Raw genomic sequence first — 72,089 nt, 5'->3', positions numbered from 1 at the left:
TTTAAGTTTTTCTTTAACATCATTAAATCTCACGGTTAAGTAATAATTAATTAGAAATTAAACTATGTTAATGTCATTGACTGCATTGTTAATTTATACATTGAGCTTTCTTAATTGTACATTTACAAAAACTTCATAATTTTATTATTTTCTTCTTAGTTTTGCCTACAACATTTCAATCCTAAAGATTTGATAATTTTTAAAAAACGTTTATATGCGTTTTGTTGAAATTTATTTTCTAATTTTACTTTTTAATTGCATACTTTTTTAGAGTTGGTATATTAGTATATATAAATTTTTTAGCTCAATTCTTGTGATGGTTAAAAAACAAATTTAATATTTTTATCTTTTATTTCTTTGAGTTTCAATAAAATGAAGCAATTTATTATTCAACTACACATAATTATATAGGAAAAATGTATTTTTAGTCCATCAATTCTTCCTTGCTAATCATTTTAGTCCTTGACTTTTTACCGTTATAATAAGTCCACTAAATGATATTTTAATTATCTATTCTTGCCAACACCCTCTCGCCGAGTCTGTCGCACATGATTTTTTTAATGGGCTTTATTTTTCTTGTGTGGCTTGCGGGCCATTTCATATATAAGAGTGGGGTTACCTAGTGCATATCCTCAAGTACTACCTGCGAATTTATCTCGTCACCAAAAAGTAAAATGATAATAAATTTTGTATCTAAAGATTGTGAGTTCAATTATTGTCAACACCCTTTAATTTCAGTCAATTCGTCGCACAGAGTCTTCTTAATATGATTTACCTCTTATATATATGTGATTTATGGGCTATTATATAAAAATAGGGTTTACCTAGTCCACATCCTCGATCAGGGCAAATTATGCTGTGAGCACGTGCCCACCTTGCAGTTTTATATCCATAATTTCTATACTGTAGATCCATAATTTTTATACTGTAGATTCATAAAATTTATACTTTAGTTTCCAATTGTTGAACTATGTTTTCACAAATCAGAGAACTATGTGTTCATAATTGATAACTATACAGTTTAGAAATTATGAATTTACAGTACATAAATTATGAATCTACAGTGCAGATATTATGAATCTGCAGTATAGAAATTATGAATCTACTGTATAGAAATTATGAATCTACGATTTAAAAATTATGAATCTAAAGTATAAAAATTATGGATCTACAGTATAAAAATTATGAATTTACAGTATAGAAATTATGAATATAGAACCGTGTATACCTTGCAAAGTGGGTACGTGCTCACAACATAATGTCAGTATGGTATTATGGAGTTCTGCCCGTAACCCAAAAAAAAAAACAAAACAAAATCATCTGAACTAACAAAAGAAAGAATTCCAGATCAAACAATTCACACCCAATAAGGAAAAAAAAAAAAAAAAAAAAAAAAAAAAAAAGAGATAAGCAACGGATGAAACCCCACCAAACCTGAAACCTCATCCTCTAGATCTGAGATCCAAAGGAAACATAGCCTTCCCTTGAACTAATAAACAATTTGTGAAAATGTGGCTTACTGCGTTTATGGGGTGTTTGGTAAGTGGTTGTTAGCAGATTATGTTAGTGAGTTTGATTGATAGCATTAGCTAATTGTAAAAAAAGTGTTTGATAAATTAGCTGATAGCTAATTATATACAAAATGACTTTCTCAAAAAGTTGATCGAAAAAAAGCTATTTTGAGTAGTTTTTTGAATATGAACATTTTAGACAATAAGTTGTTACAAAAAACTAATTAATCAAACACTTATATTGTTGTTTAACCAAGTCAAACAGCTAATAGTGGTCAAATAAACCAAAATCGACTAATGGACTAATTATTTTACCAAAGATGGCCTATATTTTTTAGTACAATGTCAATTATTACCAAATGTCTAACAATTGTCTCTACACCTGCACAATATATGAAGGTATAAAGTGAATTTTATTCTTCAATTTAAGTATGTTATTCTAAATATAAATGTTGAATACATAAATTAAATATTGACCAAATCAAATTTAAATACTCCTCGTGTCTCATTTTTATGTATCTGGTTCACTTAATGAGGTTTGAATGAAGTTATTTTGAATTCAAATTTTTATAACATTAAGTTTTGTTGGGCAAAAGCGGGTAAGGGCCAAGTCTAGCACCATGTAACTAGGAGGATTGTTGGCCGAGGTCAGTGAAGGACCAAGCTAGTCTAACTCTCTACCTCTTGAAAATGTGATGACGATCTATAAGGAAATATAATTACGCTTTCGCTACTAACTATAATTTTTGATGCAGTGATAAAAATTTGATCTTAACAAGTGGTATCCATCAAGGGGCGGATCCAGAAATCTTCGCTACTGGGGGTGAAAGATTAAAAACCAATGAGATATTTTGAAAAAAATTACTTAGAGATCGAGTCATAAATATTTTAAATTAGAATGAAATATAAAAATACATCAAAATGAGATTAAAAAAATATTCAAAATAAATATATGAAATACTATTAATTATGTAAAATAATTGGAATAGAAAACATATTATAAAACACTCATATCACTATTAATATTAACAAAAGAGAAAAAAAAATTAAACACAATGTTACAAATAAAAATTCCACGAAATATGAAATATAATTAGTTAGATAAAATAGTTCGAATAGAAAATATATTATAAATCACTAATATCACTATTAATATTAAAAATGAGATTAAAAAACACAATGTTACATTTTCAAAAAAAAAAAAAAAAAAACACACACACACACAATGTTACAAATTAAATAAACAATTCAATTATAAGAATTAATCTCACTATAAATCAATTAATGCTGTAGGATTTGAACCCTAACATTTAGGTAAAAACTTGTGTTTGGTTCGCACATAGGAATCGGAATCGGAATGAGTATACTTGGTAATGATAATGGGTTTTGGTAAAAGTATTTAACATGTTTAGTAGTAGGGTGGAATGTGAATGGTTACTAATAGTAGTGTTTGAGAATGAATAAGGGAGTGAAACCCTTATTTTATTTGGGTATGAGTTTTTCAATTGATGGGATATTCGAAACCCATATTGTTCTAAAACCTATCAACCAAACAACAACAATCACTTTCATACATATTCCTTTGGGCAAAACCCACCAACCAAATACACCCTTACTATCTTACTATCCACACTAACTCATCATTTGATTAAATTTATGTAAATTTAGTATTTATAAGTGAATTATGTATATACAAGAGACTTATACACACAATATATATAAATGGGATGGAGTGGAGCAGTCGTTATATCATAGACCGTGGTGCATGTGCATCGCGGTAAAAAACGACACTGTTTCTTTAAGTAAAGAAACGGTCCGCTGTTATAGTTAACGGAGTCTGCTTGTTTGGTGTATTAAACACCAACTGACACTACAGTATATCTAAACCGACACTGCAGTTACATCAAAATGATACTGTAGTTATAGTGAAATGAAACTGCAGTGTATATAAAATGAAACTGAACAACATTTAACATATTTGAGTGTATATTGTACAATGAAGCTGTAATTATATCAAAATGATCATGTAGTTGTGTTTTAATGAAACTATAGTGTATATAAAATAAAATTAAATAACATTTTCACATATTTGAGTCTATAAATATCGAATGAAACTATAGTTGTGTTGAACTGAAACTGCAGTGTATACAAAATGACACTGAATAACAGAGTTACTTTTTGCGAAAGGGTGCGAAACGGCGGAAAACAAACACCGTTTCTTTTCATTTAACAAAAAGGACGCACGGTGCATGATATAATTTGCCGGAGTGGAGGGAGTGGGCTCAATTGCCCCCACTGTTCCCATTATAACTCCATCACTGATGATATCAAAGTCAAATCACGAGTTCGAGCGCACCCTACGAATGAATGTCTTTGTCGACGTTAGTGACAAGTACTATATATATAACCTTTTTTGGTGGGTATTGTATGTCATTCAACAATCAACACTCAAAATATAGTATCCAACAACAATTGCTAGTAAATAAAAGCACTGAAACAAGAACATGCATCATATCAATGCCATCATCATCAACTAAATAAAGCAAATAAATAAATTGAAGATACTTCACCTACCTGCTAGGACTTCACCTACCAGCCATATATATGAATTGAAAAATGCTTCCATTACTAGTTAGAGCAGTGACGATGAAATTAAAATAATATTGTTTGGAAGTGAAATCTGTGTAAGTTAAATCCCAAATGCCTTCCCAAAACAGGGCCTAACCACCATGGCACATTACTATAGATCTTAAAAAACAAAACAAACAAACAAACAAACAAACAAAAGTCTCTCGAAACTTAGCTAGTTGGTCAATCACCTGACTTAAATGTCACGTACTAAAACATGTATGGGAGAAATGGATGCTGGATAGTCTAGATTGGATCTCTTATGCATACATGAAGAGTAGTGTGGAGGTTCGAATCTCATTAAAAACGTGTATGAGAAAAATGGATGCTGGGAGGTCTGGATTGAATTCCTTGCTGAAGACTATGATCTAAACGGACCACATCCTTTAATTGCATTTTATTTAGCTCTACTTATAATAATATGTAAGGTGTGATAACTAGCCTTATATTAGAGTATATATTCTTGGCATTTCCCACTTGGCTTGTTAGCTGTGACAGCACAACTAAAACCAACTCTTGAATATTTTAATTCATCCCAACTAAGATTCTCATATTGATCACATTTATTTATTATATATATATGGCCATATGGGGGTCCGAGGTAGGGCCTGGGAAATTCTGGTCATAAAGATCCTACCCTAGCTAGTTAGAGCCAACAGGGAGAAAACAAATTAAAGGCTAAACTAAATTAAAACAAATAAATACATTTAAAAACGAAAATGGAGGTTGGCCTTGCATTCAAATGTAAAAAGCATTTCATTCATTGAAGGGTAAAATAGTCCATCCACTGTTTTTCACCCCTTTCAATTTTACGCATTATATTGTATGCTACCATCACTATGAATACTTTGTAACATTTGTCAATGATGGTTGCAACAGATTAAATTAAGATTTTTTAGATAGTTACCTGAATGTTTTCAAGTTCAGTACATACAAATGAAAATTTACCATTATTAGTAATACAAATAAGATAGTTATCCATCCCTTCTCCATCCACGGCCGAAGCACCTCCATCACTACAACAGGTACATGTAACACCCCGATTTTCCAACCCTAGAGCCTAGATTAAAAATAACTTACGCATGCAGCAGAATAAACCAAAGAATTCTATTAAACTAATAATAAAGTTCAATTCTAGAATCTACAATCATCAACGGGGAATGTTAGCGCCACAACTACCCACTCCCGGATAGTTGTATCGGCTTAAAATCATCAAACAATACCCACAAGCTAAAAATAAACAAGGGTTTTAAGACCCAGACGTCTAAGCATCAAACAAACTGTGGTGGCCACAAAAAAAACACTATCAAGTCCATAAAAAAAGTCTACAAGTCTCAAGCTGAGTCACAATACAACAGGAGTCATCTAAAGGGGCTAAACTAACAGGATAGAATTACCAAAAGAGTCAAGCATCTAATGCGCTCTCATCATGCATCAACAAAACTTGGAAAAGTGTTAAGTTTAAAAACACGAGAAGCAAACAGTTAGCATAAAATGCTAAGTACCACTCTAGAATCGCTCTGCCCCGTAAAATAAGTACATATTTATAGGTTTAGAAAATACAGAGTTTTGTAGTTCAAACTGTTTAATTTATGATTTTTGAAAACATTTGGTTACTCTCGCACACAAGATAGTGGTGTTCTTGTGCTGCTGTCAGGCGAGTGAGACGAACAAGAATGCATATATATAGCTTAGGGTTTTGGGGGTCTCAAAATCATGCTTTTACTTCTTTTTTTTTTTTTTAAATTTTCATGGTGCTTTCATTAGAAATACGCTGCAATAATGTCAGGTGGGGATATATAGATCCCAATACATAATAGTAGGCTGCTGGAACGCAGCGGATGCTAACGCATGAGCCAAATAATTGTCTGATCTAGGGATGAAACTAGAAGAACAAAAATCAATCGAAGCTGCAATAGACTTACAGCTATTAACAACATAACCAACATACGAACGAATTATAGGCGGGAGTGAGATGAGATATAGTTTCAATGATAGGCAATCTGTGTAAAGGTGTACTGCTGTTTCACCCCGGTCTTTAAGCCATGATAACGCTTCTTTGCACGCAAATACCTTCGCCATGAGTGGTGAGAAGCAAACTGGAAGAGGGGCACTGAATGCTGCCACATATCCATAATTCGTATCGAGTAAAACTGCCCCTACCGTTGCCGCACCAGAGTGGTGAAGGTAGCCGGCATCCACGCGGCATGTCTTGGGTATCACTGCCGCCGTGATGCGGGGCATGGCGGGCGTGAGACCGTGCGGCAGTGGCAGTCCTCCAATGGGCTCTGGTTGTTGCGGCTGCGTCACAGGTGCGAATGGCAGTCATGCATTGCACCATGCTTCCATGGTCGCTGTGGCCCTGGCTAGCAGTTTCGTTGGCCGTGGCAGGGCGGCATCCCATACTGCTCCATTCCGTACTCTCCAACTATGATATAAGATTGTTGTTATATATAATATTCCATCAGAGTCTAGAATATTTAGGAGATTAGAAAACCAAGCATGAAAAACATTCGTCACAATATGAATACTTTTACTTAATATATATCTAAAATGTATAAATTTGGGCTACGAAATTGGGCTTTGAAGAGAAAACATAAGTGAAGTCACAGTTTCGGCAAATTATGCTGTGCATCCGTATGCACCAAGCATGGTGCATACGGATGCAAAAACGACGTCGTTTTTATAAAACGCGCGTCTCTCCTTAAAAAAAAAAAATTAGGTTCGAAACTATAATTCCATAATCGATGAACTATAATTTCATAATCGATGAACTATAATTCCATAATCTAATCTATGAACTAAAATTCCATAATTGATGAACTATAATTCCATAATCTAATCTATGAACTAAAATTTTCAGAATGAATGAACTAAAATTCCATAATCTATGAACTAAAATTTCAGAATCGATGAACTATAATTCCAGAATTGATAAACTATAGTTCCATAATCGATGAACTATAATTCCATAATCCATGAACTAAAATTCCATAATGAATGAACAAAATAATGTTGTTACTAGGAATCGAACCTGAATTTTTTTTTAAAGGGGAGACGCACGTTTTTAATAAAATAACGTCGTTTTTGCATCTGTATGCACCATGCATGGTGCATACAGATGCACAGCATAACTATTCCACAGTTTCTTGGCAATCATTATTGTGTGGACCATGATCCAGACAAGCTGTATGGACCATATTTTGAATACTGTAAAATAATGTACATTTAGTACAAAAATAATGTACAATGTACATACAGTACAAAAATAATGTACATTTAGTTTATTCAAAACAATGTTGCAAAAATCGCGCCGCCCCGCCGCGGACGATTCGGCCAGAATCGGTCTCCGATCCTCCGCTAGGGATATGATAACGATATGCATTGATGCATAGCCACGGGGTCTACTCCGCTAGAAAGTGTGATGCATGCGATGATCACAGGGACGCCAGGTCGACAAATTAAAGATAGATGATGGTTCCTGAAACGTAACAGATCCAAAAAAAATTAGTTAAAATGCATTTGATCTATAGCAGAAAGCATTAGACATCTGAAGTTGGAGTAAGTATAGAGAATTTTGAATTTATTTGAGGCATGCATATATGCTCCCAATACCCAGAATTAAAGTCATTGAGAGTTAATAGTGAAGCTCAGCTCATTGTGAGAGCAGCAAATTAAAAACCGGTCCACTCATGATAACTATATCCTGATATGAATTCCTTTTAATTTGCTCCATGGCAGTTTCTAAAATGTCTAAAGGATGCTTCGGCTCTCTATACACTTTCTCTGCTATCATTCAAGTATTTGCTTGCAAAGGGGTACAAGGTTTAGATCAGTTTAATGGCGCGTTTGGTAGGGTAGAATTGTAATTTCATTCCCACTAAATTTTATGGAATTTATGATTTCATTATTTGGTTTGAGGGAACTGCAATCCACCCCCTAACCATGGAATTGCAATTCGTATAGGTCTCCTCTCCCCTCTTCCTACCCGCAAGATCGAATTGAATTTCACAACCAATGGAATCGGAATTGGAATTACACACCAAATGACAACTTTAACCCTATTATTATTATTATTATTATTATTATTATTATTATTATTATTATTATTACATAAGAGCATTTTAGTCTTTATTCACTTCTTCTTTTTCAATTTTCAGTAATTCTATTCTAACTTACCAAACAATGGAATTCCAATTCATACCTTATTTATTTCCCATAAAATTACAATTCATTTATTTCTAATTCCCTCTATCCAACCAATGCAAATACCCCATTAAAAGAAAAAATATGATATTAAAAAACATTTATAGCCTTGGTTCTAACAGGGAAGCCGGCCTGATGTTAAATTTTTTTCTTAAATAGAGATCGAACCAGTTGTGAACGTTTTGAAACTTGAGGACCAAATTAAATGTGGCATTGTCACCATACTCATAGGAACATATATATCCTCTATACTCTCAATTAGCACAGTATTTCTAAAATTAAAATAGCAGCATTAATTAATGTAATAACTAATAATATCTCAACTGATCTATACTACTAGTACTATTTACTACAGTAAAATGTCTGACATATCTCAACTACAAAAAGATCGAGTAAAGCTAACTAACCTTTTTCTAATAATTCTGCTTACTAAATATTCATGAAAACATGACAAAATTAAACACTAACAGTTGTGATTAAAGCACTAATAACATGTAAAATACTCTGCTCTGATCTGAGATCTGACCGACCCACCATAGAACCTAGCTAGCTACATACTCTGATCTAATCTATCGTAAAAAAACAAAAAAAAAAAGTATGGAATTGAGAGGCAATAATCTGCAGCCAAGTGGAGAGGCTCAGTTGGAAGGGACATGGTAGTATTTGCCTCTACACATGCATCTGTAAACAATGGGGCAAGACTCTGCAACTGAGCACTTGAAGCTCACCATCACCCTCTTGCATGGGAAGCATGGCCCACAAGCATGAGAACAGTCCGGGAGACTTGACCCTGTTGGATATAGCTCCATCCCTAGCTCCCCTTTCCTTTCATCCTGCATCCCAATTACTTCAATTCAAACTTCATTTCTTTTACTATAATTCATCGTGTGTGTGTTGGACGGAGGCCAGTAAAGGGCTAAGTCCAGAAATTGGTGGTTAGTATAGGAAGAATGTTAGGCAGATCGGAGGCCGATCAAAGGTCAAGTCTAGCACCATGCCTCTTGAAAATGTAGTGGCAGTATATAAGGAAATAAAATTGTGTATCCGCTTTGAGCTAGAGTTTTTTGGCGTAGTGGTAAAACTTGACCTAACAAGTAGGATGCATATATAAAAGACTGAGAAATATAATTTTAAGGTGTCGGTCAACATAGTGCTTATTTATATCATAACAAGTACCATGCATGGGAATAAATTGTTGATAATAATTGATACAACCCAAATAGCATATAAGTCTATTCTCTTAAAATTTTCAATAAGATTAAAAGATTACAATTACGCGAGATGGCTAGATCAGAGACAAACCTCTAGGTTGTTGTTGTTGGTTTGGTCACCCTTGTGAAGTCCATTCCCTTTGTAGGTAACTAGAACATGTAACCAAGATTATTAATTAACTTGCAACAAATTAAATTTCATAGCTAGGATAAAGTTTTGGAACTTACAATGAGATGGTCTTAGGCTTTGGCTAGTGCCAAGTAGCAGAAAAACCATTGTAACAAACAACATAGTCCACAACCCAAATGTAGGATTTCTCACTGCCTTCATCTTGTCTTTCGTTATATGCCCTCCTATATATATATAAGAACAAACAAAGGAAACTTCAAAGCTACTAAAAGCAATGGAGATAATTGAGGGAGAATGGCAAAATGGTGTTTTTTTGGTGGATTGAAGTTACAAGAAATTTGGACTAGGTTTTATGATGTATATTGGAGAGTGGGAGAGGGAAGGTTTTTAATGTAGATTGTACATCTGCTGACTTTCACATGATACTTGGCTGGGTTTTCAGAGATTCACAGGTTTTCTGATCTCATTCATAATAAGAATAATTTTTGTAAATTAAATTAAAGAAATCAAAAACAAAAACATATATGGGCAATTCATTATTCATGGGTATTGGACAATTGGCCAGTTATGGGATTCAAACATTTGGCAGCACCATAGCTAGCATATATAATATTCATCTTGCCACTTTCTTTCATACAAACATTTGGCAACGCCAGCTATCAGTTATCAACTATCAATTAACCGCTAATTTATGAAATATTTTTCTACAATCAACTAATATTATCAACTAGGCAAACCCTCTAACACAGTTAGCTAACAACTATTCTAACACCCCATTATGATTCTTGCTTGCAAAATTTTATGAAATAGTTCACTGTTCTTAATATATTTGAGTCTTAATTAACTTTTGTATTAATGATATAGTTAAAAAAAAAAAAAAAAAATCTCTAAAGCATTTGTAGTTATGAACTTTATAAATCTTGAGGCCGGATTGCACCATAAATTTTATATATCTAGGGCTAGTTACTAGTAATTTGAAACGGTAATTTGAGTGCATAAATTAATGTTGGCAATAAGACAACACTTGGAATTATGTCCAAAGTGGACATATTCCTTATGTAGTTATGTGCATCGACATTTAGCCTTATCTGTTGAGCTATTATATCGCCATGATTTACATCTTCAAATGCTCTGTCAGGTCGAGGTGAAATGGGGAACTAGAAAAATTTAAACACAGAGGCATTAATGGCATTAATTTAGAGTGGAATATATGAATATTTAAGAAAAAGAAGAACAAATTAAATGAGAATTGAAGTGGTAGCAGTGCATATATAAATGTGGAGCACAGAAAAAAATTAATGAAAGTGGAATGTAATTGGGTAGGAGACACGAATGGTTCACGAGCTAGGACAGACAATATTTGGAGTGGGCAATAAATTAATAAATTAATTAAAAGCTTCTGCTCTGCTACAAACGTGAAAACTCACACCTCTGATTAAATGAACTTAAATTGATGGTGATGCCGATGGGCGATGTCTCTCTACTTTTCTACCCTTTCCGGTACTTCTTCTTCTAACTCGACCATAGAAATATTAGAAATGGGCCCGGGGTAAATTGATCCGAAGAAGAAAAAATGTGACTAGGGAAGCTTGGGACAACCTTGACTAAAGACGGCTTCGACCGGGTCGACCTCGGGTAAGGGTGACCTCAACTCAGGGCCGGATTTTAGGCTGTGTAAGTTGGGTTACCGCACAGGACCCCAAATTTTGAAGGGTCTAATATTTAATTTTTACCTACCTAATTTAGAAATAAAAACTAAAAGTTTTCAATTAAACTTAAAAGACTCTATGGAGAAATGGTAGGAACACGTGCTTATTGTATTTTAACTTGAAGGTCAGAGGTTAACTAGAGTGCTGCTCCAACTTTGAACATCTCCTTTTTTTTTAATCCTTTTGCATTGTGAGTTGCGCACACTATTATTATTATTATTATTATGTTTTTTGTTTTTTCTTTGTGCACAATAACATCTTACCACCTTATTATTAGAAAAAAATACGGTATTGATTTTAAAGATTGTGATTTTGGTAGGGCCTCATTTATTTACCAAATGGAGTCACAAAAATCTAAAAATCGACCCTGCAACCTCAACTAGGGTTGACCTCGGCCAAGGTCGACCTCAACTGGGGGCAGCCTCGGCCCGAGTGGAAGGTAGCTTGGTATAAAATGTCTCATCCTTGTCTTGTTTAGGACATCGAATCTGTTGTCTAATTATTACATTTCCTTGTAATTCTCCTACAAACTATTACTAATACAAGAATTCTCTCCACGACATATATTCCTTGTCTTTATTACCTATTGTTGATTTAGTCTTTATTATCGGGTTTAGTAATTCAGGCTACCCCGAATTAATTAAATTCATCACTTGTTTTTTTTTTTTTTTTTTTTTTTGGCAGTGAGAAAACTCTGCAGATATGGTTGTCTCTACGCCAACATTTTGTTTTCTTGTTATTTTCTTAGTTATGACCACGGAGCGTGTTTGGTGCGATAGAATTGTGTAATTCTATTTCCATTAAATTTTATGAAATTTATAATTCTATTATTTGGTTGAAATAAATTACAATTCTCTTAAATCATGGAATTGCAATTTCTATGCTCTCGTATTAATTACAATTTTACAGCCCACTGAATTTGAATTTCACAACAAGACAGCTTTGCCATTATTATTATTATTATTATTATTATTATTATTATTATTATTATTATTATTATTATTGTTATTATTTTAGTCTTTATTTACTTTCACTTTGTTCTCATCTTATTTTTTATATGAAATTACAATTTATTTTTCGCTTAATTCCCTCCTTCCAACAAAATGTCTCGTCAATTCTCTGAGATCATGGATGGGTAGTGTTTTATTTACTTATCAACTTACACTAGTAACTTTTTTGAATACCTACTTTCACCATCACTTACATATTTATTTTTAATTTACTAGCATAATCACTTCCCTCAAAATCAACACACCTACTCACCATTGCATTTTGCATACCTACATGCTCCTCTTATCCATGTACTATATAACCCATTTTTCAAATTCGTAAAACCAATTAATTGAACCAAAATTCACATAAAGAGTAATGACTCAAGTATATAAGGTTGAATAATGAATTTGTTTGTACAAAATAAAATGGACTTACAATATTAATATAGTCTTATTTTAAGACGAAATAACGGATAATTGAAAATTTTAATTTATAATTATTTATCCAATGTCAAGCAATTTGTACTTAATTGGCACCTATGTGGTTCTCCTTGAGAGAAGGTCACAAGATCGAACTCCAATGATGGTGTATTGACTCTTTGGGTTACAACTTATATTAATAGAGTCGATAGTACTCAAAATTGAAAGTAATTTGGTTAGTTGATTTACTGAAACTGAAAAATGACCACTCACCCTTGACCCGAGAGAACTGAACCATGGAGGCAATTCTAATAGAGATGGTTAGGCATTTAACTTAGTAATTACAATATTTTAAGTTTGACTCCATATGGGAGCAGTTTATTAACATTCGTGGTTTGAGTCAATGGACAACTTAAGTTGGTTATCTAGTTGTGGTCTTTTGCCATTTACGATCACAACGTACTCACAAGGTGGGTTTCACCTAGAGTGAATTGAACCTTCAAAAATTAATTTACCTTCTTGTAGTCCTTTACCAAAAAGAGTCACAAAGTAAATTTCGTCTAAATTAAAGTGCACCTTTAAAAGTTGGTTCACCTTCTTGTGAGTTTTTATGACTAAAGTCACCAGATAAACTTTAAAATATCAATTGTGAGCTTTCCTGTTGAGACGGCCATATCTGAGTTTTCTCACTGCAGAAAAAACCAAAGTTAGAAGAAGTATTGGAAAGGGTAGAAAAGCAGAGAGACATCGGCATCACCATCAATTTAAGTTCATTAATTTAATCAGAGGTTTGTAGCAGAAGCAGAGTTTTATTACAGACTTCCAATATTTACTCTTTTATTTTTACTGCATGATATGGTAAGTAATGACAACTATTTTTATCATGTACATCCCAAATAAATTTTTACTTCAAAAGTTTTAGGGCTGCATTCCATTAAGATTTGTAGCGGCTTTTAAAACTTTTAAAGAAAAAAAATTTAAATAATTTTCATAAAATCTCTTTACAGTAATAAATTTTGTAAACCTAACTTTTATGGACTTGTTTAAACACTTTTTTACATTATAAAAGTATATACAAGTCATTAAAACTTTAAATTGAAAACATGTTTACAAACATTTTATAATTTCTGATACATTATTTATAATGTTGTAAAAAAAACTTTTATAACATATACGGAGTAATATATTTTTATAACTCTTAAATAATTTTGTATTACAAAAGATAAAATAAAATAAAAATTGATTGCCACAAAACATATAGTCTATTATAAATAAAGATAATATCAATCAATTTTTACCAAATGAAATAATCAATAAAAATGCTTCTTGAACTAGTGAAACAATTAATATTGAGTAATATAATTATGAAAATGTCTAGAATGAAAAAGTATAAATTAAAATATTCATTTTGTTAGTACAATTATCTTTGATAGCTATATTGTTAGTACGATTATCTTTGATAACCATTGGTCTCATCGTGTTGGAATTAAGTCTCTAATTCAATTCAACATCATTTTCATAGTCACAACCTTATCCAACAAAGTCTTGAAGATGATAACATTCGCCTTCATTAGGCTCATGAATTTCACTCAAAAAATTAATTAGGTCTTTAAAATTTCAAAAATTACAATTAAATTCATAAACATGTTATTTTGAAATATTTAAGCCCAAAAATCGAATAGTAACCTGTAATTACAAGTTACCTAGGGTTCCGACAACCTTTCCTACGCTTTTCGACAATAATCACGGACGACTAACTGGTCTGCCTTCCTCTTTGCTTGAGAAGGCGACAAAGTTGGAAGGCAAACCAACTAGTCGCCCTCTCCTTTGCTGGAGAAGGCGACCAGTTTGGTCATCTTCTCCGGCAATTGAATTGGAGAAGGCAACCCCCTTCTCCAGGCGCGAGTGAAGGAGAAGGCAAATCAGTTGGTTGCCTTCTCCAACGAAGGAGAAGGCAGGCCAGTTGATCGCCTCCTCCAAACGCGATTGGTGATCGTCCGGTCGCCGGTCTCTAGTGATTATGGTCGGAATGGGTAGGAAAGGTCGTTGGAACCCTAGGTAACTTGTAATTACCAATCGATTTTTGGACTTAAATGCTTCAAAATAATATGTTTATGAGTTTAATTACAACTTTTAAAATTTAAGTACTTAATTAATTTTTTGAATAAAGTTTAGGAGTCTACTTGACCATTTTCTCTTAAAAAATATTTCTTATAGTATCTACAAATTAATTTTTCATGAAAAATTTGACAATTAGTCCTAAATATTATTTTAAATAGACCACTTTAATCTTGCGGTCTTGCCTAATTAATAATAATATTAACACGTTTAATTATACATGCGATGCGAACTAAATTTCTAACTTGTTCAACTTTATTTGTCCTGTAAAAGAAATGTACTCCATAAGACCATAATATATATGCCTCCGTGGTTGTGACTTTCCATACGTTTTACTAGTGAATTGGACCACAATTTCACTGAAGGTCAATGAAAATCTACTATATTATATTTTTATATAAAGACTAACTGCAAGGCAAAAATAGATGGGAAATTGTTTGTGCCATACTGATAAAGGTAAAAGTCTATGAAATTTATTTGTTAGATTAGTTACCACATGTGCATTGTGCAAATAGTCAAATGCTCAATGTGTATTTTTTAATTAGTATTTCAAAATTTATCAAAGTATCATTCGGTATCCTAACGTATATCAATGCAAGATTATCAAATATTTCATAAAAGTAAATATTTCAAGAATGCATAACTATGACCTGTGGCAAAAATGTTGGATTAACTGGTGCAATAACAGTTTTAGAGGGAAGCATCTTCACTAGATAGTACCCTAAGTATAGTTTTTGCAACACAAAACCCTATTAATTGCCGTGATCCATGTTTTCTCTTGTTGCCACTTTCGCCAGTAATGATTTCTTGATTTGACCTAATCTCATGGTGTGATTTAATTTAGTACAATTTTAGTGCCTTAGCTTGGAGTAGTGCACCTTAAAAAACATAACCAAATCCTCCTTCTCCAAAAAGACAATGATAATAGGCATAATTTCTCATCTGTGTTGAATATATATTGTAAATTAGGTGTATCCTTTCATCAATGCCCAATGCGTGATTCTAATTAATTGATTAAAGTTCGTGTTAAATTTTATATTGTATAAAATAGTGACCAAGCACAAGGTTGGGAGGCCACAACATTGAGCTTGTCTCGCAGGAGCTCAAAACGCGTAGCAGCCAGCGGTTTGGTGAAGATATTAGCAACCTGGTCTTTGGCGGAAATAAAATTTCCACGCAGATCACCAGAAGCTACTTTATCACGAACAAAGTGATAGTCAACTTCAAAGTGCTTTGTTCTGGCATGAAAAATAGGATTGGCGCATAGATATGTAGCACTTAAATTGTCACATCATAGTCTGGGAGGATTGGACGAATGAAGACCGAGCTCTGCAATAAGGAAACAATCCAAAGTGACTTCAGCAGCCACATCAGCCAACCCCTTGTACTCAGCCTTAGTAGAAGACTGCGCAAAAGTGCGTTGTTTACGGCTAACCCATGGCACCAAATTACGCCCAAGAAAAACAGCAAACCCACTAGTCGATTTACGGTCAACAGTACTACCAGCCCAGTCCGAATCTGAGTAGGCATGCAAATCAAAAGAATTCGAGGCACACAACCGTAAACCAAAATTCAAAGTACCCTTGAGTCCTTGACATACCTCAACACACGCTTTAGCATAGTCCAGTGTGCTACAGTCGAAGAATGCATACGCTGACAAAGCTGATTCACTACAAAGGACAGATCTGAGCGTGTAACTGTGAGATACTACAACGCACCTGCTAATTAAACTCATATAATGTGTAGGATTGTCATACAACTCTTCAGACAACGAGACCGACCGGGCCACTAAGATAGGCGAAGCAAGTGGCTTACAACCAATCATCCTTGCACTATTCAAAATGTCAGACATGTACCTACGCTGAGATAAAATCATACCATTTTCAAAAGGAATAGTTTCAATCCCAAGGAAAAAACTAGGAGATCCCAGATCACGCAACTTAAACATCGAAGCAAGACGCTGCATCAGTTCAGAAACCAACTTGGAATCACTGCCAATCAATAAAATGTCATCCCACATAAACAAGCAAAAACACCTGAGATCCCACAATCGAATAGTAAAATAAGGAGACATCCGTCTTAGATGCCTTAAACCCCACTGACAAAAGGAAATCACGCAGACGTTTAAACCAGGCTTGCGGATCCTGCTTCAAGCCATACAATGAACGGTACAATAAACAAACATAATTAGGATATATAGCAAAGATCAAAATAACTGGAGGCTGCCGCATGTAAACTGTCTCCTCGAGGTTTCCATTCAAATATTGTATAAAATGCATTCTACTACATTTATATGTATATCTGTTCTGATACTGTGTATTATTGAACTATTCTATTCTCAATACAATTCTTTGGCCTTTCAAACAACGCTCATCAAGAATAATAAATAGTATATTCCGTTACTAAAGTTTACATTGACGAAATGTATGTAGTGGTATTTAGGAAAAATAAATGATATAATAGATGGTAAAGTAGGAAAAAAAATACTAAAATCAAAAAAATATGAATCATTCATTTCAACCAACAATTACATCAACAATTTTTAATGTTTGTTAGGGCGTAACTTTATTGGCTCTTATTGGGTGTGTAGATGGTGACTGAACGTGATAGTAAAAGACATTATGAATTATGAATTTTAAATAAATTTTTTATATAAATTTACAAATAGCATACTAATTAAATTAAGGAATAAGGGTCAAATAGGCCACTCAATTGCACACCAAAGTGCAATTAGGTCATTGAACTAAAAAAGAATGCAATTAAGCCATTGAACAACACAAAAACATGCACAATACAAGAAAAATCGTGAAACGCGACAGACTATATTCCGTCGCCATTTAGCGACCGAAATTGAGACAGAATACATTCCGTTGCAAAATGGCGACGGAATTTAATTCCGTCGCGAATCTTGGTGCAAAGATAAAATAAAGTCCGCGAAATATTGGCGGCAAATTTTCACGACCGAATTTGCTATGGAAGTAATTTACGGCGTCTATGTTGCGACGGAAAAGGCGGCCGATTTGTGTTCCGTTGCGAAATGGGCGACGGAATTGGCGACAGAAAAAATAATATGGCGACGGATTATTTACTCTAGAAATAACGACGGATTTGCAACGGAAACAGTTCCGTTGCGAAATGGGTGATGGAATCGCGACGGAATACTTCTGTCGCCAAATGGCGACGGAAATTTTTCGTCGCGAAGTCCATCGCCAAAAGTGGCGACGGAATAATTCTGTCGTCTATCAAAATACAACAAGGTGATAGATGACGGAATAAATTCCGTCGCGAAACGCGATTCGCGACGGAAAAATTCCGTCGCGATTCGCGATTTTTCTTGTAGTGGCAATTTAACCCAAAATGACTTGTTTACCTAGAGTAGCAAGTTACCAATTTTAAAATTAATTTTTAATAAATAAATAATTGAAATATTTAAAAAAAAAAAAAACAGAAAATGGCGGGATCGTATCCGGTCGACTTTGTCTCCATGGCCGAAGATGAACCTTCGTTTCCATAGCCATGGAGACGAAGTGACGAACTTCGTCTCCATGGCCAGGGAGACGAAGGGTCCGTCCTTTCGTCTCCCTGGCCATGGAGACGAAGGTCTTTGTCTCCATGGCTGGAGACGGAGGTCCGTCTCCGGCCACGGAGACGTAGCCAGCTGGAGACGAATTCTGTTTTTTTTTTTTTAAATATTTTAATTATTTATTTATTAAAAATTATTTTGAAAAATTAATTTTAAAATCGGTAACTTGCTACACCAGGTAAACAAGTCATTTTGGGCTAAATTATATTTTTTTTTGTGTTGTTCAATGGCTCAATTGCATTCTTTTTTAGTTCAATGGCCTAATTGCACTTCGGTGTGCAGTTATGTGGCCTATTTGTAGTGGTATGGTCGTGGTGGTAGCGGCGGCATAGTGGTGTGATGGTGGTGGTGTTGTGATAGTGGTGGTGGTGTGGTGGTGGCGGCGACGGCGGTAGTGGTGGTGGTGGCGGCGACGACGGTGGTTGCGGTGGTATGGTGGTGGTGGTGGTGGCGGTGGTGGTGTGGTGGTAGTGGTGGCAGCGACGATGGTTGCGGTGGTATGATGGTAGTGGCAGTGGTGGTGGTGGTGGTGGTGGTATGGTGTTGGTGGTGGTAGTAGTTGCGGTGGTATGGTGTTGGTGGTGGTAGTGGTGGTGGTGTGATGGTGGTAGTAGTGGTGGTGGTGTGATGGTGTGATGGTGGTGGTGTGGTTGCGGCGGCAGTAGTGGTGGTGATGGTGGTAGTGAGGTGGTGGTGGTATGGTGTTGATGATGTTGGTGGTGGTGTGATGTTGGTGTAAAAGTTGAAAAATGACTTCCCAAAAAAAAAGGGAAAGTCATTTTCCTCCAAACAAGCCTATTTTCCAAAGTCAACGAAAAATAATTTTCGTTGACTTGATTTTCCAGACACATCCAAACAATGGAAACTTAGATAATGATTTCCAAAACTCATTTTCCAGGTTTCCAACCCTAAATTAAATTCGTTAATTTTACTTTCTTTAAATATCTTGCACACCAAATTTGGCTCATAGTTTTGTAGCATTTTCCAATTCGATAATCGATATACATTAACTAACTGTAGTTCGAGTTATTAATGCCACTTCAATTATATTATTATAATAATGATAATAGTAATTATTGCTATTACTTAGTTTATAGCAGCCAAATAATTGGTAAACCGTAAACCCCAATGCGGCTTGCTCACTTAATTCGTCGTAGGTATCAATTTTATTTCTGTAGTATTAAATTCAAAATATTAGGACTATGTGGTCTAATGGTACCTGGGTTGGACTTCTATTTGGAAGATTGTGAGTTTGAGTCTTAGTGGAGGCGTTATCGGTTCTTTGTGTTTCAGATACTACAATGTAATAGAGCCAGTGACACTCAAAAGGGCCAACAAGAAAATGCCATTTATATGTATTGAACTTTTTGAATTAAATTATACATTATGATTAAATTAAACATCCGAACCTTTTAAAATTTATAGAAAAGTTGTGAAATAAATCCCCAAAGTGAATTTATTGAATACTACAATTGAGCTTCTAATTTAAAATATTTATCAAAATCTCTTAAATCATATCGACCAAAAAAATGCAATTGAGAGTTTGAGACTAAATAATAGCTAATCAATATATTACATCTTACCTGAGTTCTAATAATAAAAGTATATATATATATATATATATATATATATATATATATATATATATATATATATATATATATATATATATATATATATATATATATATATATATATATATATATATATATAGGCTTCGAATCCGGTGCACCCCCTCTAATAGATGAGACCATGAGGCCTCCTAATATCCATTGATTCAATTTCCATCAATGGTTGAGATTATAAGAGATTAGGGTAGTAATTAAGGACATTTTCCAATGTAAAAGATATATTAGTAATTGTAATTGTAATTTATTTATAGACATAATATTATTGGAATCTGTAGCATTAAATTAGGGAGTTTATGGATGGAAATTAATACTTTGAATTACTATAAAGGCTGATGAGGTGAACTTGGCGTGAACAAGGCTTGAGGAGAAAACGAACGGGTAAGTGCATTTACGTGCCATCGTCTGTGCATACGCTGAATATTAGGGTTTTTTCTGCTGGGATGGTGGGCGGGGTTGGGGGTTGGTGGACGAACTAGAAGTTATGTGATGTGCATAGCGTGTGTGTGTTCAGGTGGGTGCATACACTTCACTAATGGCTTGTAGCAGCACAGGTAGGTGCATATGCGTGTCTAGGCATGTGCGTATGTCGTTTTTCCCCCTCACGTACTGTTGGTGTTGTGTAATCTTGGAGTGAATAAATGACGGTTAACGACTAAGTGGATGCATTATACGGTAAACAAGAGCTGTTAATAAATACTAAAATGGTGCATATGCATCTCCGTGTACTGCTATGTGCGTAGCAGGTGACCAGTCGGTGCATATCGTTGTGGCTGAATAAAGACATATGTCGTCGGGTGCGTTAGTGAATTCAAGTTACTGCATAGTACTTGTGCGTTAGTGAATGCGACGATTCCTCTTCTGCATTTTCTGTGGAGATGAATCGCTTAGATGAATACAAATTCTACACAAATACCACCACCACCTATAAGGAAATAGAATATTTAACCATATATTTCACACGGAAAGAAATAAATGCACTGCAAAAATTACATCACTACCCCTAATTATATTCAATACCATCCATTTACCAATAAAACAAACAATAAATCCTAACCATTAAAATATTAAAATGAATGTTCAGGATCAGTTCTCACGAACTCACCTAATTGGGGGGTTGCACCGGATTCAAAAAAAAAAAAAATATATATATATATATATATATATATATATATATATATATATATATATATATATATATATATATATATATATATATATATATATATATGATTATTATGATTGTCTTAAAAAATAATTCTTTTAATAACATAATTGTTTTTTAAAATAATTTTTTTTAAAAAACAACTATGACTATCATGAACAATTAAGATCATTTGGCGACTTTGATGAAGTCAAGTTTAAACATTTGTAAATTTTGGGGTATTTTTTTTTTTTTTTCAAAGATTCATTATGGATATTTGAGCAAAGATGGCCACATTTGGACCTCTCAACTCACGTCTTAGACGTATTAGATGAAGGCGACCAATAGTTACCTTTCTCACCTTTGAGATAATGGAGGAAGTCATGGTTGTCTTCATCTTAATGTGTTCAAATTAGACTAACCAATGGTTATATCCATCTCAAAGTTTTAAATATAAATCTTGTTTAATTTAAAATATCTTTTAAAACTTTATTTTTGGTTGAGAGTGGGAGGGGGAGGGGGGGGGGGGGTGACTATCAAACATGGAAGGTAGCTGATAATTGTCTATATATATATATATATATATATATATATATATATATATATAATTTGTACACTTGAGATTCATGTAAGCATTAGAATGAACATGTTAGCCACACTAACAATGCCCATATTTGATAAATAGCGGATCCGTCAAAATTTTGACGGATATACCAAGTCAAAATGCCAAAATACACGTTTGGTAACTCAGCGGTTTGGAAGCTGAGAACTGAAACGCTGCATTTTGTTATTGTTATTATTATTATAAATATAAATTTTATTTTATTATTACATAATAATAATAATAATAATAATAATAATAATAATAATAATAATAATAATAATAATAATAATATAAATGTCCTTTTAGGTCATTTTACATATTAACCTAAAATCTAAATAGCTAATTTTATCAAACATTTTTTTACAAACCGCTGATACAATAACACAACTCGCTATCCGATATCCACTAACCACTAACCATTAACCACTAACCGCTAACTGCTGATTGCTAAATAAGACCAATATCGCATTGATTAGTTATTATTTTGATTCTATTCAATTTTTTTTTTCAATTTAATGTAATTCGATAAAACATTTTAACAATATTCACTCAACTAGAAACTTATTTAACCTGTAAAAAAATTTGTGGTCAAGCATCATAACTATGACTAAAAAAAGAAGAAGCTTATTTAACTTTTTTTTTTTTTTTAAAGAGAAGGTATTTATTAACCATTTATGAGTTAAGCAGCTTATTAGTAGCTAATCCTTTAAAAGAACACCGGTTAAAATAACTTAGGGTGTGTTTGGTTCGCACATAGGAATCGGAATCGAAATGGGTATCAAATACTTGGTAATGGTAATGGGTTTTGGTGAAAGTATTTAACATGTTTGGTAGTATGGTGGAATGGGAATGGTTACTAATAGTAGTGCTTGAAAATTAATAAGGGAATGAAACCCTTATTCTATTTGGGTATGAGTTTTTCAATTGATGGGGTATTCGAAACCCATAATGGTGTTCTAAAAACCTATCAACCAAACAACAACAATTACTTTCATACCCATTCATATGGGCAAAACCCATCAACCAAACACACCCTTAATACAGGATTTTTCAATGGAGCATGAGTATTTATATTTTTATTCTTTTTCTTTCAATACAATAATATAAAATACAATGTATTATAACTGTTACAATAACTAAAGGGGTGTATTCCATTATTGAATATCAATTAAGAAAGTACCATGTAGTTGGCCAGAACTGGCGGCTTTTATTTCCCAATTAATAATGTTTTTACTCCGTCTAGGCATTAATCTCTACGAAACTAGCAATTTCTTTAGCAATTTAATTATGAATAATTGTATTTATACATTTTAATATTTATATAATATACTATTCAAATTAACTATATTTTATTTCAAAATGGCTTATTAGTAAAAAGTAATTTATATTTTTGTAATAATTATATTTAAATTTGACAATTTTACATATGATGATTTATGACAATCATATCTAATTATCCTATCTAATATTAGCTATTAATTGGCATATGAATATTTTAAATTATAATTAATATTTATGAATATTAAGAAAAACTATTTTCAAATATTTTTTATATTTACAAATTTCTCCACACTATATATATATATATATATATATATATATATATATATATATAATTTCCCGTTTCAATTCCCATCGTTGTACTACCTAGGCAAAATATTATTGAATGAAATTAAAAAAAAAATGTAAAGTCAGTTCATCTAATGTACACTATTAGATATTAACTGTGAATTTCCCTCATTACTTAAAAAATGTAGAGCCAAAGTGCTGAAATTAAACATTTTGATAATTTACTCTTCTGTAATAATTTCACTGATAATTGATTAAAAATTTATAAAATTATTAAAATGTACAACTAATATTAGTTCACGATTGACTTTCCTGTGAAACCGGTTCACATATCCTTATATGTGAGACCGATTAGGTCAAAATAGAAATATAATACTTATACTAAAAAATGTTATACTAATCAAGAATAAAATGTTTGTTACGTAAAAAGGAATAAATATGTTATACTAATCAAGAATAAAATGTTTGTTACGTAAAAAGGAATAAATATGTTATACTAATCAAGAATAAAATGTTTGTTACGTAAAAAGGAATAAATATCCAAATGGTCCATCGAATATTCCATAATTCACAAATCAATCATTATAATGTAGTATCTATTCATAGCTACTTTCTCAACCTACTAAAAGGATAAAGAGCCAATAATGCCTCTTCTAAAGCTTGAACTCACAACCACCCATATGGGAGTCCAACTCGGGTGCCATCTGAGCACAAAGTGCTTAGTGATCTTATTGAGTAGGAATTTAATTATTGAGAACTTAATTTGCTAAACTTGATAGTCGAGTACTTATTTGTGAATTATGCTATAGTCGAGGGACCATTTTGAATATTTACTCTTTAAAAAGAAAAGTGTAGTATTTAAAAAAATGTAATATACTTTTAAATAATAAAAAAATAAAAAATTTACATTTTTCATCAAATTATTACACTTTCCCTTATAAGTAACAAACATTTTATTTTAATTAGTATTACATTTTACCGTACAAATATTACGAAATACATTTTTTAATATAAATATAATATTTTTACTTTGACTCGACCCGTGTAAGTGTCTAAAGAAATATTTTTTACCTTCGAGCATGAATATTAGTGGATCTTTGAGAGTTTTTGGAACAATGAAGTATGATTTGGAGGAGAGAGAAAAGGATTTGGACCATATGCAAATGAAGAGTTATTGGAACACTAACTGCACACACATTTATCAAGAAAGAAACAAGGTTGTGTGCGTTTCGCGCACAGTAAAGACAAAGCTGGGCGCGCCTGACAGCCTAATTTTTTTTTTTTTTTTAAATCAGTTTTGTTTTTTTTTTTTTCCTCACATCTCATATTCTCTTTCCTAATCACACTTATAAAAATTTCTCAAAAACCACAAAAAACTCCACAATTGTGGATGCTCTTAGAGCTTAGTACCAGCGGTTCTTTATGAGTTTTTGGAACAATGTTGGGGATCATAACTGATGGGAGGCATGAGTTCAAAGCAAAATACTTCTCCTGCAACTTCCAAGTTTATGGCAGAGAAAAAAAAAAACGCTTTGGATGCGCGTTAGGTCGCACCCATTGTGAGCGCGGGTGCCACACGCGCCCGCTGGGGCGCGTCAGAGTGGCCGCCAGTTGGAGGCCACTCTAACTCTTTTACCACTTTTTACTATTTTTTTTAAATGTCAGAATTTGTTTTAGTTTTTCTTTTTCTTTTTCACCCACATTTTTATCTCTTTCCTAATCATACTTACAAAAACCTCCCAAAATCGCAACGGAGATAAACTACTAAGAGCATCACCATCAGTAAATAATGTAGAGTTTTTGAAACAGTAGTGGGTGAGGTGGTGGAGAGTGAGAAGATTGAAAACCCTCTACAAGAGGTGACTTTTGAAACAGTATAAATGTCAAAAGAAAAAGCCTGGTTGTGTACGTTTCGTGCATAACAAAGGGCCACACAGACACGTCAGAGCTAACAGTGAATTTTAATATATATATATATATATATATATATATATATATATATATATATATATATATAGGGTTGCATTCACATGCAAACCCCCTTAAAATACAAACTTGAGGACAATATGTAGCCATAGGATCTGCTTAGATGGATGGATAAGATGCAATGGGAGGAATTGAATACAGAATCCTTTTTACGGTAAATAAGGGCAGATTTGGGAATGAGTATACTACTTAAAAAAGGAATAAAAATTATTAATATATTAAGCAATATTTAAGAGGTTTAAATATGGTAGGAGTTGAATGCATGAATAACAACGCCTCCCCAAACAAAACAACACCGCAGAATTTTTTTTTACGCCGTGCAATTATCGAAGACACCATGGACAGAGACCCCATGGACGACATAAACCAAGGGAATTATGATGGCAACCCAGACTCAACGGACGGTGCAAACGCAATAATTAATTACACCATAATTATGAATGATGTTCAATTTGTATGTGTTAAATTTGTTTTTTGGGGGTGAAACGTAATGCATATCACACAAGGGTGGGTACTGGTAGCTGAGGTTTATGAAAATGGAGAGTACAAAGCCGCATGATAGGGTATGGGGAGGGCGGTGGGAACATTATAAACAACATGTGAACACAGAGTTCATAGGGTGTGTATCCACGTTTATCTAAGCGTAGGAACACCAAATGACAGTATGAAATCAAAAACATTGCGATGGTGGTCCTAGATTCGTCATGAGACATGTATACTAACATACTCTACTTAAATCTGGAAACCCTATGGAATTTTAAGTAAAATGACGCTGCATTCTCCACACAAGCGTGCCTCGTGCACACGACTATAGGTTGAAGTGCACACATACAGACCAAGATGCCGCATAATAGTTTTGTAGGAAATTTGAGCAATCTTTTTATTTATACTGTTTGCAATACAAATGCTGATGCAAGAGGCTTATTGAGCACTAATGGTATCACAATAATACTGTTCATTTACAGGCGGAGACCATATCGGAGAAGGAACCACGGATTGCGACGTGGTCGTATTACCAGATGGAACGAAAAAGTAGTTCCCTATTTGCAAAGACGAAAGCACACCATATGCCAGGCAAGAATTTCAAACATTATAAGAAGGAATAGAATTCTAGCGTGCATACGCAACCATTAGAAGTAGGAATTACAAACAATAGAAGTAGGAAATTTTGTAGGAAGTGCGCTACCTGTGACCGACCAGGGCATGATAACAGGAATTTTCTTGACAAAAAAGAACTATCCGAGTAATAGAACCGCAAGCTTCTTAGTAGAATGGTTGCTAAATTTAATTGAACTTGCATTCGATACAGAATAAACATACGAAATTTTCAAAATTGTGATTTTTATTTCGCTTTGTGTGCTCATGACTGACCAGCAACATGCAAACACATAGCTCAAAATTGGAACGAAACTAGCCACTTCTAATTATTTTGGGTATTACTATAACTAATTTCATTAATATTGTTAGTATTACAGTACTAATTATTATAACTAATCGTGGGCAACGGCGAACTGGTATAGTATATAATAAGTTAGGATCACACGCACATATACTAAGGTGCACACATACAGGACTAATCCATATGAATATGAGTACAAAAATGTGATGTTATTTAACCGACCATGCAAACGTATACACAAAAAAATGTGTCCATGACTTCCGTGATTCATGTACCATTTAGAATAATTACAATTTTACTACAATGAGGAACAGAGTTATTAAGTTTGCACGGACACAAAAACTAGAGTGCACACATATTATCATCTGTGTGCACACACGCATACAGTAGTGTGCACACACGCATACAGTAGCGTGCACCCGCGCACGTCAAACTGCTCCAACTATGAGTATGGATCCTGAAATGCATTTGGTTGCACCGCTCACATAGTCCAACACCAATATGCACAATTAAATATGGACGAATGCACACATGGCAATACCAATACGCACGCGAGCACCAAACGAATTACGACCCACAACTAAATAAAGCCCAAAAATGGTGCAATAATTAATAAGTAGGGATCACACACTCATATACTAGGGTGCACACACGCAGGTCTAATTCGTATGAATATGAGTTCATAAAGTGGAAGGAATTTAGCAACTGTGTGCACACCAACAAAGGGACTAGAGTGCACACATACTAACCAGTATGTGCACACATACTAAAATCACAAACCTCTTTCAGCTGCAATCACACGTCAAACGCAAAGCACACCATGAACATTGTATAACAAAATACATTTGGATAACAAATACACAAAAATGTGTGCCTGGATGTGTTTTTTACGCCTGGTGTGCACCGAGAGGTGGACCAGCAAAAAAAAAAACAAACCAAACAAAGTGGGAGAAACTGACTACTATCAGCAAAAAACGGAAGCTAGATAAATATCCCCCGAGTTGACTCTAAAACGACTATAGTGTTCACAAAAATAAAAAAGAAAAGCTTTTGTAGAAGGCACGGTGAAACCTCCTCAACATCGAACTCCAAGCAAAGCACCAAAACCAAGATCACAAATGTCAGCCTTTTGCAGATTACTCAAATCCTTCAACGTGTTTACCACTATGACAGTCTGTGCCCTCATCTTCGCCCGAGGATACATAGCATCCTCCTCCCCGAATAGTTCATAATCAGGGGCATCCCACAGAGGTTCTTGTGCAATCTAGAAAGGAACGCGCAAGTAGGCGACACAAAAGTCACTATCATCATCAGAAACCCCAGAAGGGCCAACATCTGAATGGGTGGCTCTTTGATTTTTTAGCTGCAACAACAACAAAAAAAAACGAAAAATACAGCTAACCACTAGCAAAAATAACTCACAGAACGAGACAAACGCATTACAAAAAGATTTAATGAATAAACACAATACCAATTATATATGTAATGCACACACCATTACACATTCTCCGACACTCCATTTTGCTGACAATTCATTTGTTATCATTATTGGTCCAGCATACTAAACCTGTTGCTGGAAAACAAGCACCTCAGAAGGGACACATGGGGCACATTAGGCGGATATGCAAAAAACTTTGTCAGTCGGGTAACACTGATAGTTGCATTTGGGTAAGGTGTGCTACATTTCTTAAAATGCATTTTTTTAATACAGATTTTTGGATGAACTTTTTAGAGTTTCTGAGCATAAAATAGTTTCAACACCCCCTGGTGTAACAGTAAATTCTTCTCTAAATGGTAGGTTGAGGGCATATACTGGTTTTGTCTTTTGGTATTAAAAATGAATGCTTTAGCTCCCAATAACAATGATGAATATTTTACTAGTTCCCAAAAAAAGAGGAAGCATTCCAAATTTCTCATTACTTTGTGTGCAGTTCAATCATCTTTCCACATGTGCATCCTCTTACAGTGTTCCTGCTCTATTTTAATGACTCTGTTACGTGATCTACATGAAGCTATATCTCTCTTACCAAACTATAAACAGATTCTCATATAACTATATGATACACAAATAGCAAAACGGATCTAAAAAAATTGAAACACCTAAATCAAAACGCACCCACAAACCCATAAACTACACACAATTTCACAAAAAAAATGGTGTTAAAAAAACCCTAGATCAAGAAATTAAACTCAAATTGGGCATCCCATCCACCGCCAATCACACACAGAGAACAAAAATGGCTTAGCAAATACATGCCAACAACGAGAAAACGACAACCATACAACCTAACACCCCCGACCCCATACCCACACTCCAAGAACCAACAAAACCCCCCACGTTGAACGCACAAAACGCAGAAAAAACAAAACCCAAAAAAAAAAAAAAAAAAAAACGGATTAAACACAGAGAACTAACCTTGATCCCCTCCTCTTCAGTGTGCTGCGGTCAACCATCGCTATGTGGAATTGAAGAACGAAGGAACAAAGGAGTCAAGCCTACACGATTCGCGGAGCACGTCGCCACCCTCCCTACGCACAAAGAGAAAACAAACGAGAGAATAGGAAAACCCCGGTAGTGCGCGTGAAATTGAACACTAGTCTGACTAGGTTTCAAGACTAGTAAAATACCAGATCTACCCCGCTTAACATAAAAACACCTTAAAATAACACTACACTACACGCTGGAATCCCAGCCATCGAAATGCAAAATCCAATAGCCCAGATTAGTCCACATGTTTGTATTTTAAGATGTGTTTTTACCTGAATGTAATTCTATATATATATATATATTATTTTTTTTAATCAGTTTTATTTTTTTTCTTTGTTTTTTTTTCCTCCAACCCACATACTCTTTTCTAATCATACTTAAAAAAATTCGTCAAAAATCATAAATTATCCTCACTATTATGATGCTCTAAGGATGCTCTTAGTCTACTAGCGTATAGCTCTAGCGATTGCTATTTCAATTAAAATAAAAAATCACAACAGAAATGCGACCTTTTGGTCATCCAAATCTGACTTTCAGTCTTCAACTAATCCTTTCCTCCTCTTTGGCTCTTTCCCAAGACCAACAATATTTGCTTATATAATCTCAAAAATCTCTCAGCTCCTCCATATCTGGCTGGGCACCACGCAGCGCAATCTTCCATTCTTGCAAGCCAGCGCCACCGTCACTGTCAATTGTTGTAGACTAGTGCCGCCATCCACCTAATCGCCGCCGTCTGGGTAATCTTCTACCTATCTTCCCAACTCCCGTTATTAATTTGTTGTATATCATGACGGAGCATCGTATGCGTACATGCATGCCTGGTGTTCGACAAATTGTTTGATGGAACATATACTCCATTTGCATAGTCTCTTCCAAGCTCGTTGTGTGTATACTTTTCTTTCTTGATCATACATGGGTCACAGCTCCTTGAGTGTGATGGGTTGGGGATGGTTGGTTAAGTGATGGGCTGAATAAATTGCTCCACTGGCTGGTCCTGGCCTGTAAGTGGCAAGGGAATTTGTGTTTGAGGCCACAACTCACAAGATTGTGTGCTAGTAATATTTATGTTACTCATGTTTATAGTTTATTTAAGACATTGGCTAATAAGTGCTTGCAAAAGTTGTGGTGAAGTGAAGTAGTACTAAGAACATGTGCAAATGAGATGTTCCAAGTTGGCAATGCATTTGCTTTCAGATCAAGTTTGGTGTCCTGCATACAAAGCCTCAGTTGTTGAAACTAAGAAGCAGATCTATGGGCTTTGTTCTGAGAATCCATAACTAAAATTGTAATGTGAATGAGTTTAATGCTTATTGTGTTTGGACCTTCTATTAGCTTGAATGATGCAATCACACATATTAGGAAAGTGGAAACTGAATTAAATATATCTGATCTATTTAGAGGCTAGATGTACATAAATTAGAGACAGATATATATATCATGAAGGAAAATTGGGAAACTAATGAGATTCCTAAGAAAGTAACATGCATCCAAACAGAGTGAAGTTATTTTCTCAGGATTTTAATTAGCATTTTCCATCATGTACCAAACACATCAAATTCACTTTAACAGCCCCCTAAGGTTATGTATTTGTGTGTGTGCTTTTTTTTGTTTGCTGCACTGGAGTACTGGTTTACTCTGTACAATATAGTTCCTTATTGTGGATTGTGGGTATGCCTTCACTATTGGATTTGATTATTACACGTTCTTTTTTCAGGATCAGTCACAATAATTGTGAATAAATTAATGTTCTATTCTGTTTAACTGATCGTCTGCATTATCAATAGCTGATCAAGACACCTTGAGAAATGCCTTCTTAGAAAAGGGCATTTACAATTGATGTTTTTTACATGATTTTGTCCACTCCATTAATATTGTATTCTTTTTATGTTTTTCTTTTTGTATTTTTAATGTAAATAGTTCTACAGTTCTCACCCATAGCAACATTTCACCCATGGAGATGCTGCCATGTTTGTCTTTTTTTTTTTTTTTTTTTTTTGTCTAGGTAAATTTTTTGGCCCTCTCATCATTATTCCTTTATTTAATGTGGGACACACTTTTCCCCCCACGTCCATTTTGAGATCATAATCTACTTCATGTATGGTGCTACTCAGAGTCTAAAACAATAAAACTTCATAAAAAATGGTCACCTCTGACTTCAATAACCCATGTTTTCCCCTGCACTCATTCAGAGAAAAAAGTATGCTTTTTTGAACTCTCGGCTAACATATTGTGATCAATGCTTATAACTAGTTAGATTAGAGTAGGATGTTAAGCCTATAGCAATTGGCAACAGTTGTTACTCTGTAATTCCTTCATTTTATTTTTTTTTGCAATTTGTTCTCCTTTGGCTTAGGTATGTGCTCAGTGATCTGGACATTTCTTCTTGGTTATGTATGCTTATTTCCACGTGTGAAGCCTTTTCTTGATTCAACAATTATTTATGAGATTGTAATTGATACACAAACTGTCCATAGCTTTTGTTTGTTTTATAATCTTTTTAGCATACATTTTTTAAATTATGGCATGATTTCTCGTTGCCTTTGTGTAGCTATTCTTTCCTTCTGCAACCTGTACTCCATAGTTTGTACAATACTTTTATACCTATTTGGCATCAAGGTTTCTAATTGCTTATGATTGTAAATTGGAAGGAATCAAAAGTAAAAGGATGTGGGCAAGATGATAATCTTTGATTGCTCAAATCTTCAATGTCATTTTTCTATCATCAATTTTATTTTCTTTATTTTATGCTACATATGTAAATGTGCTTAAATTGTTCTTCTGTTGTATTTCTAGTCTATTCGGGGTTGATATTGTACTATTTAGGTTGATCATTTGACTTCACATTGAGTAGAGTTTTGTATTTCATAAAATTTCTTGTTTTATACATTCTATTAAACTAAGGTTTTGTTTTATTTATTATTCAATAAATTTCACTAGTGAGAATTTGATGGCTGCTGCAAACCATATTGAAGAATTATATGTAGCATCAGATCCCAAAATCAAGGAATTCTTTGACTCAGCTCCTCCACTTCAGGATGCTGCTGATATCAAGGCCAAGTTGAATGAATTTATTCAAAGGAATTTTTCAACTTCAGGCAAGCCTACTTTTTCTCACTTTTGATAGCCTGGCTGATGCACGGACACCATTTTCACTTGCATTTTGATCTCTGTTTTAGGAGATGGAAAAGCAAATAGGATAGTGTGTGTTACTTCTGGTGGTACTACTGTACCATTAGAGAAGCGGTGCGTTCGATACATTGATAATTTCAGCTCAGGTCACAGAGGAGCTGCTTCTACAGAGTATAGTACATGATATTGCCATATTTATTTCACTAGAAACACTTGAGTATACAGTTCTATATTGACATTTACATGTAAAATGAAACTGCAGATACTTTTTGAAGTCTGGTTATTCTGTCATATTTCTCTACCGGAGGTGTGAATGTTACTGCTATAATTCATATCTCTTGATTCATTTAGTTATATTTTTGACTGTAAAATATCATATTGATCTGCGTTAGCACACTAAATACTATTTGAACTCTATGCAGGGGTACCTGCCAACCATTTTGTAGAGATCTTCCAGAAAATGCATTGCTTGAATGCTTAACATATAACAACGGGTCAAACCTTCAAGGTTTGTAATTCTAGAAATTTTATTTCAAGATTTAAATCTACATTGGTACATATACTTCAACTGACTTTCACACTTTTTACAGCATTTGAAGGACTCCGATAGTATGATACAGTCCGTACAGACCTTAACTTACTGCATAACATATCTCTGCCACTATTTTTAAAAAGAAAAGCTGAGAAGTGTTTTAGATGGATGAGTAAATTGTACACTTGTACATTCAACAGATGTTTTTCTTGATATGAATAATCCTTCTTTCATTGCGTTTCTTTTTGAAAGTCTTTCATTGCATTTATTTATACAAAGATGTAGTTTTTCTAGTAGATTTTCATTTTCCCCATATTTACTTGTCAAAGTATTGGGAAGGTAGCTTTGATCTAAATGTGGTTGACCACTTGACCATGTATCTTAATAGTACTTTTATTGTAAAGTATTAAATTATTTTTCCCAGAAGACAAAACTGACTCTTGTTCTATGTTTCAGTGGATCAGAAATCTGCTGATGTGGTGAAAAGAGCAATTACTGAACATCAGGCTGTAAGAATAATCTTTAATTGCTCTTACTGTTACATATTATGTAGTATCATGTTTCAATACATACAAATTGATTGTTGCAGGCAGTGGCTGGTGGCTCTCTTCTGAAACTCCCATTCACAACAATTTTTGAGTATCTACAGGTTGGAATAGAATAGCAGAGAGTGAATCTTAATTTAACAGAAGACTTCCAAGAACTTTCTTTCTGTAATTATTTAAGAATATTAATTTTCATAATCTCATATAGCATGGCTTCTGTGATATTTCAGTACACACATAAGATTATTAAATTCTATTTGTATCATGGGCAGATGTTGCAGCTGGTTGCTTTATTGCTCAGAAGAGTTGGTCCAAGTGCTATGTTTTATCTTGCTGCTGCAGTTTCTGACTTTTACGTTCCCTGGGAAAGCATGGTACTGACTTGTTATCTTGAAATGATCTCTATTTCTCAATTGATTGCTTTATTCATCATTGGAAGTGTAGAATAAGTTGTGCGTGTCTATCTAAATTGGGCTTAACTCAGCTATACTATGTAGTGCAAGGATCGGGTGTTATGAGGGTAGTAAAATATGGCAAAGTAAACCCACTTTTTTGTGGATACAAAGTGTCAAAATGGGAATTTTACTCCTCTTTAGAAGTTACTTGATTACAATGTTTCACAGATTACATATTTACATCAACTCTGTATCATGCCTGAAGGAGAAGAGAGTATGGGTGGGGGATTCTTACTCTTCAAAATAAGTGAATCAGCTCATTTCAGTAGAATAACTCTAGAAAAGGCATAACTCATTTGAATTATCAATGGGGCTAGATGAATTGCATAAGCTGCATTACGCATTCATTCTCTCCTTTACTCATCACCCAAATGTTGACGTAGATATAACCTGCATAAAGGCTCTCCTGTTAAATTATGCATTCCAGTTCATTTCTTCTATTTTTCCTCACCCAAATCTCATTCATTTTCTTTCTTTGTCCCATGTTCTTCAGCTCTTTGTTAACTATTATTTCTTGTTTTACAGACAATGCATAAGATCCAGTCTGGATCTGGTCCTTTAGACATGCAGCTTGCTCAAGTACCGAAGATGCTTTCAGTGGTCAGAACTGAGTGGGCACCATTGGCTTTCTGCATATCTTTTAAGGTCAGTTCTTTAATAACTTTGCTTCTGTAGAATTTCAGTATCTTTTCTCGAGCATCAATGCCAACTTATTTTGACCAATATTTTAAAACATATATTTAAATTTTCTCTGTGATTGTTGGAATAAATGAATAATACTTAATGTGTAATTTATTCATATATAATTCAAATTTTCTTAAGTTAAACTGAGAAGCATTAGAGCTCAAGTCAAAATATAATCACATTGTGAGCCATATATTAGTCTAGTATGAGTCAGTCAAAGCACACTGAAATGTATTGGAAATGGACATCTGTAAGATTTGTAAATTCATTTTATGAGAAATTATGGGTTACTTGGGTATGATATTTATATGATTTAAATATGTGGATTTTCATCATTTCATGTACTCATGGTATTATGTAAAACCCGGCCAGATGTTTAGTGAGTTTCTCTCATTTCCTACATGACAGCTTGAAACTGACAAAGATATCCTGTTGGAGAAGGCCGGTATGGCTCTTAAGAAGTACGGAATGCATATGGTGGTAGCTAATGAGCTCTTAACTCGTAAGGAGGAAGTCATAGTTGTGTTACTGAATGATAAGATAAGTGTTAGAAGAGAGAAATCCGAGGCTGGGGCTGATGTAGAGAATCCTCTGATCAAGCTCATTGTGGAAAGGCATTCGGAGTATATAACAGCCTCTTCTTCAGCATAATTGCCTGCAAGTAACCGATTTGCGCTGCAATTTGACAGGTGCTTTTCATCAACTACTCTGGGTTGAGAACTTGGGAACATTTCGTTTTGTTACCAGTCCTTTATTCCTAAACAAAACTGCAGAACCACCACCCCATACCCCAAAAGAATAAGAATAAAAGGAAGGCTGCAGTAGATTATTTGCATTGCATGAAATAATAATTTCACATTTGTAAGGGACACTTCCTTTCTGCGGAAGGGACTGATCTGTCACTTCAATTAGTTCTTGTTTATTTTATTTTATTGTCTTTATATTATATATAATATAATATATTACTCCCATCTTTTCATTTTATCTTTTACCTATTATATTTTACCTTTTGCCTTACTATGTATACCCAAATATACATGAGAATACAATAATTGAATTGAGAAATGCATTGCTCTTTAAAGATTTGTTTGTGTAATGAAGGGTCAAGTTTGTTGAAACAAATGTTTGACAAAACTATGTATAACGAAAGTGGTAGGTTTGGACATGAATCCAAGCTAAAAAAAAAAAAAAACGACTTATTTTTTTAGAATATAAATAAAATATTTTAACTTATTTATTAGAAAATGAACTATATTTTTTAATAAGTTTGTTCGAAAATTAGCAATGTGGTAAGAGGAAATACAAAGTGAAGTCAATTCTATTTTACATAATCATATACATTAGAATTAGTTAATCTTTGGGATACAAACCTTTGGATCTCTTCCTTAGACGGAAGATGAAACTAGATGATTTCATTGTAATTAAAGGCTACAACCAATATAAAGGTCATGATTAGTTTGATACTCAGTTTGATAATAAATTATATTAAAATGATACATAGTATGTGTTATCATAATTGAATGAGTTAGATGAAGAAACTTATATAGAACAACTTGGAATTGTTTTGGGCCAAGGATAGAAAGTTTGTAAATTAGTCAAGTCATTGACCTTCTTTGGTAAATGACATGACATTTTGAAATAGCGTTAAACTTGTGAGACGAGTTGAGTTTTTTATAAGTATTATACTTTTTTTCATAAATATTACAAATTTTTTCATAATAAGTAACTCTTGAATCCCTAATATTACATTTTGATTTAAATATATTATATTTTTTTATCAAAAGTATCACATTTTCTCTCATAAGTAATTGAGATGACTGAGGCTCGAACTCACAACCTCTCATATGGGAGTTCAATTCGGGTGTCATTAGATCACAATGTCTTGATTTAAATATTACATTTTGATTTAAATGTATTACATTTTTCATCTATGTCTAAGCAAAAAAAAAAAAGTATTACATTTTTCATCAAAAATACTTTTTCTTATAAGTAACAAAATTGATTAGTATTATATTTGTTAATTATTACTTGATTCAATCCGTCTCATAAATAAGAATCAATGTATTTCAAAAAAAAAAAAATATATAATAATAAATAAGAATCAATGAGACGGTCTAACAGGATAATCACCCTTTAAGATAAATTTTCTCGACTAAAAAGATGATTTTGGAAAGCTACTTTGATTAAGTTTTCACTTTGACATTTTGAAAGCAAATTATCAAATTTCTTAAATACCTTCACTTCTCTTATAAAATTATAGGATCCCTTCCCTCATTTTACAAATTTTTTATTTTAAGTGAATTTTTCCAAAATCTTTGCTCTACTTTTTTATGTGTAGACAAAATATGTGAAATGGAAAACTCGATTGTGTTAACGTTATATAAGTTGTAACATTTTTTCCCTCTAGCATTGTTTGACTGCATGGAACACTTATGTGTCCATTTTCTCTATGAAGCACGTTTAGGTGACCCAGTACAATATCGTTGGATGTGTCAATTTAAAAGATTCCTCAATCACTTGAAGTTCAAAATGAAAAATAAGAGTTATGTTGAAGGTTCAATTGATGATGCATATATGCTTGAAGAGTCAGCACACTTTGCATCATTTTTATTTTGACGATGATGTGCAGTGTAGAAGAACAAGGATAGGTCGTAACCTAAATGATGGCGGCATTGATCCTAACTTGTCAATTACTTTGTCAATATTTAATCAACCAGATCGGTCGATGGGCAAGAGAAATATAAGATATTTGAGTGCAGAAGAACATTTCGCCGCTCATCAATATGTGTTACTGAATTATGAGGAGGTTCAACCTATTTTAAGGTATGTGTGCCCTACTTTTGGTTTCAAATGGTTTACGACGCCACAATCCTGGTTGTACTGATCAAGATGTAGAGAATGAAATCGAAAGGAATTTTGCACATTGGTTTAAAGAATACGTAAGATGTAATGTGCTTTGCCATTCTTGATTCGTTATTAACAATATTTGTTCTTATATGACATTTTCTTTATATTTATTTTTAGGTATGTAACCCAATGAACAATGTGTGTAACCAATCACTCATTGATTTGACATTTGGACCGATAATGGAGGTTAGCACATACACTGGGTATGTTGTTAATGGGTTCAAGTTTCAGACTGAAGCATATTGCTGTAGAAAGTCGATTTCTAAGTTCTAACTATGGAGTGTATATTAAGGGCAGTGGTTTAGCACAATTTGAATCAATTTTTTTTTTTGGCATGTTGCAAGAGGTTGTTGAGGTTGAGTACCCAAATGTTCCAATTAAAAAGGTTGTTCTCTTTAAGTGTGAGTGGTTTGACCCAACACTGAATATTGGGTCACGATTCAATTCTGAATATGGTATCGTTGATGTGCACTACAATAAACGATATAGGAAGTATGATCATTTTATCATTGCACAAAGTGCATGTCAGGTGTGTTATATTCCATACCCACGAGGTATAAGGGAGAAAATTAGGGATGGCAACGGGATGGGGGCGGGGGCGGGGAGTATACTCCCCATCCCCGTCCCCGAATCCCCATCCCCGTCCCCGTCCCCATCCCCGGCGGGGAATTGAAAATAGTCCCCATCCCCGTCCCCGCGGGGAATTAGGCGGGGACGGGGATTCCCCATCCCCGTCAACTCTTAGTTAAAATTTTAAATTTTAAAAATAAAACCTAAATTTTATATATATATATATATATATATATATATATATATATATATATATATATATATATATATATATATATATATATATCTTTATTTATTTAATTATATATCTATTTAATTATAAAAATTAATCGGGGACAGGGCGGGGCGGGGAGGGGTGTCCCCGTCCCCGTTCTCCGAAAATTTTCCTTATTCCCGTCCCCTTCGGGGCGGGGATTGGGGATCCCTGTCGGGGACGGGGCACATTGCCATCCCTAGAGAAAATGAATTGGTGGGTAGTGTTGAATGTACGCCCTAGAAGAGCTATTGACAGTTCCTATAGCTCTAGTTACACATATTTACAGGATAGCACACTCTTGCCTACATATGGATGTGATCAAAGTATTCAAGATGACATGCATGAGTTAGTGCATGAATCATTACAAATGAATGAAGTGAAATTACCTCAAAGTGAAAATCAATGGTCCAACCAAGGTGTCCAAACTGAAGATTCAGAAGAAGATGATTGTGAAAAATTTGAAGAAAATGACAATGATAATGATGAATTCGAAAATGATGAGGGTGATTTTTAATTTAGATTTAAAATTTAAATAATTTGAATGTCTATTTTAATTAGTGCTTGATATGTGTTTTTATTTGTTTAAGAACTTTTACTTTGATATAATTAATACATTAAGGAGACGTTTGGTTCAGGTTATATAAGATAACCAATGTTATATTTGTGTGGGAATGTAATATAACCTCATTGCAAGGAGATGTGAGGTTATTTGCTAATTTTGTCATTTTAATTCATTGCTTAAGTTTTTTTTTATTATAAAAGAAGGGGGATACCCTATATATATACACACTATTGCCTCAATTGAGGTTCAAACCTTACATCTCCCACTTAAAGAAGCAACCCAATACCATTAGACTACAAGCCACTTAGTATTAATTTTTTAAGTTAATTATTATTCAAACTATTAGTTAATTAATTTTAAATCGTTTATTTCTATATTTTACCATTGTCTTATTTATTTATTTTAATTTTAAATTTATTAAAATACATAAAAATAGATTAAAAGTATTAAAATAAAAATAATCATCAACCATAAAAAAAAATAACTCTTCAACCATTATATTATATACCTCAATTTGAAACCAAACACATGAATCAAACATTCCTAATAATCTAATATTTCCAACAATCTAACATTTCTTGAGGTAATATAACATTTCGTGAACCAAACGCCCCTAAAACCTTTAAGCTAAAAAAAAAAAAAAAAAATGTAAATGGCCGGCCTCTTAATCACTCTGCAGTCTGCCCCAACATTTCACTCCTCCCTCCTCCCTCGTTACTCCTTCAGACCTTCACTCTGCCCCACTCGACCACGCACCGGCAGCTCCTCATTCCGCCTCACTCGACGACGCACCGGAAAGTCGGCAACGACACTCCTCATTTCACCAGCAACAAGCCATTGAAGTAAGTTATTCATGTTCCTTCCTCCTTCCGCCCTCACTTGGCCTTTTTGCTAATTTCTTGGTGATTTATGAATAAGTGTTGATTATTAAGTTGTGTGCTTCTGATTAATATGGTGGCTGCTAAAATTTTTGTGTGCTAATTTCTATGTGCTTCTGAATGTTAGGGTTTAAATTTTTTTGGTTAATATAGAGTTCGTTTGTATTTTTAATTTTTTTTTTTTAGTGTGAAATGTTCAGTGTACAACTAAATATTATTTTGATAAGAAGTTGTGTGCAGAGCTCAACTAGTTTCAAAAAGTCACTGATCAACTCTGTTGCAGACTAATTTTATTGACTGACTTGTTAAATTAGTGGGTCTTGAAGCTTTTTTTCATATGGAATTTGGTTAATTTGCTGGTAGTCTGTTTAGGTAATTTTGTAGTTTGATTTATGTGCACTCCGTAGTCATATTGTACTATCATAATATGCTTGATAAATGCTGCCTCCCTTGTAATGCAACTAACTGAGCTAAGTTTGTAAGCCAATTTAGTTCTTTTGAATCCTTGGGACCATCGCTGCACACGGGTGGTTCAATCCCGATGACTGAGCATAGGCGAAGATTAGTAAGTCTTTTAATAATTAATGTTTAAATACAGTTTAAAGTTTTACAATATTAATGTTTGGTTTATTGTTGTTGGATAGAAAGAAAAGCTCGGAGAGGAGCCATCACATGCAGTTTTGTTTCAAGCCACACACAAACGCAAAAACAAAAACACCGATGCCTTTGTGTGCAAAAAAGCTCAACAAGTCATGGTAAGAATCTCAATTCTATAATCTAACTTTGGTTACCATTGACCATTATAAGCTACTAGTTAAGTATTGAAGTGTGGTTCACTGCTAGGTTTTAACCTTTGCACAATAAGGGACTAAGTGAACTCTTGTCAATTAAAAGAAACCAATCTCATTATGTGTTCACTGCTAGGTGTTTTAACCTTTGCACATTTCTTTGTTTCTGTATATAAGCTGTGTTGCTTTTAGAGACATCATTTCATGAGTTAATTTTGAGATACTCTATTTCAGAAAGATGCAACATTGTTCAAATTACTTAAATCTCTTTAGTTGAGAATACCTAATCATAGTTGGTTGCTGAAATTTTCTGATTCATCTACACTTGCTTTCTTATTAGTGAACATTCAATAATATATGAGTTTTAAAAAATTCTGTCAAATGTCAATATAGGAAACTGTGAGTCAAATGCAGCAAACTCAACCAAAACTTGAACAAGCAACTGCTTGGTATGAGGCAGCAGGTGGTCTTAAGAAAGGAGATTATGTGTTTCGGTTTGGATCAGATACCCAACACTACTTCCCCAAGGTGGCCAGGCAGAGGAAGTCGAGATATGGAGAATCATCCTCACATGCAGCTTGTGAGGAAAGAATTAAACAATTAGAGCAAACCCACAAAGAGCTTTTAGAGCAAAATAAGAAGATTATGGAGTTGTTCCAAGTTATATGTAGTGCACATCCGGAGTTGTTACAATCTGTTGCTCCTACAGCTTATAGCAATCAAAGTAGTGGTGTTGGGCTAGATAATCTTAACGTGAATGATGATTCATCACAATCTTCATCGTAATCTCAATACTTCAATTTTTGACCAAGTACTGGTTGGAATTTGTGATGCTATTTGTAGACATAAATGTAGAAATATTTAGAATTGTAAATTAGTTACTACTTTTTGAAATATAAAGTAGCTACTACTTTTTGAAATGTGAAGTTAAATAACCTTTACATGCAATTAAAATTGCTATTTTTTGGTAATGCTACATTGTTATAAAAGTATTATTTGTATTAAAATTACTATTGCAAGGTAGATAATATAAGTTAAATTAATAAAGTGGTGAAATGAAAAATTACTTTTGACACTTGGTGGTCGGAAATTTACTTTGTATAATTACGGAGTCAAGATTTTTGACCACCTAGTGGTCGGACTTTCGTCCACAAAACGTCCTTCGTAATTACACGGAGTGCGTTTTTCGAACACTGGTGGTCGGAAATAATCTCGTTGCCAACTTTCGTACTTTCCCATGCTGCAAATGTTTTTGACACCATTATTTTTGTGGCCGGTATTTTCGATCGCTACATGGGGTGGATGGAAATACCGACAAGGGTTTTTGCGGATTCTAAAAGTGGTCGAAAATGTGGTCAGAACATTGCTTTCCGATAAGATTTTGGCGATTTCCGACCACTTTCTGATGGTCAAAAAATTGCTGATTTCCAGCAGTGTTGTCATGAGGAATTAGACTAAAACCCTGGGATTAAAGTTCTATTGTTGATTCTCAACCTAGTTGGCACCTAGATTCAAAAGGGTCATCTAAATTATAGAATGAAATGTGGTCACCGTGGGGCTCTTGAACTCTTATCCACTCCTAGCTAGTTGAAAAAGTGAGGCCCGTATATTGCTAGGTTAGCGTACGTGTTGTATTGATTTTTAAGTGTTAGTTGACATAAGTAGAGTATATATGCAAAATACTCTTCGAAAGAATCATTTATGAGATAAAGAAGTGTGACTGCTTCAAAAGAGAATTATATGAGCTCATTTAAAAAAAAAAAAAAAATCCTACAGAACCAAACAAGGCATTTTATGGCCAAAATAATGGGCATAAGCACAAGAATTGAACAAATGAGAACTTCAAGACCATACCTCATAAAGGAATATTTCAAGATCTCCAACAATTATATGTGAAGATCCATTGCATGAATATCATTTTATACATCAGCTAGGCTTTTGGCTAGTGCTGATCTCTAAACCTTCAACTGACGCAACATATATTGTAATGTAGAGCTAAACAAAGAGCATTTTAACATATTGTATACACAATTTTTGGGCTTCAAATGTTGTCTTTGAACATATATATTTCACAAAAATCCAGATCCCATCTAACAGATTAATATTTTACATTCTTAATTTCTACTCAGTATTCACATATCATCATGCATTACCAGCAGCTAGCAGCCAAGATAACCTATGACTATCGGCATGCAAACTACAATAGACGACTAGTCCATTTCTCGAGGGCGAGCAGCCCAGAGAGAGCTTAAGGCATGAAGGCGTTGGAAGTACTCCCCAAATGCAAGCAGACCCCTGGCTGCTTGGTGGGTTGTAAGAATACTCGACATCTGCTGCAAAGTCTGCTTGCGCAGGTTATCTGCCTGTAGTATTTCAAACACAGGAGGAAAAATGTCAGGATCAAACGCTTACTACTACGCAAAAAGTTATAGTGCGCCACCAATTGCTGGACTTAGCCCTTGGCCTCTGCCCAACAATTCCCCTCCCATTCACTGGCCTCCGACCAGGCGCCCAACAATTCCCCCTCCCATTCACTTGCCTCCGCCCAACAATTCCCCCTCCCAGCACCTGCCACTTGAACCCGTGACCTGGCTCTGATACCAGTTGTTAAGATCAAACACTTACCACTATGCCAAAAGCTATAGTTCACAACAACTTTACTTCCTTCTATACCACCATCACATTTTCGAGAGACAGGGTGTTGGACTTGGGCCTGGCCTCTGCCTAATAATCTCCTAGCCACCAATTGCTAGATTTGGCCCTTCACTGGCCTCCTCCCGACAGAAAACATAGAAAAGTGAACTAAAGTAAGAAAAGTAGACTACAAGTTTGTACTACCCAGCCTCCATTCCTATGTGGTGAACTTTGGAGATAACAATGTGGTATATATATTCAAGGTTGTGAAGATAAAAGAGTGATGTTGTACCTGGTTGACAAAGCTTTCTATTGACTCTAATTTCTCCATAGCAGAAGACATCTGAGAACCATAAATTACTGCGTCGGTGCTCATAGAAGCCATGCTTTGGGCCAGACTCTGCTGTAGTTTATCCATTCCTTGTGTGAGAGCCTCCTCAGCCTGCTGGCAACAGTCTCTCAGGCTACAAACATTGAAGAGTTGTTCATCTGCCAAGGGCTCAAGCTGTGGCATTACTGCCTGCAAACAGAAGAAGCCGAAGAAATTGTGTCTTATTTATATGTTTATCGTTTTTATGTTTCAAGGGCAGTGGCCAAGGGATTACATTTATCAGTTCTGATGGACGGAAACCTCCAATCCAGAGGAAGAAGCGCTCTAGCGAAGTTCTCCACATCCCAGATAATAAGTAGAAGACATCAGCTTTGGCAACTTCAGCTCTCATCCGGAAGAGTTCATAATAGTGGTTTAAGACATTCTCAATTACCAACTGGAGCTCCACATCACTACTTGTGTTAGACAGCAAAATGCTTCTGAGTTCTGAAATTTTCTTTTGCTGTTCTTCGACCCAGTGCGCATATTCCATCTCAAACGCAACAATTCCTGCACATAAACTAGAGGGGTTAGTTAGACTTCAGAGCAAGAAATTTCAGTTTCACTTGAGGGAGGTCACAGAGAGATAATCATAAAGGTGATAAAATGAGCCTTACCTGGATTTATTGTCCCATACATTCCCATTTTGGTAGTGGGACCTAACATATATACTCCCTGCAAATGATATTTCTTGGTCAATATAATATGCAGATGTATAATCTTTGAGAAAGAGGTATGCAAACCTTACCTGATGTCTGGTTTTCTCAATCTCCAGTTCGAGTTGTGCTAGCTTCAAACGGCTCATTTCCAATTGCTGAATATAAGCCTAAGAGAAATTTTAGAAAGTAATCAACAATGAGAAGACGAGAACTTGGGGGATTATCTGAAATTGGCAAACAACCTTTTTAGCAGCATTTGTTTATTACCTTCTTTCGCAGACGACTTTTTCTTGCAGCTTCACGGTTTTGTGCTAAACGCCTTTGTGCCTGTCTTTGAAATAGAAATAGACTTGGTTTTCTTTTTCACATCAAAGATATTCTTGTTCATTTAATGCTCATTTAGCCATTAGAGAGAGAGAGAGAGAGGGTATGCTTATCACCTTATCTGCAATGCCCTTTCCTGCTTGATGTGCCTGATTATCGCCCTGGTTGTCTCCCGATCCAGAGGGTACCACTGATTCATTAGACATGTACTCGGACTATAATGTCCAAATTACGAAAGAAATGAATTAAGTCATGGAGGTGAAAAAAACCATATATTTGACTGCTTAATTGAAGAGAAGACTTCATTGTTTACCTTGTCATCTGCCTGTGTGACCATACAATCACCAGAGCAAGGGATGATATCACTTCTAAGTGTATCCTCCCAAACACTCATCTGGTGAAACTGCTCATATATGCCCATCCTTCCTGCAGGCCCAAATTGAGTTACTGGAGAACTCATCTTCATGTTCATGGCTTCATATGAAACCATCTACCCAACCTAAACAACATAATTATAAACTTAGTAAACACGAGCTACAACATAGATGCTAACTTTTATCATAGAAATCTCAGTTTGTAACGATATATCTAAATTAATCAGGTTCCCACTATGATCACTTATATAAACTTGAGCTTCTACTTTATTGCACCAATGGACTATCCCATGCTTGTTTATAGGTTAAGATAAGAAATTCATATCAATGGAAAGACATGAAGTCTAGAAAAAATAAGTTGTTGCAAAACTGCCCTTTAGCATGTATATAGCAAGAAAGGAAAGTAGGTCTTCTAAAATAAGATATGAGTGAGAATCAATAAGTCAGAATAAGCATATATCAACTCAGAAATATGCTTCCACAGTTCCATGAAAAGGGACACTGTAGGAGACCAAATGTTCTGTTGCAAATTGCAAATATAATTTGAGTTAATACCATCTAAGGTCCTCCGAGTATAGTGGTTTTGCCACGTTTCGTCCTAAACTTTCAAATTAACCATCCGTGGTCCTTCGATTTTCAAATTTAACCATTCGTGGTCCAAGTTAACCACCCATGGTCCTTCAACTATTAAATTTTAACCAACCATGGTCCTTTCAAGAGGACCACGGCTGGTTAAATTTTGAAAGTTGAAGGACCATGGGTGGTTAACTCGGACCACGAATGGCTAAATTTGAAAGTCGAATGACCACAGATGGTCAATTTGAAAGTTTAGGACTTAACGTGGCAAGACCACTATACTCGGAGGACTTCATGCGGCATTAACTCAATATAATTTATGCTTTTAAGAATTCTGAGGTGGCCAAGCTTGTTGTGTATATATATATATATATATATATATATATATATATATATATATATATATATATATAAACTTATAACCTATGATTCTGAGATATGAACTTTTTCTGCCTCCTTATTCAAGAACGACATTCAACACCAAATATGGAAGTTCAAAAAAAAAAAAAAAAAAATTCATGAAAAGCCAATATCTGTCAAACATAAATTTGATTGACACCATCCATCAAACACAAAGTGGGCATAGCTTATCTGGTGAAGAAAATCAAATGAAAAACCATTGCTTCATTTCACAGAAACAGCTATAAACTTTGCATATTGCCCACAAACATTATCTATCAAGAATCGCAGTAAGGAATATAAACTTGTAGATTTCTAAGATACATGCACGGGCATACATGTATGCATGCATACAGACAGTAAATATGAGTAAAAAGAAAGCATATGCTATATAGAATAGAACATGAACTCCATAATAGGAAGCAGATTAAAACAGATGAAAATTAGAGGCCAAGCTGACCAATTATTGGAGTAAGTGCAAATTGTTGGGCATTTGAAGAGAGCTTAGAGTTGAGCTTTGAGTCGATAATTATAGTATCAGAGGCCTCCATGGCCAAAAGCACACAGAAAGGACTGCAACTACGAGAGAGCTAGCTAACTGTTTGCCAAAAAGTAATAAACAAAAAAAAAAAAAAAAAAAAAAAAAAAAAAACTCAAAAAGCAATAAAGTACCATATCAAACCAAGGCAAATTAAACTGTGCATCCGTATGCACCATGGTGCATACGGATGCAAAAACGACGTTGTTTTATTAAAAAGGCGTGTCTCCCCTTTAAAAAAAAATTCAAGTTCGATTCCCAGAAACAACATATGAATTAAAATTTCAGAATCGATGAACTATAATTCCATAATCGATGAACTATAATTCCATAATCTAATCTGTGAACTAAAAATTCCAGAATGAATGAACTAAAATTTCAGAATCGATGAACTACAATTTCAGAATCGATTAACTATAATTCCAGAATCAATGAACTAAAATTCTATAATCTATGAACTAAAATTCCAGAATGAATGAACAACATGTTGTTGCTGGGAATCGAACCTGATTTCTTTTTTTAAGGGGAGACACGCGTTTTTAATAAAACGACGTCGTTTTTGCATCCGTATGCACCATGCATGATGCATACGGATGCACAGCATAACTATCCTCAAACCAAACCCAATCAAACCGGCCAAATAACTTGGTATGTAGTCAATTGTTATATCGTGCACCACGGTGCACAAAACTGGCCCAAAACGACGACGTTTTTATAAGTTAGTGGGGAGTTGACGCGACGGATACCGTTTCATCCATCTAATCTCGTTACAATTTTTTTTTAACACTTATATTTATGTGTATTATGTACTATGCTAGAATGCTAGATTATGTGTATTATGTTAGGAGTTTATGTGTGTTCTACTATACAATTCTATACATACGAAACAAGGAATTTTTTTAGAAGTTAAGGACTGAAACGAGAAATAGAATTTCCAAAAAAAAAAAAAAACTATTAATTAAAAGATACAAAATGACGTCGTTTTGGGCTAGAGCGCATAATATTATGCGCCCTAGTGCACGATATAATTTGCCTTTGGTAGTCAATAGCGGAATGCAAACCTCTTTCTACTCCTATATCTGTTTCGAAAACTGTTCCCTTTAGTGCAGACTTATATGATGATCCTACGCAATACAGGAGTCTGGCTGGAGCACTACAATATCTCACTGTTACACGACTTGATTTATCCTTTGTGGTTAATCAGCTTTGTCAGCACATGCATGCTCCTACAACATCACACTGGGAGCAACTGAATCGTGTCTTGAGGTATGTTAAAGGAACAATTGGGCTTGGGTTGCGTATACGGAAATCGATGTTAAAGGAAATTCATGTTTTTTCTGATTCTGATTGGGTTGGTTGTCCAGAAGATCGTAAGTCCACTAGTGGTTTCGCTGTTTTTTTTTTTGGGGACTAATCTTATATATCTTGGGTCTGTAAGAAGCAAAGAACTGTGACTAGATCTTCTACTGAGACTGAATATAAAGCTCTAGCAGATGTTTGTGCTGAAGTAACTTGGATCGTTTCACTACTGTGTGAGATCAAAGTTTCAGGTATCTCTGTCCCTAAACTATGGTGTGATAATCTTGGTGCTACTTATATATGTGCAAATCCCATCTTCCATGCTCGTACCAAGTACATTAAGATAGATTATCACTTTGTTCGAGATAAAGTTGCTGCTGGAGATATTCAAGTCAAATTTCATCTCAATAAATGATCAGACATATTTATAAAAGCTTTGCCTAGTCCTAGATTTCTTTGTCTAGTCCTAGATTTTCTTTTCTTAGAGACAAGGTACAGGCTACGAGCATGGCAAATTATTGTGTGGACCATGGTCCACACAATGTTATGTGGACCATAACAAAAGTACATTTTTAATATACTAAATGTACATTAATTTTGTACTGAATGTACATTATACAATATAATGTACACTCAGAACAAAAATAATGTACATTCCCTGAATACAATGTACATTATTTTTGTATTGAATGTACATTATTTTACAGTAGACAAACTATGATACACACAACTTGTGTGGACCATGGTCCACACAATAATGATTGTACTAGCATACCATGTGCTTGAGAAGGAATATTAGGACTAATATTAGGACTCTATGTATTTGAGTCATATGACTCCCTATCCTAATCTCCTTTTGACCCTCCAAAAAACGATCACAAATCCACGGCCGAAAATAAAAATTCAGTGATTAATTCTCATTTTCACTCAATTATTTGGTTATTATTCAAAAATTTTAAAAAAATTCGTTTGTACACACACATCTTTTATTTATTGTTGAGAGTTTTTGGTGTTTAAAATTAAAATCATTCTTTCAAAAAGGCTGAACTCCAACCCTAATTAAAATTAAAATCATTGATTCACTGTAAGTGGTTTAATGGATGGTTTGGTAGTTAAATACTAGTACCTATTCAAGAAAATAATTTATAAACGTAGAAGTAATAAACCAGCACAACAAAGAGCAAATTAAATTATACGTTTAGTTATCGGTTATTATGACATTGTCACATTTAGGGGGTTTTTTATTCAAGCATTGAAATTGAAATGATAATTATAATCAAATACTTGGTAATGGTTATGAGTTTGAATAGAAGAAGTATTTTTAATTTTTTTTTTTAAACAAGTAGTTTTAATTTGTTTTTGGTATTAAATAGAAATTGGAATAGGTGTGTGTCGTAATTCCAATAGCTTATTCCAAAGGCTATGATGCAGATTTTGTTCCGCTAAATTTTCAATTAGCATACTAATTAGTACTAGACCTAACTTATCTATTTTGTCATAATAATTTTACCAATTACAAGTTGAGTTTACAAGACTAAACCCTAACAAAATTAGAAACAATGACTATATTTAAAAAAAAAAACACACACACACACAATTGATAGAGAAAAGTGAATTTTACAAGTAGGATTTTATTATTTATTTATTTTTATTTATTTTTATTTTTTTAATATTTTGTTGGTAACTAAGAGGAAGAGGGAAACCCACTAGTTAGTGTCTTGGCATTGATCCTTTTTTGCTTTTTTTATTTGCTTTATATCCCTTTAAGGTGGATGACAAATATAGCCTAACTAGTGAGTCATAGTGCAGTGAATCTTTGGTAGAAATGATACCTAAAAATTAGTTATTGTGGAGAGAGTGCTCAAGGCTCTTTATACTCCATACTTCTTCTTCTTCTTCTTTTTTAATGAGGGATCCAAGTTTATAGCTTAATATTAACATATACTATTTCTTTAAATACTTTATAGCTTTAACACATTCTTAATATAATCAAGTATAAATGAAAATATTCTTCTTCTTCTTTTTATCAGCATAAGAGACGAGTAAAAAAGAAGTTAAATGAATCTGAGTCATACAACTTTTATGACATCGATCAAATACAATGACTGAAATCATTAAAATGGAACTCAAATACTTGAATGCTAAGTTTCAAACATAGGTTGCCTTATCATTAATGCCAAACTTTTAAACTCACCTATCAAGCCATATTTTCTTCTACTACCCGTTAGATTAATGATGATTTTGATTATTTTTTTAAAGCGTATACTAGTAGATTAGTTAACTTTTCAACAATGTTTGGTAAGGAGGAACTGTTGGTCTATAGGGTACAAATTAAAAGAGACAATTCTTATATCAAGATGAGTTTATGGGAAATTATTAATTCCATTAGTATGCACTTACAATGCTTTAGCGTAATAAAAAAATGTATTGTTTAGAAATAAAATATTGTTTTGTGATGTAAATAATTTTGTAATAAAATTAATTACCCGAAACAATTTATTATATATGTAAATATAATTATTTTATCAACATAACATTATTATTGAGTTAATTTCACCAAAGGTCCTTTGTCTTTGGTGATAATTTTAAATTTGGTCCCAGACTATTATTTTTGTCATTTAACATTCCAGACTATTGTTTTTTGGTCACTTTTAGTCCTTCTCGTGACTTTTTCTATTTTTAGTAAAGACATTTTTGTCTTTTCCTATTTTTCTTTTGTTATTTTTCGGGTTTCGACCAGTTTAATCGGTTTAGAACTTTAGATAACCTCTGATTTTTAGTAACTATATTTTTTTAACCGGTTTTTAGTAAAGTTCTAAACCAATTAAACCGATTGAAACCAGAAAAATAACAAATGAAAAATATGAAGAGACAATGCCCTTACTAAAAATAGAAAAAATCATGAGAATGACTAAAAGTGCCCAAAAAATAATAGTCTGGAATGTTAAATGATAAAAACAATAGTCTAGGACTAAATTTGAAATTGCCACAAAAAACAATGGACCTTTGATGGAATTAACTCTAACATTATTATATGTAGGACAAAGTATCTAATTGACCTCTTAAATCTAATGAATAGTGTTTTCAAAAAAAAAAAATCTAATGAATAGTGCACTTAAGTCTCTTAACTTAAAAAAAAAAAAAAAAAAAAAAAAAAAAAAAAAAAAAAAAACCTCCAATGAGATCCCTAAACCGTTTAAATTGTATATTTAGTTCCTAATATTACATATTCAATAGGTTACTACATATGTGGCACTGAACAGGTTAACACGAATCATTTTGATGCTGAAGTGGATGGTAAGTATACTTATTCATTATTTTAATTTTTTGAATTACAAAAAAAACAGCCCGGATATATTATTAGGCGATATTGCTTCATGTGGTAGATTGTGGGCAAGGATATTGCTCCAAGAATCAAAATTTTCACCAAAATTTTCTTTCATCATATAATATATAAACATAAACGTGTAATTCAACTATCAAATTAGGGTTTTAGTTGAGACGGAGCACATCTTTCAATTACTATCACATGTGGCAATGACTCTCTTTTATCCATTGGTTATCATAAATTTACTGATTCCCCTATATATGCATTAAAAAGTTAATTTATTTATTGATCAAATACTAATCATATGCCAAGCACCTTGTTGGTTCCGGTAGGGTTAGAACGAGAGTCTAGAGGGGGGAGGGGGGGGGGGGGGGGCGGGAATAGACTCTTTTCGATTTTCGGTAAATATCAACCTCTCGGGGTTGTAACGCAGCGGATAAAATAAATTGGTTTTAAATACTTTGCACAGTTTGAAGTTATAGGGAAACTTTCGGTTTAGACGAGTGATGATGCAAATGCTGAAAAGTAAAGCACGAAAGTAAGAAGATAGAGAGACGAGAGTTTTTATAGTGGTTCGGCCAACTTTGCCTACTCCACTCTTCTTCCACAACTTATGGAAGGTTTGCACTATCACTCGTTAGTACAAATACACACGAAAGCTTCCTTGATCACTAAGCCGGACAGCTTCCTGTAGGTTTTTCAACTCCGCGAGTTTACTCCGCCTCTATCAACGTCTTCTTCAGAGTTGAGGTTGGTAGAAAGTATTTTTTGATTTCTCCAACACGGTGAAGTCTTGACTGAGTATGGATGACTGCTTCGTACAAGATGCAATACTTCTTCAAGGTGGAAGATGAAGATTGATGAACTTCTTTAAGAGATCTTCACGCCTTGAAAAACTGGTTCGCAAAAGCTTGGTAAGAAGATGAGCTTATACAAGAGCTTTTGCTTGAGAGTAATGATCGAGTGAAAAGAACCAGCACCTTCTAAGTTGATGAAGGTGGGTTTTTATAGGTGTGGAAAATTTCATCCGTTGGAGGGAGATGAAATTTCAAACCTATTATCCAGTGGGTAAGGACCGGAGAGCTTGGCGCAATAAATGCTTCATTAATGCGGCTTGTACCATGTAGCCGTTGTAGACATGAACAACCTTAGGGTTTTTGTCTTTTAGCTTCTGAAGAATAGTACAGCTTCATTTAATGCTCCTAGGTATATGTGTCCCACACTTTAAAGTCCTTTTGTTCCCATGATGGTTAAACAACTCAGACAGTTGAGACATTCTTCTCGTTATGGTAGACAATGAGTGTCTTGATAGATCTTCATAAAGGTTGTTGTCTTGTCGAGATGGTTGATAACCTGAGGTGATCTTTCGTTGTTGAAGCCTTTGATCTCGTGCTCTTTGTCTCTTTTCGCTTTGGCAGACCTAACTAATGAACATAACTCGTTTTTCGTGTGTTTGTCTAACTTAACACGAATTACAAGATGAGTTATGACAACTTTCGTCTAGAACGAAAGCAGCGATGAAAATAACAAAAGTTAGGGGTCTACATTCTAAGTTACATTGGTATCATCAAAATCCTAATACAAGTGTTCTTAACACACCTTGTGCTTAGATGACATGTAGTGACCTCTTCCATGTGGGAGGTTATGAGATCAAGTCTCAGTCAAGACGTTGTTTTTTTGTGCTTAATTCATTAGGTTGAGAAAGTATGTTTGGACAGATATTACAACATAATAGAGTTACTAGCATTAAAAAAAAATATGAATCATATACATTGCCACATCAGGTGGATACAGATTTTGATCCATATTATTAAATTAACACAAATAAGTTTAGATTTCTAAAATCTAGTCAGATGAGATGATGGGCAAAAATTTCCATCCACTTCAACTGGAGTATATAAATTTTGATAACTAGCAAGTGTCTACATCTTTACAGGTGAATGAAAAAGTCAAGGAAAATTGATTTTTAGCTAAACGTGTGATTAAAATATTTTGATGACTTTTGGTTGGCCAGAATTTTGTGTTTTTGTAGTGGGATAACTAAACTAAGGAATCTCCTTTCAAAAAAAAAAAAAAAACAAAACAAAACAAAAAAAAAAAAAACAAAAAACTAAGGAATCTAATAATTAATTAATTAGTGGTGCTATATATAGTGCTATGGTGTACAAAAAAGCAACCTCATTTCTTTAAGGTGATGATATGACATGATATAATGGTTGTGTGATTATTATCATCTATTTTACTTTTATTGATGGATCAAATTAAATTAAATTAAATTAAATCCATGATGATCAACTTTTTACTTGTTTCTTTTATGGTAATGAGACAAGAAGAGTGGCCATCCTCCAGCAAGGCTCCAACATGTTGATTACTTGTCTCCCAATACTTGGCTTTAAAATTATTATTATAACATTTCTACCTCTTATTAGTGCTTCCTGCTGAGCTTATACACTTTCCCCTTTTGCAAAAAAAAAGTTTGCCAATAATATACACTTTCAACACTAATGCAAGAGAAGTATAATGACTGGAAACAAAACAAAATAAAACTTACATCAACAACAGTTATGCCCCTTTGAGAGAAAAAATCTTTTTCCTATCCAGTGAGAATTGAAGCTGGCTTTGGTGGTGTGGTAGTTTAGTTGGTTAAGTCATATATACATTATCTTCTTTTTTTCTTTTTCTTCTCCTTGGTGGATGCTAAGATAATAGTGTCACTAGGGCAAATTATGCTGTGAGCACGTGCTCACCATGCATATGGTGCACACGAATCTATATCCATAATTTCTATATTGTATATATATTCATAATTTCTATACTGTAGATCCACAAATTTCTAGACTCTTGGTGAGCTAAAATTATGAATCTAAAATATAAATTTTAGCTCACCGAGAGTCTCAAAATTATGGATATACAGTATAGAAATTATGGATATAGATTCGTGGTTAAAAATTATGAATCTAAAGTATAAATTTTAGCTCAGCGGGAGTCTCGAAATTATAGATATACAGTATAGAAATTATGGATCTACAGTATAGAAATTATGAATATAGATTTGTGCGCACCATGCAAGGTGAGCACGTGCTCACAGCATAACGATTGCGTCACTAGTGCAAAACTCCTAATCTGTGACCCTTATTAGGAATGAAAATAGGCCAAACCCCTTCATAGGAGCCTAGGGACTGGCCTAGCAACAGTGTTCACAGAATCACAGTGCACTGTGGACCATAGTGCATGTGTATGTGTCTTATGTTGTAAGTTTTTGTGTTTCGTGTTATGGAATTCTGTACCTTAACTGTATGAATTCTGTACCTAAAACAAATTAGTAATTAAGTCTTATGTTATGAATTTCAGTGTTTTGTATTGTGAAATTCTATGCTTATGAACACATATGTATCTAAATCAAATTTGAAAAATTAGTAAATATATAACATATGTATATGTCTTGTGTTATGAAATTATATATCTTACGAGTTTAAATTTGTATTTTGTCGTTTCGATCTGGGGTTCATAATGTTATGTGGACCCTTGTCGATGATATAAATTGTCCTGGCTTAGCCTATGTAGTAAAAAGGCAGACGTTATGCCATGGAACCGTGTTCACCATTCATGGTGAACACGGTTCCAACGGTGTTAGTACACCGTTATCTTTTTTTTTTTTTCTTAATTAATTGTTTGACTTTTCTTCTTTATTTTCACATTTTGCGGTTTCACTTTAATTTGAGGTGAACAAAGATTTCGAACATTCATAAATTATGAATTCATGCCTGCACATTCACTTTGGAACCATGCCTACACATTCCCGTCCGAAATCACGGACATTCATAAATTATGAATCCATGCCTGCACATTCACTTTGGAACCATGCCTACACATTCACTTTGGAACCATGAGATTATGAATTTTCTGTTATAAGATTATGAATTTTCTGTTATGAGATTATGAATTTTCAGTTATGAGATTATGAATTTTCTGTTATGCGATTATGAATTTTCTGTTATGAGATTATGAATTTTCATTACATTCATAATTTCGGACATTCATAAATTATGAATTCATGCCTGCACATTCACTTTGGAACCATGCCTACATATTCCCGTCCGAAATCACAGACATTCATAAATTATGAATCCATGCCTGCACATTTACTTTGGAACCATGCCTACACATTCACTTTGGAACCATGAGATTATGAATTTTCTGTTATAAGATTATGAATTTTCTGTTATGAGATTATGAATTTTCAGTTGTGAGATTATGAATTTTCAGTTGTGAGATTATGAATTTTCTGTTATGCGATTATGAATTTTCTGTTATGAGATTATGAATTTTCATAAAATTCATAATCTCATAACAGAAAATTCATAATTTGATCAAACGCGCGCCGTTAACTCCACATCCGCGATTTTTTTTTTTTGCCTAAAAACGACGTCGTTTTGCCTTGTGTTCACCATTCTCGGTGAACACGATTCCATGGCATAATTTGCGGTAAAAAGGATAGACGGTGCGACTTAGGTCTATTTTAAAAGTTGTTTAGCTAAATAGGCCCAGGTCTAAATATATATAAGGTATGGCCTTCAAGCCTAAATTCTGCAATCCTTTCTAACCTGATAATAGTGTAAGAATTCTATGTTTAATGTGTTGAAATCTGGCCAGAATATGATTGTGATTATGATGTTTAATTCCTTGCGTATATGGTTTGCTACTTTGCTATACTCAATTTTCTCCGAATGTGATTCTTAGATGATTAATATTGTTGTCTTTTTTCTTCTCCGTATAAAGAAATAAGTAATTTATGCTGATTAAGACTAATAATTTAGTCGAGTTTCGATCAAGCACTATTAGAGAGATTCTCCAAGACTATTGTTGCATATATGTTGATTATTTTATTATTATTTTTTGTATAGTGCACTAGCTTAGTATTCATGCACACCCTACGCGATGAGACTAATGTAATGGAATCTTGGTTGGACCCTATTTGGCAACGCTTTGATCTCTCAAGATCAAAGCATTTCGCATACACATTAATTTTTAAAAGTATATTTCTTGCTTCAGTTACATATTTTAAGCAAATTATTGCGTGAATTATAACAAAAAGTACATTTTTAATATACTTAAAGTACATTTTTCGTATATTAAATATACATTATAAAATATAATATACTTTTAGTACTCAAATAATGTATGTACTTTTTAGAATATAATATACATTTTTAATATACTAAAAGTACATTATTTATGTATTGAAGATATATTAGTTGATAATATAGTCCACATAGCTGTGTGGACAATAATGATTGTATATTATTTCATGCTCTCTTAATTAATGATTGTATATTACATACTCCTTTTCCATTCCTCTTGGGATTTGGTAAATGCTAATGCTGCTTATAGACTAAGGCTTTAAATCTAAGCCTCATGGAAGGAAAAAAAAAAAAAAAAAAAAAACCAAAAGTATGTATTTCACTTCAACTTTTTTTCTTTTTTTTTTTTTTGAGATTCCACTCATCAAATGAAAGTTGAAAAGAAAACAGGCCCTCATGCATATACAGTGTTGTTGTTGTCATTTTCTTAGGTGCATATATGCGATGATAATTGGCAACCGAACCAATTCTTTGTGTGAATTTGGTTGGTCCAAAAATAGGTATCTTTGATGAGTCTACGGCCTGCTGATGTCCACTCTATGTGGTACTAATGCATGCAGAATGTAGTCAAAGGTATATTGTATATATCCAATGTTATATTAGGGGTTCATAGGAAAAGATTGATGACTATATATGCTTCTTCAAATTTAAAAGGAATCCAAGTATCTTTAATTTGAGGCAATGTTATCACGCCACCGTAACATTAGAACAAAGGCTTTTATGCCCGCATAGACTTAGCTCAGTGGTTCAGTAGGCAGTATTTGGAAGAAGAGATCAAGGTTTGAACCGTGACAGTAGCAGTGTGGAGATTATGCTCAAAGTGGACAGATCCCTTGTACACGCACCAGCATTTGATCCTGCCTACTGAGCCATTGAGTCACCGTACCTCTCAAATGCTCTATCGGGCTGATGTGTGGGGAGCATTGGAATTGGAGATTTAACCTTTTGGGAAAAGAACAAATGCTTCAATACATTAATATATGTAATATTATATTGTTTCACGTTGGCTTGAAAGGTTAAGTCCAACTAGCATTCTACTATCGAAATCTAGTATATATTAATTATTATACAAGTGTAAGGAAATAAAGTTGTTCATTCATTATTAGTTATAATTTTTGAAATAGGTAGTAAGTGGTTAATCCTCCCACTAATGGCACGGCATGTTGCGATGTTAGAGATAGCAGGTGCTCAGGAGGGATTGTTGGGTGTTGACTTAGAAGGCCACGTGTAGTATCTGTCATTAAAAATGTGGTGCTGGCTAGTATACAAGTATAAAAAATTAAAGTTGTGAATTTGTTCTTGGACATGTATGAAAAGGAGTTATTACCAATTTACAAGCAAAGATAAAATTATGAAATTTCGTCAATTTATGTTTAAAAATAACATGTACGTACGATTCTCCTAAATATGAGGTCATAGATTCGAACTCTAGTTGAGATAATCACTTTTTGTGCTTCAATATGTTCAAAAAATATGTATAGGCAGATATTAAATTGTAAATGAGTAATAGTACTCAAATAAAAATAGCGAAAAGGTTATACATTATAGCATAAAAGCAGCAGAATATATGTTGCTGACAAGGTGTACAGTACGTAAGTAACAGATTAGAATATATTTCAATTCATAAGATCGATGTTCTGTACGCACCTGTAGACGTCCATCAGATCAATTATTGCTACACTCATATAAACACTACACTCAGACATCCTTTATCCCTTTTTCAGCACATATCTTCTTTCTTTCCTTCTGTTTTTTTTTTTTTTTTTTTTTTTTTTTTTTTTTTTTTTTTTTTGTGGAAACCTTTGAGCACATATCTTAGCTATGTTCGACTCTCATTTAGATCATATGAGATGCCATGTAGAAGAGATGTTAAAAGGAAAAACCAAAACCACAGGAAAAAAAAAAAAAAAAAAACACCAAAAAAAAAAAAAAAAAGTTACAAGTTGCTCATGCCTTTTAGGGTGTGTTTGGAAATCCAGAAAATGACTTCTGAAAAATATTTTTTGAGTTTTCAGTGTTTGCCAAGAGGAAAAAAAATGAGGTCAATGAAAAATGATGTCTTAATCAAAGAAAAAGATATATGTTTTGGAAGAAAATGACTTTCCCTTTTTTTTTTTTTTTTTGAGAATTGAAGTCATTTTTCAATACACTAATGGTATAGTGTATACATTACTATATACTATATATATGCCTAACTTTATATATATATATATATATATATATATATATATATATATATATATATATATATATATATATATGCGGGTTCAGGTGCGGCAGTGTCTTACGGTGCGGTTATTTCTTACAGTGCGGCAACACCAATAGTTCAACAAATATGCATGTTGCATTTCATTGTGGTATGTTTTTATTACACTGTTGGTGCATATTGTTAACACTGTTGGTGTATTCTGGAATTTGACCGCACCGCCGCACGGTAAGACCCCGCCGCATATGAGCGCTTGTATATATATATATATATATATATATATATATATATATATATATATATATATATATATATATATATATATATATATATATATATATATTCAAAATTATTTACAAGGCTTATGAGTACTATTTACAAAAGAATTTTATAAAAAATATCAAACAATTAAAATTTTAAAGTATTTTTCATTTTCCTACTCATTTTTTGGAAAATGAACCAAACACACAAAGACAATTTTACGTTATGTAGCCCAACACCGGAAAGAAAATTATTTTCAGGAAAATAACTCATTTTTCAGAAAACATTTTCCATAAGTCATTTCCTGCTTTCCAAACTGAGCCTAAGTTCTTGACAAGACCGGCTCTGAGGGCGGGTGAGATAGGCACCTGCCCAGCGCCCAATATTTAAAGGGTTTCCCTAATTTGGGTTTTATGTTTTTAATAAAGTTTAGAGAAAAATATTTTCTGAGTAGATATTTGAATTCATAACTTCAAAATTATTTTAAACATTAAATCCACTTAACCATTACAATCATCATTTAATATAATAATTCAATTAATACTTAATAGATACTCCTTATATATTAGAGAATATTAAATTAATTTATAAATAAACTTCATATAGTGGCACAAAGTTTGAATGAGCACTATAATCATTTAATATAATAATTCAATTCATAGATACTCTGGGATTAGTCCAATTAATTTTTTAAAAATAAAGTCTTAAAAAAATTATATGTCGATACACCTTTTCGTGCAGTCATGCGGCGGTTTTCATAATACACCAAAAGTTAAGTAAAATATACATCATCAATGTTAGGAAATGCACTACAAAAACACACAAAAATTAGGTACGCATCACCAACAACACACCATTAGGTATGACTAAAAGCACCACACAGTGTTCGGAAATACAACATTAGTGGTAGGGAGGTATATGGTGTATTTTTGGGTGTGTTGTGTATTTTTTGGTGTATTTTTACATTTCATTGTTGTGTGTTTCTCTTACACTATTGGTGCATATTGTTAACACTATTTGTGTATTCTAAAAACCGTCGCACGACCGCACGGGAGGGTGTCGCCGCCTTTGAACTTTTTCTTATATATATAAACATTTTAACTTTATATATTAAGAGCCCTTGTTTTTACTTTGTCCCGAACTTATGAAATGATAGGACCAACCCTGGTTCTTGATAGACCCCATTGTGATGTTGGTCCCTTGGATATAATTAAGAGCCTTTCTGGCAAGTTTTTTAACTTTAAACTTAAAACTTACATTATTGGTATGGCAGTTCATCACTTAGGGATAATTAGTCAAATTGGAAGTTAGGAAGCTATTTATAACCACTTGTAAAGTACATACTTTTCAAGTTAGAGGTGTTCTGATCTGGTTCAGGACAGAATCAGCTCTTCAACCAATATAAAAAAGCAAGGTATTAATTAAATTATATAACATTTATTATAGAAATTATATAAAACTAGAAATTGTCAACAACTATATAGCATGATGGAACTTCTGTTACCATTCTAAATAGGTGGTCACAAGATTAAACTCCAGTGGTAGGAGCATTGATTTACTGGATTGAAAAAGATTGAGAAAGTATAGAACAGATACTACTTCTGGCGAATGTATTCGTGTAACTTGTAATGCTTGATACTGCAACATGTAATGAAGTATTTTTTTTAAAAAAAAATGTAATGGCATTTTTGTAATTACATTGTAATTACGATTGTGCAACGTGTAATGCTTGATTGTGCAACTGATGATGCCTAATTGTGCAGTTTACACATTCGCATGGGAGTAATGATTCTTAAATGAGAACCAATCTTCTCCTGAGAACATGCGAACGACCTTAGCTTGTGCAACCCATAATGAGAAGTTTGATATTCAAGCATTAGAATGCGATCCGGGATTGCGACTACCAGTATGGAAGTGTCCTATTGAGAAGCATGATGAAGTTAGGAGAGCTTATATCAAGGCCGGCCCATATCAATGTTTGCTTTCAAAGTATCCAAAATCGGGAGAAAGCATCTTCGTAGTTTTCTAGCATCTTGGTTTAAGTTATTCCCTTCTTGGTTAGAATATTCTCCTAGTAAAGATGCAGCATTTTGTCTACCATGTTATTTGTTTCATACTCAAGATGGGCCTTCCGGATTGAATGCTTTTACTATCAATGAGTTTAGGTCATGGAAGAAAGTTAGAGATGGAAAAAATTGCTCATTTTTAGCATATATTAGGAAAGATCTCACCTCCCCTCACCGAAATGCCGAGAAAGCTTGTGTGGATCTCATGAACCAACAATCATACATTGCACAACATATTGAGAAATTCACATCTCAAGAAATAGCAGAGAATAGACTTCGCTTGAGAACAGTGGCGGGTCCAGAAATTTTGTTCAGTGGGGGAGAAACATTAAAACAAAAAGGATAGCTTAAAAAGATGAAACGGTTAAGAAGTTAGCCATAAATGTTGTTAGGTATGAGCGCAAAATAAAAAAATATTTATAACAAAATATGAAACATAATTAATTTGATAAAATAATTCTAATAGAAAACACATTATAAATTACACATCTTATTATGAATAGAAAATACATTATAAATTACACATTTGAAGTTAGCCATAAATATTGTTAAATATGAGCTCAAAATTAAAAAAAGAATATAAAACATAATTAATTTGATAAAATAATTCTAATAGAAAACACATTATAAATTACACATCTTATTATTGATATAAGAGTATATAATATATTTTGAAATGCTTTATTCAAATAGCAGCCATAAAATATGCTTGACGCCACTGTTATTCAAATAACAACCATAAAATATGCTTCTTTCAAGTAATAAAGAAGAAATCAAACCCTTGACTTTCCATAAGCACACATGCATTCTCTACCATCTAAGCTAACTTGTATTTTGTTAACTTAGCTATTTTCTTTTACTTATACTAAACCTTGTACTATATATACATACATACATATATACATACAAGGGTTATATATAGGGTGGGGGTGGGGTGAGTGGGAGCAGCTGCCCCCACTGTAGGTCCGCCCATGCTTGAGAACTTCAATTGAGGCAACGAGATGACTTGGATTTCAATGATGTTCTTTTAGAGATCATGATGAATCAATAACATCAACGAACCATGATTTAGTGGGTAGTATTTGGGAGAAGAGACCAAGGTTTGAACTTCGGCGCCGGCAATGCGGGAATTATGTCCAAAGTGGGCAGATTCCTTGTGCGTACCAGCATTTGGCCCTGTCTGCTGAACCATTGAGTCACCATGATTTACAACTTCCTACAATGCTCTGTCGGGTCGGAGTGTGGGGGGCCCTTGGGGTTGGGGACTCAACCTTTGGGACAAGAATTACCTATTTAAATACGCAAATTCAACCTTCAATTATCTATGCATGAACAATTCAATATAATCTTGCCTTAATATACTTTAAAGTACTTATTTAAAAAAAAAAAAGAAAAAGCATTGGACATTATCCTAATCGCGCAATGCGCGTAAAAAACTAGTATTCATTATAAGGATAAATGTTTGAATCTTATAATACACAAATAATATAAATTAAATAAAAATAATAATTAAAAATTCTTGGGCTGGCCCATAAGATGTCCATGGCCTGGAACTGGCTTTGGAGAGGCCCCTCCCAGGCCCAAGGTGTGCCCACCCAATTGTTATGCTATGGGCAAATTATTATGTGGACCAGGGTGCACCTTTCAAGGTGAACCTGAATCCAAAGATATACAATTTATCTTTTAAAATTTTACAATTTGTGATGATCTTATATTATATTTACAAATTCTTAAAACTTAAAAACACAATTTATATATTAGATATATTCATAATTTCAATATAAAAAATACATAATTTAAGATCAGGATCCACCTTACAAAATGAATTTTGGTCCATGATATAATAAGTAATAACTGTATATTATGTACCAGAGTCTATTTAGCAGGTGGATTTTAGTCCAAAAATTATATATGTACCGTCAATCCTTATTTTACCGTCACAAGTGTCATTTTTCTAACACTCATACCCTTTTCTTCATTAACATGAATGGGAAAAATTCTTTTTTACTCTTCTAATTTGGGGAATAACATTTCCTCCCTCATTACATTAAGATGGAAAGTGACGTGAACCTCAGTTTATATTCATTAAGGTTAATTCCAGCAATAGCCCTCCGATTATTGTGGTTTTTTAAAATTGGTTCCTGACTTTTAATTTGAACGAAAAAGATACTTGATTTTTTAAAGTGTTCCACCAAAGATCCTTCCGTCCAATAAGCGTTTGTTAGCCATCAGTTTAATGGGCAAATTTGTCTATTCATTATATTACTTTCTTGTTCCTAATTTTCCTCTGCTCAACCTCTCCGTCGTGTGAGACCGGTGGACTCCCTGCACAAGTTCCTCTGCAATTCGGTTAATAGCAACACTCTTCTTGGCAAACACGAGACGAACAGGGTCTCAGCCGAGGTCACCGCGGCCATCCACCAGATTATCGTCAACGACGTTGCGCTTCTCGCCTCCACTCAAGCCGCAGACGGAATTGATTCCAAATGCTCTAACCAAACGTCATCTAGTAAGCTACTATGTTTGGAAACTGGTCTCCTTGCATCGAAGGAGCGTGCCGGCGAGGATTCCGATTTTGAAAAATCGCAATAGTTGGAGGACCATTGCTGGAATTAACTCTATTCATTATATAGTAGATTTCTACATTGCAAGGTGGCAAATCATTATGTCGACTTTACAAAATAATATACTTGTACTCAATGTATTTTGTATAAGTATAAAGTACATTTTTAATTTACTAAAAGTACGTTATTTGATATATTTTTTTTTTTTGAAAACACATTATTTGATATTTGATAGTATACAAAATAATGTATTTTCAGTACTTAAATAATGTACTTTTAGCTTTAATAAATGTACTTTTAAATAATGTACTTTATGTATATAAATAAGAAAAATATTATGTGTACTCATATTTTTTACTTTAACCTTTTATTCTTACACAAAATCATCTTGATGCAGACATTTATATTGGGACCTACAGAAAAGAAAAAAAAAAGTAATTTATCAGTGTTAACAACATCAAAAAATAAAAATTTAGGAGTTGAGGTAATCTATACTATATATAAAAACAAAATCCTGAAATTTTAACTTCCCGCCCAATTCCTAAAAAATCTCCCTTCCCAATAAAATATATTGATTTCTACTTTCTCATTCGTACAATAATTCTGGGTTAAAATTCTATTCTAATATTATAAAGTAGTGTAATACAATTCCTATTGTAATCTATACTATATATAAAAACAAAATCTTGAACTTTTAACTTCCCGCCCAATTCCTAAAAATCTCTCTTCCTAATAAAATATATTGATTTCTACAATATTTCTGGGTTAAAATTCTATTCTAATATTATAAAGTGTAATACTATTCCTATTCTTTCTATACTATATATCAGTGTTGCAAAAATCGCGCCGCTGGCCGCGGCGAGGAATGCCGGAATCGGCCTCCTCCTCGACCGCCTCGCCGGCTAAACCGGCGATTAAATTTTTTTTTTTTTAAGTTGTAAAGTGTCAAAAGTTCGGCAAGCTATAACTTTTGACTCGGTTGTCTGTTTTGGACAAATGTTTTTTTGAAATCGCTTATTTTTTCGAGATCTATCCACCGCAAATTGCCGTAGGCGGTTTGGCGCACCAATTTCTAAAAAAAAATGTTTTATTAAATAGTTTCTAAGAAAAAACTATGAGAACCTTATGTTTTATTAATGAATTTTTAAATTTTTTAATTAAAAAATTGTCCCGTGCATGATTTAATATTTTCTCTTTATAATTGGTCAAATTATTTAATTATGATAAATTAGGGAATAATTAATGATGGTAATAGAAATCCTAGAACAATATAGAATTGAAGAATATTTAATTATTGTTATATTATTATTGTGACTCACGGAATACAATACAAGAATATTTAATTATGGTTATATTATTATTGTGCCTCACGGCCATTATTATATACTGACAGAACTTAAAAAGAAACTAATAATAATAATAATAATAATAATAATAATAATAATAATAATAATAATAATAATAATAATAATAAATAATAATAATAATAATAATAATAATGATAATAATAATATAAGTGGTAAAAATCTATATCTATATCTATATATTCTATATCTATATCTATATATCTATATCTATATCTATATCTATATCTATATCTATATAAAAGTAAAATCCTCCTATTTCATTTTCCCGCTCAAACTTTTGTAGTAAAACTTATTTGGTAACCAAATGTAAAATAGAAATTAATTAAAATCTATTAATTGATAATATTGTTTCCATATTCACGTATTAACCTAATTGGTAAATCTATTAATTGGTAATATTTTTTCCTTATATTCATTTATTCATTCTTTTATATTGAGTAATTATATATAGAGTATTGATATGTATACTAACATACAACTGTTACGGCTCCAATGTTTATTCTTGCCCAGGATATTTCTCCATTGAACACTTGCAGAGCTATTAGACTGCAATTGGTGCGCACCTATATGAAGTCCCATAGAGAAAGGGGAGTGAATCCATAAAATCTAGAGAGTGCATATTTCACGATCAAGAGGTATTTTTTTTTCAATTTTGCTTTTTTTTTATACGACTCCAATGTTTATTCTTGCCTAGGATATTTCTCCATTGAAGACTTTCAGAGCTGTTAGATGGTGATTGGTGTGCATACCTATATGAAGTCCCATATAGAAAGGGGAGTGATTCCATAAAATATAGAGAGTGCATATTTCCCGATCAAATGGTATTTTTTTCGATTTTGCTTTTTTCTAGAACTCGTGTTGTATATAAAATTGGGAAAAAGATGCATTACAAAGCTGCTTCCTATACTGCAAAAATAAATTGCAAAATAACACTTTTCTTTTTTACTTCATTGTAGGAAACTTCATGCTCATATACCAAGGGAACATGTTGGAAAGTACTGTAAGCTTTTCAAACAATGAAAAGTTTATGACATTAAAATTTTTATGGTGATAAGTAATTTCTATATTTTCAAAAAATGCACTCATTATTTATGTCGTAATTCGTTGGTAAGTTTCATTTACAATTTTAATCTACATCTGAATTCTTTATTATTATTATTAACATGTTTGACGTTATTGGTAGGGTCGTTGAGATATACTCCCCATTGGATAAGATCATTGCAGGGAAGCCTTCTTAACTTATTGATTTTCTAATTGTATGTGGATACAAAGTAAATTATCTAATTTTTTTATTTTTATTGTATTTTGTATATGTATCTTTTATTAAGTACTCCGTAGTTTATTTGTTTATAGGGACAATCAATTGAAAGCTACAGTGTGGGATCAACATATACCACGGCCAAGAGTTGAAACCTTTTTTTTTTTTTTTTTTTTTTTTTTTTTTTTTTTTTTTTTTTTAATTCTGGCCTTGCAAATCCTATGGATGTTCTTATGCAATTGTGTAGAGTTAAAAATGATACGAAGAGTTAATCTAAACACAAGTGTTTTAATTTTTCTTTATATTTGAAAGTGTTTGAATAAGACAAGTAATGAATGTTCTTTTTTATTAGCCAGTTATGTCAAGATATGTAACTCTTGATACACAACTCCTTTTCAATCAAAATTTCCAGAGTTTTGTGATTTTTTAGAAAGGTAAATTTATTATGTCTTAATCATTATCATAATGTTTTTATCATTTATTTTTGTACATATTTTGTTTATGATTGTCATTTTTTTTTCAATTTATGTGTTGATTAGACCCCTCTAATAAAAATTATGGATATTTATGAGATGATTGAGGTAAACAATAACAATAATTTTTTTTTTTTAAATTGATGCAGTGGCATCAAATTAGAAAATCATCTTTTGCCACTTTTTAAAAATAATTTATTAGTATAAATTGTCACACTTTAAAATGTATTTTTTAAATGTTAATAAATAAATTAGCTTAAAATAATACATTAAAATCTAAAGGATAAGCAAAGTATAATTTAAAGTATAAAATAAAGCCAAAGTTGTACATGTTTGCAAAGTGATGGAGCATTGTAATAGTCTTAGTGCATCCAAATAAAGGCATCATTTAACTGATTATTTCTTTCTTATCTCACATTAAAGGTTCAATACTGGCAGATATATATATAAAGTATTAGTAATGACATTGGTACTACTAAATGTGTATATAACTAATTATTTATTGATTTAGGATCAAAGAGTGCCCTATATGATCTTAGAGCTCAAATTTTACTTCCAGATATATTAGTTATATATTCTATAATATAATAATATTTTTGGTAACATTATTGTTTGCAAATTCTCAGTATTTTTTTTTACGTATTTATAATACCGTGTAGAAAAGACATTAATTAATTAGATAATAACATAATAGCATAATTGGTAATATTATGTATGGTATTACCGTGTAGAATTTTTGGATGTTTATCACCAACTAATTTAATACAACTTATTTTGTAAGCAAATGTAAAGTAGAAATCAACTAAAATCTTGGTAATATTGTTTCCATATTCAATGCTCTCACATAACATAATACCCTATATAACAAATTTAAACAATTCATAATATAACTAATTCATCATATATATATATATATATATATATATATATATATATATATATATATATATATATATATATATATATATATATATATATATATATATATATATATATATATATATATATATATATATATATATATATATATATATATATATATATATATATATATATATATATATGTATGTATATATTACAACCTCACGGTCAAATCTATACTATAATTAAAAATAAAATCCTATTTACTTGATTTCCTATCCAAACAATAGTAAATAGTAAAGGTAAATTAAAAAAAGGAACATAAATATTTCACGATAATATTCTACATCATCAATTAAAAATGGAATGGAAATTAGGTAAATTGGAAAAAGAAATGAATATTAATAATTTACTGAAAATTAAAAATGAAAAAAAATAATTGAAGTTAGGTTAATTGGAAAAGGAAATGAATATTAATAATTGACTGAAAATAAAAATGATCCATAATTGACTAAAATGGAAAAGGAAATGGTTAGATCGTTGCATTTTAATTTTTCACAATAATATTATACAGTATAATACATCAAATCACAATTATGTCATAAATCTTTCACAATTTTAAACAATGAAATGGAAATTAAAAATAGAACGAAAATATTTTAATAATAATATTCTACATCATCAAGTAAAATTAAATTAAAAATGAAAAGGAAATATTTAAATAATAATATTCTACATCATCAATAGTAAATACATATTTTAAACAATAGTAAAGGTAAATTAAAAATGAAACAAAAATTAAAAATGAAACTGGAATATTTCAATGATAATATTCTACATCATCAATTAAAAATGGAACGAAAATTAGGTAAAAATATCACCGCATCTGATATTCTAATTGACTAATTGAATGAAAAAAAAAAGAATAATTGGCTGAAAATGAATATGGCATTACAAATTGACTGAAAATATAAAAAGAAATGAATACTAATAGTTGACTGCAAATAAAAAATGATCCATAATTGATTAATATGAAAAAAATAAATAAATGATTTGATCATTGCATTTTAATTAAAATGGAACGAAAACTAAAATTTGACGGAAATATTTCAATAATAATTATACATCATAAATAGTAAATGCATATTTTAAACAATATTAAAGATAAATTAAAAATGGAATGTAAATATTTCAATAATAATATTATACATCATCAATTAAAAATTAAATGAAAATTAAGTAAAAATATCACTGCATATGATATTCTAATTGACTAATTGACTAAAAATATAAAAGAATAATTTGCTGAAAATTAATTTGATATTACTAATCGACTTAAAATATAAAAGGATCGCTAATTGACTAATACTCTACCATTATATATTTCCACCCGAGTCACCTATCGTGATGGACTGAAGGTGTTAGCTCTATACGATGATGGACAGGATTGCGTTGCTACAACCATTGTAATCTACAACATGTTTCAATAATGTGTAAATACAATCGTTGATATTATGTTTTTTTTTTTTAAATGACAAAATTGTTATATATCTAGACAAATATATATATATATATATATATATATATATATATATATATATATATATATATATATATATATTTCATAGAAATGAATTAAGATCGCAATTCATTCCTATAACTGAGTTGCTAGAGAACGAACATATTTGCTTAATTTATAAAAAAAAATTACTAAACAATGATAAATAAAATCTCCAAAGTTACAGCATCGCATACGTACATCTACACATTAACTATTAATTTGAGCAATTATTTGCTCAAATTCAAACAATGATAACATCAAAATACATAAATAATCCAAAATATATCTTCAATTGCACTGTATAATATTTGATGTTCTAATTTAAATAATTATATATCAATCTAAATATTTTTAATATATTATAAAAAATTCATCCCGTGCATCGCACGGGCGAAAATACTAGTATATATAAAAGTAAAATCCTCCTAGTCAAGTTTTCCCCCAAAACTTCGTGGCATTTTTGTAATATCAAATATTTAGACAAATGTGGCATTTTAATAATATTAAAGATTTTACCTTTCTTGAGATCTCTTACCATTTTATAATTTCAATACTAAACCCTTTTCTCATCCATTGTGTATAAATACACCTTATATGACCATACACAACCCCAACTAAGGCTAATTATTCCATTGATTTTTGCTAATCATCCTGTGATCTTCCACAGTTGAGGTTGATATGTGATTTGCACTTGTGAGGTTTTCATTATCTTAGTTTCTTTTATTTTTTCTTCTTTTTGGGTTTTGTTTTGTTTTTATTTATTTTTATTTTTTGTATTTTCTGATTTTTAAACAACAAAAGTGGTTCGTAAGAAAAAATGTTGATATATTCTTTTTTTTTTGTCTATTTTTGTGGAGAAGATACGGATCTAGAAAGATTGATCGGGAAGCAATAGACTTTTAATCATCCTGTGATCTTCCACAATTGAAGTTGATACGTGATTGCATTGGTGATGTTTTCATCATCTTAGTTTCTTTTATTTTTTTTTCTTTTTGGGTTTTGTTTTGTTTTTATTTTTTTGTATTTTATGGTTTTTAAACAACAAAAGTGGTTCATAAGAAAAAAATGTTGATATATATTTTTTTTGTCTATTTTTGTGGAAAAGATACGGATCTAGAAAGATTGGTCGGGAAGCAATAGAGTTCCTTGCTCATGAAGATGATAAAGTTTTGTGATCGAGGGACGAATTATGTGTATATGTAAATAGATATAGACTTAGGGAAGCATACTAATTAAGAATACTACAATAAAAACCAAAATGAAACTGAAAGCATTTTTTAGTTGTCAATATATCAAAGCGTTGGACTTTGTTTCGATTCAATTTCTCCGTCTTTAAAGTGTACATTTTTTGTAATAAGAGAGTAGTTTGTCTCTCACGTTTTTCTTGCCATTTAATTTTTTTTTTTTTTAGGAAAAAAATGATTAAGTACTGTGGCTTTTTTTTTTTTTTTCAATAGAGTATTATTTTGATTTTATTCTTCATCTGACATTTCTTGATATAAAATCACTTTACTAATGTAAAATAATGTTATTGACTTACCATGTTTGCTTCGATATGCTAAGCCATTTAAAATTTAATACGGAGTAAAGTTTATAATTGTAATACTTCCGTAATAATATTGAATAAATATTAATCATATGTTTAGATTTAATAATATATTATATTAAAAAAATTATATATTAATTTAATATAGTGATGGTTAATACGGGTAAACCATGTATAAGCAATATTGTACCTTAAGAATATTATACCTTAATTATAAAAATTCTACCTAATGATTTTAGTATTAAATGTAATACAATAATTACCATAAACAATGTTTAGTAATTGCCAAATTCTATTATGCAATAAAAATTACTACTATAAAATCTTTTGTAATATGGACACATTATTTTTAATTATTTCGATTTAATAATATTATATCTTATGTATAAAAATTTAAATAATACTTTTAGTACTATTGAATATTGATTGACTAACAATTATTTTAATTATTAAGGCAATTAATAGATATTTTGATTTAAAAAGTTTTCAAATATATGAATTATACATAGTAGCATGGAATCAATTAGTAAGACAATTATATTAGGTAATCTAATAAATAATTTACTTTTTAAATTATATCTCCTCTTTAATAATGAATATTTTCTTAAAGTAGACTATGGTTATCAATATAAAATTAAAAGTGTGTGTGTGTGTGTGTATATATATATATATATATATATATATATATATATATATATATATATATATATATAATGGATAATATTATGGATAATATTATTAGTACAACATAAATTATACTTACCTTAATAATTAATTATTAATATTATTACATAATAATTATATATTGTTACCTTTTTCGGTATAATTGTTATGATAATTTATATACATATATATTTTTATACTTAATGTATAATATTATTGGCATGAAATAAATTATACTTACCTTAATATATAATTAATTGTTATTATAATTTCCTTATTTTTATTAAAGGTAATTATTCTGATAATTTTTCTTTCATTATTTTGTGTGATTATTATGGTAATGTATTTAAATTTTGGAAGAGATTATTACAAATATTATAATTAATATAAGTAATATAATTAATGAAATTATTATGGTAATTGCCACAATATTTGGTAATTATAATTAATATATTTAAAGAAATTGAGAAATATAAGATTTCTTCCCTAGAAATATTTGTGACAATTTCATTAAATTAAAATTAATAAAATATGAAATATAATTAAAGAAATAAAATTATTAAATTAACAAAACATGAATATTTCTAATCATACATACACTTATGCACTATAATAATCATGCAAAATTTAAATGCAAATTTTTAAATTTTTAAATGTAATTTTTTAATTATAAATCTATCAATATAAATTATAATTAATGAAATTATAGTATAGAACTTTCCTATATACATATTAATAAATATTATGTGTATATACAATGAATTATACAATCATATAAGGAAATGCGACGGATTAAAGTTTAAATTTATTCATACAAAATTTAGAATTTACATTTTTTTTTATAAAACTAATCAAATGTTAATGTTAATGTTAATAATAATAATAATAATAATAATAATAAGAATTTTAAAATCAGAATTATAAATTAAGTATTAGGGTAATAATTAATCTATATATATTATATTATATTATATTATATTATATTATAT

The 72,089-nt window shown here is 32.4% G+C and overlaps 5 protein-coding genes and 1 long non-coding RNA gene across 10 annotated transcripts; 2 read left to right on the top strand and 4 right to left on the bottom strand.

Annotated features, from left to right (window-relative positions):
- Positions 1-8,657: 8,657 nt before the first annotated feature.
- Positions 8,658-9,993, bottom strand: LOC109151251 (protein EPIDERMAL PATTERNING FACTOR 2-like). Its single transcript, XM_019299172.1, has 3 exons — positions 9,785-9,993; positions 9,648-9,706; positions 8,658-9,178 (listed from the first exon to the last, which is right to left on the bottom strand). The coding sequence occupies exons 1-3, from the start codon at positions 9,885-9,887 to the stop codon at positions 8,984-8,986; spliced, it is 357 nt and encodes a 118-aa protein (XP_019154717.1). The 5' UTR covers positions 9,888-9,993; the 3' UTR covers positions 8,658-8,983.
- Positions 9,994-16,216: 6,223 nt separating this feature from the next.
- On the bottom strand, positions 16,217-16,999 carry LOC109151197 (uncharacterized mitochondrial protein AtMg00810-like). The gene has a single exon (XM_019299115.1). It carries the CDS (start codon positions 16,997-16,999, stop codon positions 16,217-16,219), a length of 783 nt encoding a protein of 260 aa, XP_019154660.1.
- Positions 17,000-27,665: 10,666 nt separating this feature from the next.
- On the bottom strand, positions 27,666-29,404 carry LOC109151244. The gene is made up of 2 exons (XR_002049270.1): positions 29,255-29,404; positions 27,666-28,201 (listed from the first exon to the last, which is right to left on the bottom strand). It is a non-coding gene; the product is annotated as an uncharacterized LOC109151244 (long non-coding RNA).
- A 426-nt stretch (positions 29,405-29,830) lies between these two features.
- LOC109151330 (phosphopantothenate--cysteine ligase 2-like) lies at positions 29,831-35,582 on the top strand. Its single transcript, XM_019299300.1, has 10 exons — positions 29,831-30,063; positions 32,264-32,421; positions 32,503-32,626; positions 32,718-32,762; positions 32,878-32,963; positions 33,444-33,496; positions 33,577-33,636; positions 33,805-33,906; positions 34,513-34,632; positions 35,080-35,582. Exons 2-10 carry the CDS (start codon positions 32,274-32,276, stop codon positions 35,320-35,322), a joined length of 981 nt encoding a protein of 326 aa, XP_019154845.1. The 5' UTR covers positions 29,831-30,063; positions 32,264-32,273; the 3' UTR covers positions 35,323-35,582.
- A 4,073-nt stretch (positions 35,583-39,655) lies between these two features.
- LOC109151331 lies at positions 39,656-41,586 on the top strand. Its single transcript, XM_019299301.1, has 4 exons — positions 39,656-39,808; positions 40,337-40,409; positions 40,489-40,599; positions 41,026-41,586. The coding sequence occupies exons 2-4, from the start codon at positions 40,386-40,388 to the stop codon at positions 41,416-41,418; spliced, it is 528 nt and encodes a 175-aa protein (XP_019154846.1). The 5' UTR covers positions 39,656-39,808; positions 40,337-40,385; the 3' UTR covers positions 41,419-41,586.
- A 1,049-nt stretch (positions 41,587-42,635) lies between these two features.
- Positions 42,636-46,556, bottom strand: LOC109151328 (transcription factor TGA3-like). 5 transcript variants are annotated; one of them, XM_019299294.1, is made up of 9 exons: positions 46,429-46,556; positions 44,933-45,045; positions 44,736-44,834; positions 44,563-44,622; positions 44,385-44,462; positions 44,254-44,311; positions 43,872-44,146; positions 43,559-43,786; positions 42,636-42,995 (listed from the first exon to the last, which is right to left on the bottom strand). In XM_019299294.1, exons 1-9 carry the CDS (start codon positions 46,517-46,519, stop codon positions 42,843-42,845), a joined length of 1,155 nt encoding a protein of 384 aa, XP_019154839.1. In that variant the 5' UTR covers positions 46,520-46,556; the 3' UTR covers positions 42,636-42,842. The 5 variants fall into 5 exon arrangements, with proteins under 5 accessions (XP_019154839.1, XP_019154840.1, XP_019154843.1 ...); XM_019299295.1 differs by having other exon boundaries at positions 44,933-45,118; positions 46,429-46,514; XM_019299298.1 differs by lacking the exon at positions 46,429-46,556 and adding an exon at positions 45,229-45,508 and having other exon boundaries at positions 44,563-44,626; positions 44,933-45,118.
- Positions 46,557-72,089: the final 25,533 nt, after the last annotated feature.

Source organism: Ipomoea nil, unplaced genomic scaffold, assembly GCF_001879475.1.
Source record: "Ipomoea nil cultivar Tokyo-kokei standard unplaced genomic scaffold, Asagao_1.1 scaffold2283, whole genome shotgun sequence".
NCBI lineage: Eukaryota > Viridiplantae > Streptophyta > Magnoliopsida > Solanales > Convolvulaceae > Ipomoea > Ipomoea nil.
This window is presented reverse-complemented; position numbering and strand designations above follow the sequence as displayed.

Excerpts from the sequence above, each read along its gene's own strand:
- LOC109151251 (XM_019299172.1), bottom strand. The coding sequence starts at position 9,887 with ATGAAGGCAGTGAGAAATCCTACATTTGGGTTGTGGACTATGTTGTTT. Across the intron at positions 9,707-9,784 it reads AAGCCTAAGACCATCTCATT|TTACCTACAAAGGGAATGGA; the intron begins GTAAGTTCCAAA and ends TACATGTTCTAG. Across the intron at positions 9,179-9,647 it reads CCAACAACAACAACCTAGAG|GATGAAAGGAAAGGGGAGCT; the intron begins GTTTGTCTCTGA and ends ATTGGGATGCAG.
- LOC109151197 (XM_019299115.1), bottom strand. The coding sequence starts at position 16,999 with ATGTCTCCTTATTTTACTATTCGATTGTGGGATCTCAGGTGTTTTTGC.
- LOC109151330 (XM_019299300.1), top strand. The coding sequence starts at position 32,274 with ATGGCTGCTGCAAACCATATTGAAGAATTATATGTAGCATCAGATCCC. Across the intron at positions 33,497-33,576 it reads CAATTACTGAACATCAGGCT|GCAGTGGCTGGTGGCTCTCT; the intron begins GTAAGAATAATC and ends TGATTGTTGCAG. Across the intron at positions 33,637-33,804 it reads CAATTTTTGAGTATCTACAG|ATGTTGCAGCTGGTTGCTTT; the intron begins GTTGGAATAGAA and ends TATCATGGGCAG.
- LOC109151331 (XM_019299301.1), top strand. The coding sequence starts at position 40,386 with ATGACTGAGCATAGGCGAAGATTA. Across the intron at positions 40,410-40,488 it reads CTGAGCATAGGCGAAGATTA|AAAGAAAAGCTCGGAGAGGA; the intron begins GTAAGTCTTTTA and ends GTTGTTGGATAG. Across the intron at positions 40,600-41,025 it reads AAAAAGCTCAACAAGTCATG|GAAACTGTGAGTCAAATGCA; the intron begins GTAAGAATCTCA and ends ATGTCAATATAG.
- LOC109151328 (XM_019299294.1), bottom strand. The coding sequence starts at position 46,519 with ATGGAGGCCTCTGATACTATAATTATCGACTCAAAGCTCAACTCTAAG. Across the intron at positions 44,835-44,932 it reads TCACACAGGCAGATGACAAG|TCCGAGTACATGTCTAATGA; the intron begins GTAAACAATGAA and ends TGGACATTATAG. Across the intron at positions 43,787-43,871 it reads GTCCATCAGAACTGATAAAT|GCAGTAATGCCACAGCTTGA; the intron begins GTAATCCCTTGG and ends TTCTGTTTGCAG.